We start from the raw sequence: 72,089 nt of genomic DNA, 5'->3' as shown, positions 1-72,089 counted from the left end.
AATGGAAACTCATAGGCAACACACTCCATTGGACTAGGCAATTACATGCAGCCATACAAAGTCCATGGACCTTGCCACAGAGTAAAACCCACAACCTCTCGCAGCCCAAGCAAAGAGCCTACCACTACACTGTCGCAGGCGGAGGAGGAGACGCCGCGCTCTCCCAACTGCTCGGGTCCGGCTGCCGCGGCCTGCTGCTGCTCGGTGGCTTGAGCGATGGGCCAGATCCCGGGGACTCTAGCGGCGCTCCTCGCCCGTGAGTGAAAAGGGGGTTTTGGGATTTGGGATAGTTTATTGTCCGTGACGCCACCCACGGTTGTGGTGATTTGTTGACACCACCGCTACTCTGTATGGGGATCCCGGGAGTAATGGTATGGAGCAGCTAGATGTTAGTCCTCCCCTCCGTGGGTAGGGGGTTGGTTGTCCCGGGGCCCAGTGATGAGGTGGGGGATGCAGGGCTTGGTGGGCGCAGGGACGCGGGGGCAGCGCTGTGCCTTACGGCACTGTGGTACTCACTCAGCCTGAGACGATGACACAGTTCTCGGTAAAACACACGGCTGGAAAGACGGTTCCCACGGACGGCTGCACTCGCTTTTCCCCAGTAGTTGACGGCGACGGTCCCTTTTCCTGCACCTAAGATGATGATGGTTGCGATGGGTTCCCACCGGTAACCCGCTCCCCGGCTTGGATATGGGCCGGAGGAGCCCTACTTTGCCAGCAGGCGCTGGCCCTGAGAAACTGGTGCCCTGGCGGTGGCGGTGTCTCTCCGTTATGGTTGGACTGTTGCCTTCAACCGGGACTTGGTTGTTGGGAGACCCGGAGGTCCCCTTCACTGACGGATTTGGCAAATTATGGCGACTCCTAGCCTTGCCGGGATCCGAAAGGCCCCTGCCCTGGTGCTGACTGTTCCTTGTATACTGCTCCAGACCGCCGGGTCACCACCCGTCCGCGGTCCTTCCAGCAACCTCCGAGCAGTCCCCCTGCAGACTATCACCGCCGTCTGCTGACCTTGCTGTCACTGTCCGGGGCACACACCCGGACCAACTTCAGGCTTTACAAAACTGTCACTACTCCTACTTTCCTCCTTTACCACTTCACTTCCTTCTACTTTCATTTCCCTGTTTACTCCTTCACCTCCTAAACTGATCTGCCTGGTTCTTCCCGCCTCCAGAGCTGTGAACTCCTCGGTGGGCGGAGCCAACCGCCTGGCCCACCCACTGGTGTGAACACCAGCTCCTGGAGGAAGGCAACAAGGATTTTTGGTTAGCCTTGGTGTTCCTAACTGGGGTGTGGGGTGTGGGGTGTGGTGGTATGATGACCTGTGACCCCTGGCTTGCCCAGGGCGTCACAACACCAACACGGGGAAGTGGGAAAATGCCTGTACATTAATTCACATAATCCTAGTGACTGCGCACACAACATGGCCAAACAAACGACAGCACCTGGCCTACCAATCCAATAGAAAATCATAGGTAACACAGTCCATTGGACTAGGCAATTACATGCAGCCATACAAAGTCCATGGGCCTTGTCTCAGAGTCGAAGCCACAACCTCTCGCAGCCCAAGCAAATAGCCTAAAACCACACCAACACAAAGAAGTGGAAAACTACCTCTACATTAATTCACATAATCCTAGTGACTGCGCAAACAACATGGCCAAACAAAACCAAAACACATAACCTGGCCTATCAATCCAATGGAAAAGCATAGGCAACACAGTTAGACTAGGAAATTACATGCAACCATACAAAGTTCATGGGCCTTGTCTCAGAGTCGAAGTCATAACCTCTTGCAGCCCAAGCAAAGAGCCTACCACTACACCAACACAGAGTAACGAGAAACTGACTTTACATTAATTCACATAATCCTAGTGACTGCGCACACAACATGGCCAAACAAAAGCAAAACACAGTACCCGGCTATCAATCCAATAGAAACTCATAGACAACACAGTTCATTGGACTAGGCAATTACATTCAACCACACAAAGTCCACGGGCCTTGCCTTAGAGTCGAATCCACAATCTCTCGCAGCCCAAGCAAAGAGCCTACCACTACACCAACACAGAGAATTGGGACACTTACTCTACATTAATTCATGTAATCCTAGTGACTTCGCACACAACATGGCCAAACAAAAGCAAAAGACTGTACCTGGCCTATCAATCCAATGGAAACTCAGAGGCAACACAGTCCATTGGACAAGGCAATTACATGCAGCCATACAAAGTTCATGGGCCTTGCCTCAAAGTCGAACCCACAACCGCTCGCAGCCCAAGCAAATAGCCTACAACCACACCAACAAAGGGAAGTGGAAAACTACCACTACATTAATTCACATAATCCTAGTGACTGCGCACACAACATGGCCAAACAAACGACAGCACCTGGCCTACCAATCCAATGGAAAATCATAGGTAACACAGTCCATTGGACTAGGCAATTACATGCAGCCATACAAAGTCCATGGGCCTTGTCTCAGAGTCGTAACCACAACCTCCCGCAGCCCAAGCAAATAGCCTACAACCACACCAACACAGAGAAGTGGAAAACTACCGCTACATTAATTCACATAATCCTAGTGACTGCGCACACAGCATGGTCAAACAAAAGCAAAAGACAGTTCCTGGCTTATCAATCCAATGGAAACTGATAGGCAACACAGTCCATCGGACTAGGCAATTACATGCAGCCATGCAAAGTCCATGGGCGTTGCCTCAGAGTCAAACCCACAAACTCTCGCAGCCCAAGCAAAGAGCCTACCACTACACCAACACAGGCAAGTGGGAAAATGCCTGTACATTAATTCACATAATCCTAGTGACTGCGCACACAACATTGCCAAACAAAAGCAAAACACAGTATCTGGCCTATCAATCCAATGAAAACTCATAGGTAACACAGTCCATTGGACTAGGCAATTACATGCAGCCATACAAAGTCCATGGGCCTTGCCTCAGACTCGAACCCACAACCTCTCGTAGCCGAAGCCAAAAGTCTACCACTACACCAACACAGAGAAGTGGGAAACTGACTGTACAATAATTCACATAATCCTAGTGACTGCGCAAACAACAAGGCCAAAAAAAAGCAAAGGCAATACCTGGCCTATCAATGGAAACTCATAGGCAACACAGTCCATTGGACTAGCTAATTTCATGCAGCCATACAAAGTCCATGGGCTTTGCTTCAGTGTTGAACCCACAACCTGTCATATCCTAAGCAAAGAGCCTACCACTACACCAACACAGAGAAGGGGCAAATTGGCTCTACAATAATTCACATAATCCTAGTGACTGCGCACACAACATGGCCAAACAAAAGCAAAACACAGTACCTGGCCTATCAATCCATTGGAAAATCATAGGTAACACAGTCCATTGGACTAGGCAATTACATGCAGCCATACAAAGTTCCTGGGCGTTGCCTCAGAGTCGAACCCACAACCTCTCGTAGCCCAAGGAAAGAGCCTACCACTACACCAAAACAGAGAAGTGGGAAACTGACTCTACATTAATTCACATAATCCTACCGACTGCGCACACAACATGGCTAAACAAAAGCAAAAGACAGTACCTGGCCTATCAATCCAATGGAAACTCATAGGCAACACAGTCCATTGGACTAGGCATTTACATGCAGCCATACAAAGTCCATGGACCTTGCCTCAGAGTCAAACCAAAAACCTCTCGCAGCGCAAGCAAAGAGCCTATCACTACACCAACACAGAGAAGTTGTAATCTACCTCTACATTAATTCACATAATACTAGTGACTGCGCAGACAACATGGCTAAACAAAAGCAAAAGACAGTACCTTGCCTATTATTATTATTATTATTATTATTATTGTTTATTTATAGAGCACCATTGATTCCATGGTGCTGTACATGAGGGGGTTACATACAGAATACATGTACACGTTACAATAGACAGACTAGCACAGGGGGAAGAGGGCCCTGCCCTTGCGGGCTTACATCCTAAAGGATTTTGGGGAGGAGACAGTAGGTGGGGGTGTAGGTGGGGCGGCAGCTCCGCACGGTGGTGGGGCGGCAGCTCCGCACGGTGGTGGGGCGGCAGCTCCGCACGGTGGTGGGGCGGCAGCTCCGCACGGTGGTGGGGCGGCAGCTCCGCACGGTGGTGGGGCGGCAGCTCCGCACGGTGGTGGGGCGGCAGCTCCGCACGGTGGTGGGGCGGCAGCTCCGCACGGTGGTGGGGCGGCAGCTCCGCACGGTGGTGGGGCGGCAGCTCCGCACGGTGGTGGGGCAGTGAGGTCATTGAAGGTTATAGGCATTTCTGAACAGATGAGTCTTTAGGTTCCGTTTGAAGCTTGCGAGTGTAGTAGATAGTCTGACGTGTTGAGGCAGTGAGTTCCAGGAGACTGGGGATGCTCGGGAGAAGTCTTGGAGTCGGTTGCATGAGGAGCGAATGAGAGAGGAGGATAGAAGGAGATCTTGGGAGGACCGGAGGTTACGTTTTGGAGTGTAGCGAGAGATTAGTTCAGAGATATATGGAGGAGACAGATTATGGATAGCTTTGTAGGTCAGTGTTAGTAATTTGAATTGGATACGGTGGAAGATTGGGAGCCAGTGGAGGGACTTGCAGAGAGGAGACGCGGGGTGGTATTGAGGAGAGAGGTGGATCAGTCGGGCAGCAGAGTTAAGGATGGACTGGAGAGGGGCAAGTGTGTTAGCAGGGAGACCACAGAGGAGGATGTTGCAGTAGTCGATGCGGGAGATTATGAGGGCGTGCACTAGAATTTTTGTAGATTGGGGATTGAGAAAAGGGCGGATTCTGGAGATATTTTTGAGTTGAAAACGGCAGGAGGTGGTGAGGGATTGGATGTGCGGTATGAAGGACAGGGCAGAGTCAAAGGTCACTCCGAGGCACCGAACTTTGGGTGCTGGGGAGAGCGTGATGTTATTAATTGTAATGGATAGATCAGGTGGAGAGTGCAGGGGAGATGGAGGAAAGATGATCAGTTCAGTTTTGGCCATATTGAGCTTTAGGAAGCGAGAGGAAAAGAAGGAAGATATAGCAGATAGGCACTCTGGGATTCTGGACAGCAGAGATGTGACATCTGGACCAGAGAGGTAGATCTGAGTGTCATCAGCATATAGGTGGTACTGGAAGCCATGGGACTTTATGAGTTGTCCCAGGCCAAATGTATAGATAGAAAAAAGTAAGGGTCCCAGGACAGAGCCTTGAGGGACACCAACAGAGAGAGAACGGGATGAAGAGGTTGTGTGGGAATGGGAGACACTAAAAGTGCGGTTGGAGAGGTATGAAGAGATCCAAGAGAGAGCGAGGTCTCTGACACCAAGGGAAGAGAGGATCTGTAGTAGCAGGGAGTGGTCAACAGTGTCAAAGGCTGAGGATAGGTCTAGAAGTAGGAGTACAGAGAAGTGGTTGTTAGCTTTGGCGGTAAGTAAGTCATTTGTGATTTTAGTCAGGGCAGTTTCAGTGGAATGATGTGGACGGAAGCCGGACTGTAGGTTGTCAAAGAGAGAGTTAGAGGAGAGGTGGGAGGAAAGTTCAGCATGGACGTGCTGTTCCAAGAGTTTTGAGGCAAGTGGGAGTAGCGATATGGGTCGATAGCTGGTAGTAGAGGTTGGGTCGAGGGAAGGTTTCTTTAGGATAGGTGTGACTGTTGCATGCTTAAAGGCAGAAGGGAAGGTACCAGTTGTTAGAGATAGGTTGAAGAGATGGGATAAGGCGGGAATAAGGATAGTGGTGAGGTTGGGGAGGAGGTGGGATGGGATGGGGTCAAGTGCGCATGTAGTGAGGTGCGCTTTTGAGAGAAGATGTGCAAGCTCTCCTTCGGTGATAGTGGGGAGGAAGTTTATGGGGGAGGGGCAGTGGTCTGTTATATAAAGGGGTTGTGGTGGTTCAGCAGAAAAGACTTGTCTGGTTTGGTCGATCTTTTCTTTGAAATATGTGGCAAATTCTTCTGCGGAGATGAGGGAGGTTGGAGGGGGCAGCGGTGGGCGAAGGAGGGAGGTAAAAGTGTTAAATAGCTGTTTGGGGTTGTGTGTTAAAGAGGATATGAGGTTTTTGAAGTAATTCTGTTTAGCCGAGGTAAGGGCCAAGCGAAATGTGTGAATTGCATTTTTGAATGTGGTGAAGTCTTCCTGGGAGTGCGTTTTCTTCCAGCGCCGCTCTGCGGCTCTAGACACTTGCCGTAGTTTTTTAGTGAGGCTGTTGTGCCAGGGTTGTCTATTGATTCGTCTTGCTCTGCCGTTCACAAGAGGAGCGACTGAATCAATAGCTGATGTGAGAGTGGCGTTGTAGAAAATGGTGGTACTGTTTGTGTCGTGGAGTGAAGATATGGAGGACAGCGGTAGGATAGAGTCAGAAAGGGTGTGTATGTTGATGTGTGCAAGGTTTCTGCGGGGGTGTGATATGTGCTGGACAGGGGGGGCAGGTGAGGAGGACAGGGCTGAAAAGGTCAGCAGATGGTGGTCAGATAAGGGGAGAGGGGAGGTAGTGAGGTTAGATAGAGAGCAGAGACGGGTGAAGATAAGGTCTAGTGTGTGGCCATCTTTGTGGGTGGCAGAGGCGGACAACTGAGTTAGACCAAAAGATGAGGCGAGGGAGAGGAGTTTGGAGGCCGCTGACTGGCGGGTGTCAGTGGGGATGTTGAAGTCACCCATGATGATAGTGGGGATGTCAGCAGAGAGAAAGTGTAGAAGCCAGGCGGAGAACTGGTCGATAAAGGCAGTGGTTGGGCCCGGGGGTCTGTATATGACGGCCACTTGGAGGTTGGAGGGAGAGTAGATGCGGACAGAGTGCACTTCAAAGGAAGGCAGGACAAGGGAGGGTAGAGGTGGCATTGGGGTGAAGCTGCAGTTGTTAGAAAGGAGGAGGCCCACTCCTCCACCCTGTCTATTGCCAGGGCGAGGGGTGTGGGTGAAGTGGAGGCCGCCGTAGCACAGCGCAGCAGGGGAGGCAGTGTTGGATGGTGTCAGCCATGTTTCGGTGAGGGCCAGAAAGGATAGATTGCTAGAGATAAAGAGGTCGTGAATGAAGTGCAGTTTATTACAGATGGAACGGGCATTCCAGAGCGCTCCAGAGAGAGGGGGCTGCGGAGTGGCAGAGAGGGGAATGGATTTTATGTTGGAGAGGTTGCGGTAGTTACTATTAGATGGGGGGCGGTAGGGGGGTGATAAAGAGGAGTGTCCCATCTGTGGGGGTCCAGGATTGGGAGATATGTCGCCAGCAGCGAGGAGAAGTAGAGAAAGGGAGAGCAGGTGGGAGAAGGAGAGTGGACGGCCTGGTCTGCGCGATACTAGAAGCGATCTGAGGTTTAGGAGCAGGTCAGCAGATGAGGACAGGTGGGGAGGTAAGAGGGAAGGGGAGATGAATATTTGTTTGGAGAGTGCTGGGGTTTGGGGATAGCGAAGGAGAGTGAGGAGGAGTGGAGCAAAGACTGTGAGGGCGTAAGTGAACATGGTGTGAATTGGGTTTTCAAGTGGGAATAAGGGGGAAGGAGCAAAATGCAAGTGAAAGACACACAGTTAAAGAAGTAGAGTTCACCTTCTGGTCACTTCTGGGACATTTCTGGTATATTTCTGAGCACTTATGAAGCACTTGTAGAAGTACACAGACCAAGGTGCACAGACCTAATGGCCTAAATTTATACCAGTCTCATTACACAAGATGAACAGCAGGTGAGCAAGAGAAAAGGAAGCAGATCAAAGAGTTACACCATGTATGGAAACAACTCACAGGAGAGAAGACAACACATAACTAATTACACAGCAGAGATAGGTCAGTTTAACATACCAATATCAGAAACAGCTTTAAGTGTGAAGACAGAGCATGAGAATAGATTAGGATCTGTGCAGGAAATTCAGAGGGTCAATTCAAATGAACATGCCTATCAATCCAATGGAAGCTCATAGGCAACACAGTCCATTGGACTAGGCATTTACATGCAGCCATACAAAGTCCATGGGCCTTGCCTCAGAGTCAAACCCGCAACCTCTCATAGCCCAAACAGAAAACCTACCACTACACCAACACAGAGAAATGGGAAACTGATTCTACAATAATTCACATAATCCTAGTGACTGCGCACACAACATAGCCAAACAAAAGCAAAAGACGGTACCTGGCCTATCAATCCAATGGAAACTCATAGGCAACACAGTCCATTGGACTAGGCACTTATATGCAGCCATGTAAAGTCCAAGTGCCTTGCCTCAGAGTCAAATCCACAACCTCTCGCAGCCCAAGCAAAGAGCCTACCACTACACCAACACAAAGAAGTGGGAAACTGATTCTACATTAATTCACATAATCCTAGTGACTGCGCACACAACATGGCCAAACAAAAGCAAAAGACGGTACCTGGCCTATCAAGCCAATGGAAACTCATAGGTAACACAGTCAATTGGACTAAGCAATTACATGCAGCCATACAAAGTCCATGGGCCTTGCCTCAGAGTCGACCCCACAAACTCTCAAAGCGCAAGCAAAGAGCCTTCCATTAAACCAACAAAGTCCATGGGCCTTGCCTCAGAGTCAAACCCACAACCTCTTGTAGCCCAAGCAAAGAGCCTACCACTACACCAACACAGAGAAGTGGGAAGTAAGCTCTACATTAATTCACAAAATCCTAGTGACTGCGCACACATTGTGGCCAAACAAAAGCAAAAGACAGTACCTGGCCTATCAATCCAATGGAAACTCATAAGCAACACAGTCCATTGGACTAGGCAATTACATGCAACCATACAAAGTCCATGGGCCTTGCCTCAGAATCAACTCACAACCTCTCGTAGCCCAAGCAAAGCGCCTACCACTACACCAACACAGAGAAGTGAGAAACTGACTTTACAATAATTCACATAATCCTAGTGACTGCGCACCCAACATGGCCAAACAAAAGCAAAAGACAGTGCACGGCCTATCAATCCAATAGAAACTCATAGACAACACAATCCATTGGACAAGGCATTTACATGCAGCCATACAAAGTCCATGGGCCTTTCCTCACAGTCGAACCCACAACCTCTCGTAGCCCAAGCAAAGGGCCTACCACTACACCACCACAGAGAAGTGGGAAATTGACTCTACATTAATTTACATAATCCTAGTGACTGCGCACACAACATGGCCAAACAAAAGACAGCACCTGGCCTACCAATCTAATGGAAAATCATAGGTAACACAGTCCATTGGACCAAGCAATTACTTGCAGCCATACAAAGTCCATGGGCCTTGTCTCAGAGTCGAAGCCACAACCTCTTGCAACCCAAGCAAATAGCCTACAACCACACCAACACAGAGAAGTGGAAAACTACCTCTACATTAATTCACATAATCCTAGTGACTGCGCAAACAACATGGCGAAACAAAAGCAAAAGACAGTACCTGGCCTATCAATCCAATGGAAACTCATAGGCAACACAATCCATTGGACTAGGCAATTACATGAAGCCATACAAAGTCCATGGGCCTTGTCTCAGAGTCGAAGCCATAACCTCTTGTAGCCCAAGAAAAGAACCTACCACTACACCAACACAGAGAAGTGGGAAACTGACGCTACATTAATTCACATAATTCTAGTGCCTGCGCACACAACATGGCCAAACAAAAGCAAAAGACAGTACCTGACCTATTAATCCAATGGTAACTCATAGACAACACAGTCCATTGGGCTTGGCAATTGCATGCAGCCATACAAAGTCCATGGGCGTTGCTTCAGAGTCAAACGCACAATCTCTCGCAGCCCAAGCAGAGAGCCTACCACTACACCAACACAGAGAAGTGGGAAGCTGACTTTACATTAATTCACATAATCCTAGTGACTGCGCACCCAACAAGGCCAAACGAAAGCAAAAGACAGTACCTGGCCTATCAATCCAATGGAAACTCATAGGCAACACAATCCATTGGACTAGGCAATTACATGGAGCCATACAAAGTCCATGGGCCTTGCCTCAGAGTCAAACCCACAACCTCTCGCAGCCCAAGCAAAGGGCCTACCACTACACCAACACAGAGAAGTATTGTATGGCTGCATGTAATTGCCTAGTCCAATGGACTGTGTTGCCTATGAGTTTCCATTGGATTGATAGGCCAGGTACTGTATTTTGCTTTTGTTTGGCCATGTTGTGTGCACAGTCATTAGGATTATGTGAATTAATGTAAAGTCAGTTTCCCATTTCTCTGTGTTGGTGTAGTGGTAGGCTCTTTGCTTGATCTGCGAGAGGTTGTGGGTTTGACTCTGAGGCAAGGCCCATGGACTTTGTATGGCTGCATGTAATTGCCTAGCCAAATGGACTGTGTTACCTATGAGTTTCTATTGGATTGATAGGCCAGGTACTGTCTTTTGCTTTTATTTGGCCATGTTGTTTGCGCAGTCACTAGGATTATGTGAATTATTGTAGAGTCAGTTTCCCACTTCTCTGTGTTGGTGTAGTGGTAGGCTCTTTGCTTGGGTTACGAGAGGTTGTGGGTTCGACTCTGAGAGAAGGCCCATGGACTTTGTATGGCTGCATGTAATTGCCTAGTCCAATGGACTGTGTTGCCTATGAGTTTCCATTGGATTGATAGGCCATGTAATGTGTTTTGCTTTTGTTTGGCCATGTTGTGTGCGCAGTCACTAGGATTATGTGAATTAACCCCTTCACGACCGCGGGCAGTAAAATTACGTCCTATTTTAACGTGACTTAACGACCAGGGACGTAATTTTACTGCTTAAACTTCATTTGATTGCCGTGGCCATAGCAACGGCTTTCAAATGATGTCCCCTGCTGTTTCTTACAGCAGGGGACCTTTGCTTCACCCCAGGGGGGGCGGCATCGCCACCCCCTATCGACGATCGATGTGATTGGCTGTTCAAATCTGAACCCCCAACCACATCGTTCGCACTAATTTCGGCAAAGATAATGCCCGAATTAATGCGATACTGTGAGATCCAGCTATGAGATGCCGCAGCTGCTGCAGCATATCATAGGTGGACCTCAAACATGTCGCCCCCAGCCCCTGCAGCACTGATTGGAGCGATCGTGCTATGACGCGCAATCGCTCCAGTCAGTGTGCAGTGGGGCAGTCTGATCTGCCGGTGGCCGCCTCCCCAGGCCTGTGCTGGCCTGCGAGCCCTCCCCCAACATGTCTGCAGCGTGCAGTAGGTGGTACTTGTGGTACCACGCCACCGCTGCTGCTGCCGCCGCCGTAGCTGAGGTCACTGCTCCTGCTGCACGTGAGTACTGTGCTCACCTTGCAGCCCGTGCGGACTCCCGTGGTGCCCCTGCGCGCTCCCGTGTTAGCCCCTGCCCGTGCCCCCCTGCGATCTGCCCCCCCCCGACATCCTGGTCTGCTCCCCCCCGCGATCTGACTGCCTCCCCCATTATCTCTATTCTGCTTCTGCAGCTCCCTCTCCGGTCTCCCCCTCTGCTCTCCCCCTTCCCTCCTGTTTCCCCCCCTCTGCTCTCCCCCAACGTCCTCTTACCTGTCTTCACCGGCCCGATCACATCTGCCTCCATCGCTGGGTCCTTCCTTGGCATTCTGCTGATCTGCCTGCTGCTCCTGTAAAGCTGTCCATCTCTCTGCCATCTGTTCCTCCTGCAGCTCTTCTGGTCAGTGATCCTCTGGGTACTGTGAGTATAACTTTTTTTTTTTTTTCTGTATCCCCTGTCCATTTTTACACCTCATCCTTCCGTGCGTCTCGCTGAGCGCTGATCAGGGATGCAGATAACGTATCTGCATCCCTGCTCAATTTTTGGCGGGACTTTTTTTTCCGCATCCCCGACGCTTTTTGTATCGCATCTGTCCGTGCGTCCCGCCAAGCGCTGATCAGGGATGCAGATAACGTATCTGCATCCCTGCTCAATTTTTGGCGGGACTTTTTTTTCCGTATCCCCGACGCTTTTTGTATCGCATCCGTCCGTGCGTCCCGCCAAGCGCTGATGAGGGATGCAGATAACGTATCTGCATCCCTGCTTAATTTATGGCGTGACTTTTTTCCATATCTGTGACGCTTTTTGTATCGCATCCGTCCGTGCATCCCGCCAAGCCCTGATCAGGGATGCAGATAACGTATCTGCATCCCTGCTCAATTTTTGGCGGGACTTTTTTTTCCGTATCCCCGACGCTTTTTGTATCGCATCCGTCCGTGCGTCCCGCCAAGCGCTGATCAGGGATGCAGATAACGTATCTGCATCCCTGCTCAATTTTTGGCGGGACTTTTTTTTCCGTATCCCCGACGCTTTTTCTATCGCATCCGTCCGTGCATCCCGCCGAGCGCTAATCAGGGATGCACATAACGGATCGGCATCCCTGCTCAATTTTTGCCGTGACTTTTTTCCGTATCTGTGACTCTTTTTCTATCGCATCCGTCCGTGCATCCCGCCAAGCGCTGATCAGGGATGCAGATAACATATCTGCATCCCTGCTCAATTTTTGGCGGGACTTTTTTTTCCGTATTCCCGACGCTTTTTGTATCGCATCCGTCCGTGCGTCCCGCCAAGCGCTGATCAGGGATGCAGATAACGTATCTGCATCCCTGCTCAATTTTTGGCGTGACTTTTTTCCGTATCCGCAACGCTTTTTGTATCCCATCCGTCCGTGCGTCCCGCCGAGCGCTAATCAGGGATCCACATAACGGATCGGCATCCCTGCTCAATTTTTGGCGTGACTTTTTTCCGGATCTGCGATGCTTTTTGTATCGCATCCGTCCGTGCATCCCGCCAAGCGCTGATCAGGGATGCACATAACGTATCTGCATCCATGGTCAATTTTTGGCGTGACTTTTTTTTTTACGTATCCCCGACGCTTTTTGTATCGCATCCGACCGTGCGTCCTGCAGCGGCTGATCAGTGCACCACGTCTGTGCGTTTGAAAAGTCAAATGGCGCTCCTTCTCTTCTGAGCCCCGCCATTTGCCCAAACAATTACTTTCTACCACATGTGAGGTATCTACGTACTCAGGAAAAATTTCTCAATACGTTTTATGGTGCATTTTTTCCTGATAGCCTTGTGAAAAAAAAGCTACCTAGTTGAAGCAACCATTTTGTGGTAAAAAAAAAATTTTTTCTTTTCACGGCTCAACGTTATAAACTTCTGTGAAGCCCCCAGGTGTTCAAAGTGCTCACCAAACATCTAGAAAAATTATTTGAGGGCTCTAGTTTCCAAAATAGGGTCACTTGTGGGGGAGCTCCATTGTTTAGGCACCTCAGGGGGTCTTCAAACCCAACATGGCGTCCGCTAATGAGTGCAGCTAATTTTGCACTCAAAAATTCAAATGGCGCTCCTTGCCTTCCGAGCACTGCCGTGTGTCCAAACATTTGATTTTCACCACATATGAGGTATCTGCGTACTCAGGAGAAAATGCACAATACATTTTATGGTGCACTTTTTCCTGTTACCCTTGTGAAATAAAAAGCTACCTAGTTGAAGCAACCGTTTTGTGGTAAAAAAAAAATGTTTTCTTTTCACGGCTCAACGTTATAAACTTCTGTGAAGCCCCCAGGTGTTCAAAGTGCTCACCAAACATCTAGAAAAATTATTTGAGGGCTCTAGTTTCCAAAATGGGGTCACTTGTGGGGGAGCTCCATTGTTTAGGCACCTCAGGGGGTCTTCAAACCCGACATAGTGTCCGCTAATGAGTGCAGCTAATTTTGCGTTCAAAAATTCAAATGGCGCTCCTTCCCTTCTGAGCTCCGCTGTGCGCCCAAACAATTGATTTTTACCACATATGGGGTATCAGTGTACTCAAGAGAACATGCACAATAAATTGTATTGTGCACTCTCTCTTTTCTCCCTTGAAAAATATGAAAATTTTATGGCTAAAGTAACATTTTTGTGTTAAAAAGTAAAATTTTCATTTTTTGCTTCCACATTGCTTTGGTTCCTGTGAAGCACCTAAAGGGTTAATAAACTTATTGGATGTGGTTTTGAGCAGTGTGAGGGGTGCAGTTTTTAGAATGGGGTTACTTTTGGGTATTTTCTGTCACCTAGGTCTCTAAAAGTCACTTCAAATGTGATGTGGTCCCTAAAAAAATTATTTTGTAAATTTTGTTGGAAAAATGAGAAATTGCTGATGACCTTTGACCCGTTCTAACTTCCTAACGAAAAAAAAAAATGTTTCGAAAATTGCGCTGATGTTAAGTAGACAAGTGGGAAATGTTATTTAGTAACTATTTTGTGTGACATATCTCTCAGATTTATGGGCATAAATTTTCAAAGTTTGAAAATTGCGAAATTTTCAAAATTTTCGCAAAATTTCCTACATTTTCACAAATAAACGCAAAAAATATCGGCCTAAATTTACCACTGACATGAAGTACAATATGTCACGAAAAAACAATCTCAGAATCGCCAGGATCCGTTGAAGCGTTCCAGAGTTATAACCTGTCAAAGTAACACTGGTCAGAATTGCAAAAAATGGCCCGGTCATTAGGGTGTTTTAGTGGCCGGGGGTGAAGGGGTTGTTTCCAACTTCTCTGTGTTGGTGTAGTGGTATGCTCTTTGCTTGGGCTGCGAGAGGTTAAATTCTGGTTTAGCTTTGATGTACCTAACCGGGGTGTAGGGTGTGGTGATGTCATTACCTGTGACCCCTGGCTTGTCCAGGGCATCACATTCCCCTTAGCAAATTGCAGACCGTCCGCGGGCTGCCCGTCCAACACCGGTTTTATTTTTCTGTAGAAAGATAAGAAAAACGGTAACACATACAATTATACTAACTTCATCCCACAGCGGGAGGCACTTTTCTTAGAACGTTGCAAACGGTTAACAGTTTCAGCTTCCGCTCTCTCCCACCCAAGCAACCTGGCCCTGATGCTGCCCCTAAGAAAACAGGCAGCACCCCTTGACCCCAGTCCTGCACCAAGTTACCCGAGCGGGATCTGTCCTTTCCAGGGAGCCCCTGGAGCCCCCAGAGGGTAGCCACCGGTTCAGGTGGTGGCTGGGCCCCAGCCTGCTCCACTGCGGGCCCTCCCTCAAATCTGCCTCTCTGGAGGCGGCAACAGTGGAAGCTGCAACAACAACATTATTTACATTCCACAAGTTCCACAAGTGGCCATCTTTTGCTTTTGTTTGGCCATGTTGTGTGCGCAGTCACTAGGATTATGTGAATTAATGTAGAGTCAGTTTCCCACTTCTCTGAGTTGGTGTAGTGGTAGGCTCTTTGCTTCGGCTACGAGAGGTTGTGGGTTTGACTCTGAGGCAATGCCCATGAAATTTGAATGGCTGCATATAATTGCTTAGTCCAATGGACTGTGTTGCCTATGAGATTCCAATGGATTGATAGGCCAGGTACTGTATTTGCTTTTGTTTGGCCATGTTGTGGGCGCAGTCACTAGGATTATGTGAATTAATGTAAAGTCAGTTACCTACTTCTCTTTGTTGGTGTAGTGGTAGGCTCTTTGCTTGGGCTGCGAGCAGTTGTAGGTTCGACTCTGAGGCAAGGCCCATGGACTTTGTATGGCAGCATGTAATTGCCTAGTCAAATTGACTGTGTTAACTATGAGCTTCTATGGTATTGATGGGCCAGGTACTTCATTTTGCTTTTGTTTGGCCATGTTGTGTGCGCAGTCACTAGGATTATGTGAGTTAATGTAGAATCAGTTTACTACTTCTCTGTGTTGGTGTAGTGGTAGGCTCTTTGGTTGGGATATGAGAGGTTTTAGGTTTGACTATGAGGCAAGGCCCAAGGACTTTGTATGGCTGCATGTAATTGCCCAGTCCAATGGACTGTATTTCTGATGAGTTTACATTCGATTGATAGGCCAGGTACTGTCTTTTGCTAGCGCAGCTCCTATCTCCGATACTGCTGTGTACGCTCAATATACTGTGCTGTACAGAATAGGAATAGAAGTTTCTATCAGTACTTTTAAGGGCTCATACCGGCAGGGTCAGAGCCATAGGTGACAGAGTTTAAAATAGAGTTTAACAGCTACACAAGATGACAGCGTCTGTGTAGCTAAGGTCAGGGATTTCCTCGCTGCATTTCCCCATTAGGAGGGATAGAAAGGCAGGCTTCATTTCCTCTACCCAGACCCACAACCCTGCCACTGTACCCTCCTGCCCTTTGCACACTCAAGCTCATTGTTACTAAGCCATTATACTAGCAAACACTGAGTGAACTTAGTGGCATCCTAAACGTGGTTGTTGGACTTCTGTATTGTCCGACTAGTGCAAAGATATTTGCAGCACGTCTGCCTGCATTGCACAATCAAACTCATTATTACTAAGCCATTATACTAGCAAACACTGAGTGAACTTAGTGGCATCCTAAAAGTGGCTGTTGGACTTCTGTATTGTCCCACTAGTGCAAAGATATTTGCAGCACTACACCAACACAAAGAAGTGGGATACTGATTCTACATTAATTCACATAATCCTAGTGACTGCGCACACAACATGGCCAAACAAAAGCAAAACACAGTACCTGGCCTATCAATCCAATGGAAACTCAAAGGTAACACAAACAATTGGACTAGGCAATTACATGCAGCCATACAAAGTCCATGGGCCTTGCCTCAGAATCGAACCCATAACCTCTCGCAGCCCAAGAAAAGAGCCTACCACTTCACCAACACAAAGAAGTGGGAAACTGACATTACATTAATTCACATAATCCTAGTGACTGCGCACACAAAATGTCTAAACAAAAGCAAAAGACATTATCTGGCCTATCAATCCAATGGAAACTCATAGATAACACAGCTCATTGGACTAGGCAATTACATGCAGCCATATTGGCCATGGGCCTTGCCTCTGAGTCAAACCCACGTCCTCTCGCAGCCCAAGCAAAGAGCCTACCACTACACCAACATCAAGAAGTGACAAACTGATTCTACATTAATTCTCATAATCCTAGTGACTGCGCACACAACATGGCCAAACAAAAGCAAAAGAAAGTACCTGGCCTATCAATCCAATGGAAACTCATAGGTAACACAGTTAATTGGACGAGGCAATTATATGGAGCCATACAAAGTCCATGGGCCTTGCCTCAGAGTCAAACCCACAACCTCTCACAGCCCAGGTAAAGAGCCTACCACTACACCAACACAGAGAAGTAAGAAACTGATTCTACATTAATTCACATAATCCTATCGACTGCCCACACAACATGGCCAAACAAAAGCAAAAGACAATACCTGCCCTATCAATCCAATGGAAACTCATAAGCAACACAGTCCATTGGACTAGGCAATTACATGCAGACATACAAAGTCCATGGGCCTTGCATTAGAGTCAAACCCACAACCTTTCGCAGCCCAAGCAAAAAGCCTACCACTACACCACCACAGAGACTTGGGAAACTGATTTTACATTAATTCACATAATCCTATTGACTGTGTCGCGGGCGGAGGTGGGGATGCCGAGCTCTCCCACCGCTCGGGTCCGGCTGCCGCTGCTGCCACGGCCTGCTGCTGCTCGGTGGCTCGAGCGATGGGCCGGATCCCGGGGACTCTAGCGGCACTCCTCGCCCTTGAGTGAAAGGGATTTGGTTGTGGGGATTGTTTATTGTCCGTGACGCCACCCACGGTTGTGGTGATTAGGTGGACACAACCGCTGCTCTGGCTGGGGATCCCGGGAGTGGTGATACGGAGCAGCCAGTTGTTGATTTGCCCCTCCGTGGGTAGGGGATTGGTGGTCCCGGGGCCCAGTGATGGGGTTGGGATGGTGGACAGGCGGGTTATGGGGCCTGTGGAGGTGCAGGGGCGCAGGGGCAGCGCTGTGCCACACGGCACGGAGGTACTCACTCAGCCAGTAAACACGACACAGTTCTCGGTAAACAAACGGCTGGTTGGACGGGTCCCTCGGTCGGTTGCGGTGCTGGTGTTCCCTGCAGTTGACGGTGACGATCTCTTCCCTGCACCTATGTGTAGTATGTTGGTAGCGATGGATTCCCACCGGTAACCCGCTCCCAAGCTTGGATATGAGCCGGGGGAGCCCCTCTCTTGCCCGCATGCGCTGGCCCTGGGAAACTGGTGCCCTGGCGGTGGCGGTGTCTCCCCTTCACAGTCGGACTGTTGCCTTCAATCGGGACTTGGTTGTTGGGAGACAGTCGCCCCCTTCACTGACGGATTTGGCAAATTATGGCGACTCCTAGCCTTGCCAGGATCCGAAAGGCCCCTGCCCTGGTGCTGACTAATCTTCGTATACCGCTCCGGTACCGCCGGGCCACCACCCGTCCACGGTCCTTTCAGCAACCTCCAATCAGTCTCGCCTGCAGACGGTCACCGCCGTCTGCCAACCTTGCTGTCTCAGTCCGGGGCACACACCCGGACTAACTTCAGGCTTCTTGCTGTCACTTTCTGCTGTCACTACTGTCACTTTCCACGCTCAACTTCCACTTCACTGTTTACTCCTTCACTTCCCTAGCCGGACTGCCTGGTTTTCCCACCTCCAGAGCTGTGAACTCCTCGGTGGGCGGAGCCAACCGCCTGGCCCACCCCCTCGTGTGGACATCAGCCCCTGGAGGAAGGCAACAAGGATTTGTGTTCTGACCTAGGTGTTCCTGCAGGGAATGTGGGGTGCGTGTGGTGTTGTGACCTGTGACCCCTGGCTTGCCCAGGGCGTCACAAAAGCAAAAGTCAGTACCTGGCCTATCAATCCAATGGAAACTCATATGTAACACAGTCCATTGGACTAGGCAACTACATGTAGCCATATAAAGTCCATGGGCCTTGCCTCAGAGTCAAACCCACAACCTCTCACAGATCATGCAAAGAGCCTACCACTACACCAACACAGAGAAGTGTGAAGCTGAGTCTACATTAAATCACATAATCCTAGTGACTGCGCACTCAACATGGCCAAACAAAAGCAAAAGGCAGTATCTGGCCTATCAATCCAATGGAAACTCATAAGCAACACAGTCCATTGGACTACACAATTAAAAGCAGCCAAAGTCCATGGGCCTTGCCTCAGAGTCAAACCCACAACCTTACGCAGCCCAAGCAAAGAGCCTACCACTACACCAACAGAAAGAAGTGGGAAACTGACTCTACATTAATTCACATATACCTAGTGACTGCGCACACAACATTTCTAAACAAAAGCAAAAGGCAGTATCTGGCCTATCAATCCAATGGAAACTCTTAAGGTGGTGTCACACACAGCGACAACGACAATGACGTCGCTGCTACGTCACCATTTTCTGTGACGTTGCAGCGACGTCCCGTCGCTGTCGCTGTGTGTGAGGTCGCCGCTCGTTGCTGAATGTCCAGCTTCATTTTTTGGTCGTCGCTCTCCCGCTGTGACGCACAGATCGCTGTGTGTGACAGCGAGAGAGCGACGAAATGAAGCGAGCATGGAGCAGGAGCCGGCGACTGGCAGCTGCGGTAAGCTGTAACCAAGGTAAACATCGGGTAACCAAGGTGGTTACCCGATATTTACCTTAGTTACCAGCCTCCGCCGCTCTCGCTGCCAGTGCCTGCTCCTGCTCTGTGCACATGTAGCTGCATAAACATCGTGTAATTAACCCGATGTGTACTGTAGCTAGGAGAGCAAGGAGCCAGCGCTCAGTGTGCGCGGCTCCCTGCTCTCTGCACATGTTGCAGCACTGTCGTTATGATCGCTGCTTCGGCTGCTGTGTTTGACAGCTAAGCAGCGATCATAACAGCGACTTACAAGGTCGCTGTTACGTCACAGAAAATGGTGACGTAACAGCGACGTCGTTGTCGTTTAGTGTGACCCCAGCTTTAGGGAACACAGTCTATTGGACTAGGCAGTTACATGCAGCCATACAAAGTCCATGGGCCTTGCCTCAAGGTCAAACCCACAACCTCTCGCAGCCAAAGTAAAGAGCCTATCACTACACCAACACAGAGAAGTGGGAAATTCATTCTACATTAATTCACATAATGCTAGTGACTGCGCACACAACATGGCCAAACAAAAGCAAAAGACAGTAACTGGCCTATCAATCCAATGAAAATTCATAAGCAACACAGTCCATTGGACCAGGAAATTACATGTAACCATAAAAACTCCATGGGCCTTGTTTCAGAGTCAATCCCACAACCTCTCACGGCCCAAGCAAAGAGCCTACCACTACACCAACACAAAGAAGTGGGAAGCTGAGTCTACATTAATTCACATAATCCTGGTGACTGCGCACACAACATGGCCACACAACAGCAAAAGACAGTACCTGGCCTATAAATTCAATGGAAACTCATAGGCAACAGTCCATTGGACTAGAAAATTAAGTGCAGCCATACAAACTCCATGGGCCTTGCTTACAGGCAACACAGTCCATTGGACTAGGCAATTATATGCAGCCATACAAAGTCCATGGGGCTTGCCTCAGAGTCAAACCCACAACCTCTCGCAGCCCAAGAAAAGAGCCTACCAGTACACCAACACAGAGAAGTGAGAAACTGACTCTACATTAACACAACATGGCCAAACAAAAGCAAAAGACAGCACCTGGCCTATCAATCCAATGGAAACTCATAGGCAACACAGTCCATTGAACTAGGCAATTACATGCAGACAATAGAATGTCCATGGGCTTTGCCTCAGAGTCAAACCCAGAACCTCTTGTAGCTCAAGCGAAGAGCCTACCACTACACCAACACAAAGAAGAGGGAAACTGATTCTACATTATTTCACATAATCCTAGTGACTGCGTACACAACATGGCCAAACAAAAGCAAAAGACAGTACCTGGCCTATCAATCCAATGGAAACTCATAGGCAACAGTCCATTGGACTAGAAAATTAAGTGCAGCCATACAAACTCCATGGGCCTTGCTTACAGGCAACACAGTCCATTGGACTAGGCACTTTCTTGCAGCCATACAAAGTCCATGGGCCTTGCCTCAGAGTCGAACCCACAACCTTTCACAGCACAATCAAAGAGCCTACCACAACACCAACAAAGTCCATGGGCCTTGCCTCAGAGTCGAACCCACAACCTTTCGCAGCCAAAGCAAAGAGCCTATCTCTACACCAACACAGAGAAGTGGGAAACTGACTCTACATTAATTCACATAATCCTAGTGACTGCACACACAAAATGGCCAAACAAAAGCAAAAGACAGTACCTGGTCTATCAATCCAATGGAAACTCATAGGCAACACAGTCCATTGGACTAGGCAATTACATGCAGCCATACAAAGTCCATGGGCATTGCCTCAGAGTCAAACCCACAACCTCTCGTAGCCCAAGCAAAGAGCCTACCACTACACCAACACAGAGAAGTGGGAAACTGATTCTACATTAATTCACATAATCCTAGTGACTGCACACACAAAATGGCCAAACAAAAGCAAAAGACAGTACCTGGCCTATCAATCCAATGGAAACTCATAGGCAACAGTCCATTGGACTAGAAAATTAAGTGCAGCCATACAAACTCCATGGGCCTTGCTTTAGAGTCAAACCCACAACCTCTCGCAGCCCAAGCAAAGAGCCTACCACTACACCAACAAAGAGAAGTGGGAAACTGACTTTACATTAATTCACATAATCCTAGTGACTGCGCCCACAAAATGGCCAAACAAAAGCAAAAGACAGTAGCTGGCCTATCAATCCATTGGAAACTAATAGGTAACACAGTCCATTAGACTAGGCAATTACATGCAGCCATACAAAGTCCATGGGCCTTGCCTCAGAGTCAAACCCACTACCTTCTGAAGAAGAAGCAAAGAGCCTACCACTACACCAACAAAGAAAAGTGGGAAACTGATTTTACATTAATTCATATAATCCTAGTGACTGTGCACACAACATGGCCAAACAAAAGACAGCACCTGGCCTACCAAGCCAATGGAAACTCATAAGTAACACAGTCCATTGGACTAGGCAATTACATGCAGCCATACAAAGTCCATGGGCCTTGCCTCAGAGTCAAACCCACAACCTCTCGCAGCACAAGCAAAGAGCCTACCACAACACCAACAAAGTCCATGGGCCTTGCCTCAAAGTCGAACCCACAACCTTTCGCAGCCCAAGCAAAGAGCCTATCTCTACACCAACACAGAAAAGTGGGAAACTGACTCTACATTAATTCACATCATCCTAGTGACTGCGCACACAACATGGCCAAACAAAAGCAAAAGACAGTACCTGGTCTATCAATCCAATGGAAACTCATAGGCAACACAGTCCATTGGACTAGGCAATTACATGCAGCCATACAAAGTCCATGGGCCTTGCCTCAGAGTCAAAACCACAACCTCTCGCAGCCCAAGCAAAGAGCCTACCACTACACCAACACAGAGAAGTGGGAAACTGATGCTACATTAATTCACATAATCATAGTGACTGCGCACAAAACATGGCCAAACAAAAGCAAAAGATAGTACCTGACCTATCAATCCAATGGAAACTCATAGGCTACACAGTCCACTGGACTAGACAATTACATGCAGCCATACAAAGTCCATGGGCCTTAATATGGCTGGTGACTTGGGAGTAATTAAAGTTTTTATTTCGTGACGCCACCTGTGGTTTGCGGCTATTAATCCGCCGCTGCTGTGTGAGGCCTCCGGGGTGATGATATGCCAGCAATGGTGGTACTGCTCCCCACAGGTGGAGCGGTGCCCCGGGGACACTGTTGGTGCTCATGAGAGTCTATGGTGTTGTGTGGATAACACGGTGCAGGGCCGACAGGCAATGAAAGAACCATTTCACAAACAACAATCTCTTTACCTTCTCCTCTTTTACTTCACAAACGGTTAGTCCTGGGAGACCGTTACAGGTGGTAGAGGGCTCCGGCCGGCCTGGAAGTAACTGAGATGTCGTTTTGGCCAGATGAGTATGAGGCCTACTCCTGTTCTTTTCCTTACTGTGATAGGACCCTGCTCTCTGAATTTAGCAATGGCCCTCTTGCTGCTGGGACTGGTGGTACGTCCCTTTCCCTCTGTGGTAGGCTGCGCAGGCCCTCTCTGGTGCTTCTCTGCTGGAGTCCACACTGGGCCCTGATGATGCAGCTGTACCTTCGGCTGTTTATGGGCCAGGTGCTTGCAGCTCTCCTGCCCTTCGGATTCGGCTACCAGGGAGTATTTTAGGCCCTGGTGGCCACAGACTCTGATGTCCGAGTCTCTTCTGTGCCTCTCTGCTCTTCCTGCTTCCCTGGGCCAAGCTGCTCCAGCTCTAGGCCCCAGTTCCACAGGACAGCACACTCTGCGTCTGTACTCTCTGCTTTCTCCTACCGACTGAACACTAACCCCTCCCTCAGGTCAGGCTTAAGGAATGCTCCCTGGAATTCCAGGTTCAGAGCTCCCCCTGCTGGCCTGAGGGAGGAACTGCATTGGATGTTAAACTTACTGGCCAATAGACCTCCCAATTACCTCCAAGCTCAGCATTAACCCTTTGGAGGGGCAATGCTGTTGTGGCGACCAGGTCCTGGGGCACCACACTCCCCCTTAGTTAAACTCAGTTCTCCCGGACTGAAGAAAACAAAACAAAACATGTTACAACCTTAACCCCATTACGACCGCGTTACGTTTTAAAACGGCACCAAAAAAGGGTACTTATTCCTTTCTGCTGTTTTAAAACAGCGGGCAGAAATAAGTGTATAGCGCCCCCCAGTGTCAGAAAATCTCCGGGGTTTCAGTTACCGGGGGTAGCTGAGACCCTGGAGATCATGATTCAGGCCGGTTTTTCCGGTCCCCAGTCACGTGATGACCGGTATACACCGTATACCGATCATCAAGTTATAGTAAATGACCGCGCCGGTAAAAAATGATTTATCTCCCATCTGGCATGATCAAACATGTCAGATGGGAGATAAATCTCTTTCCCGGTTCCCTCCGGTCCCCCGGTGTCCCCAAAGTGCCCCCCCCCGACCCCCAAACCCCTCCCAAAACTCCAAGATGGCCGCGTGACCGGCGCGCACAGCAGCGCGCCGGTCACATTCACACTGTTCCTATGGTTTCTGTCGTATGTGCCATAACACATACGACAGAAACCTGCTCCCCAGGCCCTGCCAAGTCACCCCCTATCCCCACCCCGGTGTTCCCAGGTGTCCTACATACCTGTCGGAGCGCTGATCCCCCGCGGCCCCCTCCTCCGGCTCCTTCACAGCAGACACCGGTCACATGTGCAGAGCGCGGCTGTCAGCTTCCTGTGTTCAGGACGCTGGCTGCTGCTGCTGCTCGGCACTATGCAGCTGTGACCCAGGGAGAGTGGGTGCAGATGCTTTGCACCCACTCTCCTCAAATGGAGGGTCTGCACTCCTAGAAAATGGGGGATACGTTCCCTGAACGTGTCCCCCATATTCTAGAAGGTCCAGAGGCGACGTGGGACGTCCAAATGGATTACAGCGGATTTTTTTTTTCTTTTCAATAAACTGGTGAATCAGGGAATGTTTTTGGGGAGTGTTTTTTCAAATAAATTTTTTTTTTGTTGTAAATTTTTTTTTTTATTACTGTCAATTAGTTATGTCTGGTATCAAATAGACGCCGTGACATAACTAATTGCTGGGCTTGATGCCAGGTGACATTTCACATCTGGTATCAACCCCATTTATTACCCCGCTTGCCAACGCACCAGGGCGCGGGATGAGCTGGGGAGAAGCGCCAGGATTGGCGCATCTAATGGATGCGCCACTTCTGGGGAGACTGCGGCCTGCTATTTTTAGGCTGGGAAGAGTCCAATAACCATGGCTCTTCCCACCCTGAGAATACCAGACCCCAGCTGTCAGCTTCACCTTGGCTGGTGATCTAATTTGGGGGGACCCCATGTTTGTTTTGTTTTTTTTAATTATTTATTTATAAATAATTAAAAAAAAAAACAGCTTGGGGAGCCCTCCAAATTAATCACCAGACAAGATGAAGCTGTCAGCTGTGGTTTGCAGGCTACAGCTGTCTGCTTTACCCTAGCTGGCTATCAAAAATAGGGGGGACCCCACGTCATTTATTTTAATTATTTTTTTTTTTGGGCTAAATAGAAGGCTAGGCATCCTTTAGTGCCACATGAAAGGCACTAAAGGGCGCCAGCTTAGAATATGCAGGGGGTGGGACGTTATATATGTTTGACATCTATCCAATCATCCACTGTAGCATTTTAGGCTATGTGCCCACAATCAGGGTTTGCAGCGTTTTGGGCGCAGAGTGTTTTCCCTGCATCCATAGCGCTGCGTTGTACAGTAGAAGCACAGTGGAAGGATTTTTAGACATCCCATGCCCACTGTGTTTCTTTTCTCCGCAGCATACACTGACCTGTGGCGCAGCTTCCCGAACCTCAGCATGTCAATTTATGCTGCGGAGACAAGAGTGTTCTCTGCAGGTAGAATAGAACTAAAGTCCACAGCAGCCTGAACCCAAATCGTGGGCATGGGCAGCTGCGTTCTCCCGTGGACAACACTCACATCTCTGCAGGAAGGCTGACACTGTGTACTAGATGCCGTGTCGCTGGATCATGGCCACATAGCCTAAAAATGAGAAATTTGTTGCTACAGCAACATTTTTGTGAAGTACCTGTGGATTCAAAATGCTTACTATACTCCAGAATAAAATCCTTGAGGGGTCCAGTTTCCAAAATGAGGTCACTTGTGGGGGGTTTCTGATGTATAGGTACCCAAGGGGCCCTGCTAATGTGACATGGTGCGCGCAATTTACTTCAACTTTTCCAAAATTCAAATGGTGCTCCTTCCATTCCAAGCCCTCCCATTTATCCAAACAAAGGTTTTTGGCCACATGTGGGGTATCCCTGCACTCACAAGAAATTAGATAACAACCTGTGGGGTACACGTTTTGTTGTTGCCTCTTGAAAAAGTGAGAAATATGTCGCTAAATCAACATTTTTGTGAAAAAAATGAAAATTTCAATATGGCAACCTAAGCTTATGAAATTCTGTGAAGTATTCGTGGATTCAAAATGCTCAATATACACCTAGATAAAAGCCTTGAGGTGTCTTGTTTCCAGAATGGGGTCACTTGTGGGGGACCTCCACTGTTTAGGCACCTTAGGGGCTTTCCAAATGCGACATAGCGTCCGCCAATTATTCCAGCCAATTGTTCAGTCAAATGGCACTTTTTCCCTTCCAAGCCCTGCTGTGCATCCAAACAGTTGATTTCCACCACACATAAGGTATCAGCATACTCAGGAGAAATTGCACAATAAATTTTATGCTGATATTTTTCCGTGTACTCTTGTTAAAAAAAAAAGCTATCTGGTTGAAGTAACAATTTTGTGGTAAAAATATATTTTTTTTATTTTCACAGCTCAACATTATAAACTTCTGTGAAGCACCTGGGGGTTCAGGGTACTCACCAAACATCTAGATAAATTCCTTGAGGGGTCTATTTTCCAGAATGGGGTCACTTGTGGGGGACCTCCACTGTTTAGGCACCTCAGGGGCTCTCCTAATGCAACATGGCGTCCGCTATTGATTCCAGCCAATTTTGCAGTCAAATTGCACTCCTTCTCTTCCGAGCCCTGCAGTGTGCCCAAACAGTTGATTTCCACCATGTACAAGATATCACCAAACTCAGGAGAAATTGCGCAATAAATTTCATGGTGATGTTTTTCCTGTTACCCTTGTGAAAAAAAGCTACCTGGTTGAAGTAACAATTTTGTGGTAAAATTTTATTTTTTTATTTTCATGGCTCAACATTATAAACTTCTGTAAAGCACCTGGAGGTTTAGGGTACTCACCAAACATCTAGATAAATTCCTTGAGGGGCCTAGTTTCCAATATGGGGCTTTTTTTGCTGTTTACGTACCTTAGGGGTCCTCCAAATGCAACATGGTGCCCGCAATCTTTTTCAGCAAAATTTCCTTTCCAAAATTCAAATATTGCTCCTTTCGTTCCAAGCCCTCCCATTTCTCCAAACAAAGGTTTCAGACCACAAGTGAGGTATCACCACGCTCATAAAAAAGTGGGTAACAAACATTGGGGTCAAATTTTTGGAATTACCTCTTGAAAAAGTGAAAAAATTGATGCTAAAGCAACATTTTTGAGAAAAAAATGAACATTTTCAATGTGACAATGTAACGTTATCAAAATCTGTGAAGTACTTGTGGGTCCAAAATGCTCACTATACCCCTAGATAGAGGGGTCTAGTTTCCAAAATGGTGTCACTTGTGAGGGGTTTCTGCTGCTTAGGTACCTTAGCGGACCTGTAAATGCAACATGGTGCCCGCAATCTATTTCAGCCAAATTTGCTTTCCAAAATTCAAATATTGCTCCTTCTGTTCCGAGCCCCTCCCATTTGTCCAAACAAAGGTTTCTGACCACATGTGGGGTATCGGCGCGCTCATAAGAAAGTGGGTAACAAGTTTTGGGGTTCATTTTGTTGTGTTATTGTCGCGGGCGGGGAGGAGGGTGTCAGCACACCGCGCTCACCCCTTCTGCTCGGGTCCGGCTGCTCAGTGGTGGCTCGAGCCGTAGGCCGGATCCCGGGGGTTTTCCTCGAGCGGCACTCCTCGCCCGTGAGTGAAAGGGGGGTTTGGGATGTTGGGATAATGTCCGTGACGCCACCCACGGTTGTGGTGATGTGTAGCACCACCGCTGCTTAATGCGGGGATCCCGGGGATGGTGATGGGGAGCAGCCAGGTGTTGTGTTGCCCCTCCGTGGGTAGGGGTTGGTGATCCCGGGGCCCGGTGATGGCTTGGGAGGTGCAGGGCTTGGTGGGCGCAGGGACGCGGGGTCAGCGCTGTGCCTTGCGGCACTGTGGTACTCACTCAGCCTGAGACGTGACACAGTTTGTACGGTAAACCAAACGGCTGGTAGGACGGTCCCACAGACGGCTGCTTTGCTTCCCCGGCAGGTGACGGTGATGTCTCTCTTCCCTGCACCTTTATGTACGGATGGTTGCGATGGGTCCCCACCGGTAACCCGCTCCCCGGCTTCAAGCTGGGCCGGAGGAGCACTACCTTTTGCCCGCAGGCGCTGGCCCTCAGAGACTGGTGCCCTGGCGGTGGCGGTGCCTCTGTTGTATGGGTTGGGCTGTTGCCTTCAATCGGGACTTGGTTGTTGGGGGAATCTACGTCCCCTTCACTGACGGATTCGGCAAATTTGGCGACTCCTAGCCTTGCCGGGGTCCGAGAGGCCCCTGCCCTGGTGCTGACTGTCCTTCGGAACACTGCTCCAGACCACCGGGCACACAGCCAACGGGGTCCTTCCAGGAACTTCCAAACGGTCCCCCTCCGGACAGTCACCGCCGTCGCTGACCTTGCTGTTCTGGCCCTACACAAAGCTGGGCTCTCAGGCTTGGCACACTCTCTGCTCTGTCACCACTTCTTGCTTTCCTCCTTTACTACTCTTCTTTCCTCCACTTTCCACTTGCTGTTCACTTTAGCCCTGCCTGGGCTACTCCTCCACTCCTTCCACTTCCTCCTCCCTGACTAGACTCCACTCTCAAGCTCTTCCCTGAGCTGACTGCCTGGTTTCCCCCCGCCTCCAGAGCTGTGATCTCCTTGGTGGGCGGAGCCAACCGCCTGGCCCACCCCCTGGTGTGAATCATCAGCCTCTGGAGGAAGGCAACAAGGATTTTTGGTTCAGCTTGGGTGTGCCTACCTGGGGTGTGGGGTGTGGTGGTGTTGTGACCTGTGTCCCCTGGCTTGCCCAGGGCGACACATTCCCCCTTAGCAAAATGCAGACCGTCCGCGGGCTGCCGTCCTACACCGGTTTTATTTTTCTGTAAAAAGGGGATAACAGGGTTAAACAACATGCATAACATTTTTTTTAAATTCTTCCCAAGACGGGAGGCACATTTTTTAAACGTTGCAACGGTATACGGTTACGGTTTCCGCTCTCTCCCACCCAAGTAACCTGGCCCTGATGCTGCCCCTAAAACCCAGGCAGCACCCCTTGACCCACAGTCCAGCACACGGTACCCGAGCGGGATCTGTCCTTCCCTCCAGAGGGTAGCCACCGGTTCCTTTGGCGGCTGGGCCCTGGCCTGCTCTGCTCAGGGCCCTCCCTCCAACCTGCCTCTCCGGAGGCGGCCTGCGGAAAACGGTAACGGTAACCAACATATTTACAAGCCACTAACGTCTGTGGTTGCCCTGCAAGTTCACGGGCTTGTCCATGGATAGTTCCCATGCATTTTTAAACGGTCCCACGGGGACAACGGTGCCGGCTCCAGCCGGTTGCAAATCACACGGTGAATCAGGTGAACTTCGGATCATTTTCACTTATCATTTTCAGAACTTTCAACAAACAAACAACACTCTGGTGGTCCCAACGGGGACTGGACAACGGTGCTCCGCTGCCCTTTTGCGGCTCAGCAGTCCATTCGCACTCGTGGGGCTCTAGTGCCACCTTCACATGGTGCACCGCTCTGGACCCCAATGGTAGCTCGCTGCAGGTGATCCTCTTCCATATACATGCGGGCATGCACATCCGCTCTACACCCCTCTCGGGCATCGATCTCCCTGCGCAGCTGCTGTTGCCGCCGCTCCCAGCCGGGAGTACTTTCTGTTTGCTCCGGTTCAGCGTGTGCGGGGGACGGACCCAGCCAGAGTCCCTCCGTGTCGGTTACGACCGGCACCTTCAGTAATGAGGGACCCCGCTGTGACATGGCCTCCTCTGCCTCCTGGCAGCTGCATCCCCGCCGTGCCTCCGGTGCATCTTTGCTGACGGGCTCAGCCTTTGGCTTCTTCCATAGAAGCGGTTCAGGGTGGTCATGAGCTTCTGCTGCAGGTCGGTCCGCCGGGGCGGATTGGCAGGGTACCGCTACCGGTGGTGGTGGTAGCGGGCCTAGTGGCGGGGCAGCAGCAGCTAACGCGGGTAGCGGGAGAGGCAGCAGGGTGAACGGGTGTAGGCCGGGCCCCTCAGCCGCAGCGGCCGATCCCTTGGGAATACAGGGACGTGGGTCTCTTACCCGTTCCTCCAAATCTTCCTCCACCTCGCATCTCCACATAGCAGCCACCACTTCCACCATGTCGGCCTCCCACTCCTCCAGGAGGAGCTGCATGCGGACCTGCAGACGGCTGCTTAGCTGTGCGGTCCGGACTTCCACCCACGCCGCCATGCCGGGCGCGGGGACCACGGTGTTGTTGGTCGGACTCAGCATCTTTAGCAGCGGCCTCTTCCAGGAACCAATAAATGGCCGCAGGGTCCTGGCGTCCCTGCTTCCACAGCCACGCTCACATGCGGCCCGCCGCCATCGCGTCCCCCTTAGCTCTTTCCGGCCCCTCCTCTCTCGGGGCGGGGTTCTGGCCTTCGCGCCTCTACTGCTCGAGAAGACGCTCGAGCGGGAACTTTTCGCGCCAAAGATGGCGGCTTCTGCAATTTTTCTGCCGGATACCTCCGGCGGTAACAAGGCGCACCTCTACCAGACGGCAGAGCGGTAAGATCCTGTTCGTGACGCCAAGTTGTCGCGGGCGGGGAGGAGGGTGTCAGCACACCGCGCTCACCCCTTCTGCTCGGGTCCGGCTGCTCAGTGGTGGCTCGAGCCGTAGGCCGGATCCCGGGGGTTTTCCTCGAGCGGCACTCCTCGCCCGTGAGTGAAAGGGGGGTTTGGGATGTTGGGATAATGTCCGTGACGCCACCCACGGTTGTGGTGATGTGTAGCACCACCGCTGCTTAATGCGGGGATCCCGGGGATGGTGATGGGGAGCAGCCAGGTGTTGTGTTGCCCCTCCGTGGGTAGGGGTTGGTGATCCCGGGGCCCGGTGATGGCTTGGGAGGTGCAGGGCTTGGTGGGCGCAGGGACGCGGGGTCAGCGCTGTGCCTTGCGGCACTGTGGTACTCACTCAGCCTGAGACGTGACACAGTTTGTACGGTAAACCAAACGGCTGGTAGGACGGTCCCACAGACGGCTGCTTTGCTTCCCCGGCAGGTGACGGTGATATCTCTCTTCCCTGCACCTTTATGTACGGATGGTTGCGATGGGTCCCCACCGGTAACCCGCTCCCCGGCTTCAAGCTGGGCCGGAGGAGCACTACCTTTTGCCCGCAGGCGCTGGCCCTCAGAGACTGGTGCCCTGGCGGTGGCGGTGCCTCTGTTGTACGGGTTGGGCTGTTGCCTTCAATCGGGACTTGGTTGTTGGGGGAATCTACGTCCCCTTCACTGACGGATTCGGCAAATTTGGCGACTCCTAGCCTTGCCGGGGTCCGAGAGGCCCCTGCCCTGGTGCTGACTGTCCTTCGGAACACTGCTCCAGACCACCGGGCACACAGCCAACGGGGTCCTTCCAGGAACTTCCAAACGGTCCCCCTCCGGACAGTCACCGCCGTCGCTGACCTTGCTGTTCTGGCCCTACACAAAGCTGGGCTCTCAGGCTTGGCACACTCTCTGCTCTGTCACCACTTCTTGCTTTCCTCCTTTACTACTCTTCTTTCCTCCACTTTCCACTTGCTGTTCACTTTAGCCCTGCCTGGGCTACTCCTCCACTCCTTCCACTTCCTCCTCCCTGACTAGACTCCACTCTCAAGCTCTTCCCTGAGCTGACTGCCTGGTTTCCCCCCGCCTCCAGAGCTGTGATCTCCTTGGTGGGCGGAGCCAACCGCCTGGCCCACCCCCTGGTGTGAATCATCAGCCTCTGGAGGAAGGCAACAAGGATTTTTGGTTCAGCTTGGGTGTGCCTACCTGGGGTGTGGGGTGTGGTGGTCTTGTGACCTGTGTCCCCCTGGCTTGCCCAGGGCGACACATTATTTCTTCTAAAAGTGAATAAATTTGGGGTAGAGCAACATTTTAGGTAAAATTTTATTTTTTGCTTTTTTTCATTCCACTTTGCTTTAGTTCCTGTGAAGCACCTGAAGGTAATAATAAACTTCTTGGATGTGGTTTTGAGTACTTTGAGGGGTGCTGTTTTGAGAATGGTGTCACTTTTAGGTATTTTCTGTCACTTAGGCCTCTCAAAGTCACTTCAAATGTGATGTGGTCCCTAAAAAAATGGTTTTGTGAATTTTGTTGAAAAAATAAGAAATTGCAGATGAACTTTGACCCCTTCTAACTTCCTAACCCCAAAAAATTTTGTTTCAGAAATTGCGCTGATGTAAAGTAGACAAGTGGGAAATGTTATTTATTAACTATTTTGTGTGACATAACTCTCTGGGTTAAGGGCATAAAAATTAAAAGTTTGTTGAAAATTGCAAAATTTTCAAAATTTTCATCAAATTTCCGATTTTTTCACAAATAAAAGCAAAAAATATCGTTCTAAATTTATAACTATCATGAAGTCCAATATGTCACGAAAAAAGAATGTCAGAATCATTGGGATCTGTTGAAGCGTTCCAGAGTAATAACCTCATAAAAGGACACTGGTCAGAATTGCAAAAAATGGCCTGGGCATTAAGGACAAAACTGGCTTCGTCCTTAAGGGGTTAAACAACTATAAGAGTCCAGTGTGGCTCCCTGCCGGGTGTCCATTACACTGCTCCATGGGGGACCCGCCGCGATAAAACCCCCAACGTAGGCTCTGGGCGTGCGTCAGAGCATTGATGACCCCACTCTATGCACGCCGGACGGGTTTTTCTTCAGGGGTGCTGAGCACACTGGTGCTAACTATGTACAATTAGAGTGTTGGCCACCCATAGTCCAGTGGCCCAATTGTCCATTTACTTAATCACCTAAAACAAAACATTACATACAAGACATTTTCACATAACTATATACATTCTAATAGGTACTTTTTCTTTTTATGTTCTATACCTTGGAGGGGGCTGTCCCCGAGTGCTACATTGGGACCGGCGTAGCTCTGGGGTTTGTCCCTGACTACTTGGAGTGTCTGCCCCCTCCGTGTTACTGGTAGGCCTAACCCTGACAGGTATGTGTGGCGCCCCTGAGGCTTCCGTCGCCACAGGTCATTGCACCCCACCAGCGGTGTGATGCCCCATTCTGGGAGAGGAAGAGAGAGAACTCCGGTCCCCTGGTAAATCCACACTACACCCATTGTTAGGTACATACTAGGACCAGGGAAAGTGGCAGGCAACCCTCCCATGCTGCATGCTGGGAGGGGTCGTAAGACCCATCCCTGCTCCTATAGGTTACAGCTTAGCAACTGGGGGGTGGGAGGAGCTATCTGAGAGCAGACAGAGATAGGAAGGTCAAGGTTAGTCAGTTCCCTCAGGGAGTGAGAGAGTAAGGAGTGAGCATGTAGTTGAAGGAGAAGAACGAGAGAAAGGAGGGAGGAGGAGGCCTGCTGGAAGCAGGCAAGGAGGAGAAAGAAGAGAAGGAAAGAAAGGGTCGCAGGGCCGCGGGTAGTCCTGTAGGTACCACGAGCAGTCCTTGTTGGGTACCGAAGCCGAGGGCCTAGAGGCGCTACGAGTAGTTGCAGGCTGCGGTGGCCTGGTCCACATTGACATCGGTGGAGTGATTAAGCTGCGACAGGGGACGGTCCCTAGAGACTGGAGGAGTGCAAAGACAATCTCCAAACAGTAAAAACCGAGGCCCAGGGACGTTGTAAGCTCCCAGGGCCAGAACCCATAGCAGACCTTCAGAAAAGGGGTACTCAGCCGACAGGTGACCCCCCAGCCTGGAGGCTGTAGTGGAGGCCAAGCCAGGTCCATCTTAACTAAGGCAAGGCTAGCGAAGACAGCAGAGAAGGAGACACTAAGAGAAGGGTACCGGATTTCACGCTCTGAATCACCCAGAAGGCGGAGGTCCCTGACAGAGGTTCCAGCAGTCCAAGGGTCCTGCTACCCTGACAAGAACTGTGAGTAAAGAACTGGAACTGCACCCTTGAAGTTGCCTCAGTTATTTCGACACCATAGACTTCCACAAGCACCAACTGTGTCCCGGGGCACCGCTCCACCTGTGGGGAGCAGTACCATCATTGCTGCCACTTCATCACCCCGGAGGCCTTACACAGCAGCGGCGGCTTATTAGCCGCATACCACAGGTGGCGTCACGAACACAAACTTAAAGTCATCAGCCACATATTCTACTGACACCCACCAGGGCCACGGAGCCGGGCCCAGCCACCACTGACCCCCACCGGACTAGTCCGGCCCGGCACCGGGTGTCCCATAGCCCTGGGGTGGGCGAGTCAACTTTTGGCGTCACGAACAGGATCTCGTGCCCGGTCTAACCGGGTACTGTGCGCCTGAAGAACCGTGTGACAGACTGTGTACTTTGCTGAGAAACCGCCGCCATTAGCGCTGCTGAGAGCGGGAAGAAGGGGGGCGTGCAAGAAGAAAGGGCGCGAAGAGAAGCCCCGCCCCCTTGTCCAAGAAAAGCGCGCGAAGCGGTGCCCGCCATAGAAAACTGAAGAAGAAGAAGTGGTGACTAAATAAGCTGGCTGGCTGGCAGAGAGAGCCTAAACGCCCGACCAGCAGATAAAGAAAATGTACCTGATACTAAGCGGAGCGGTGCCGGCCGTGATGGGCTGGGCGCCAGTCTGGCGCCAGTTGCTAGTGCAGCCTCCGGCCCCGCCTCCGAAAAGGAAAAGGGAGCAGCCGAGTGGCGTGGTCGAGCACTCGAGCAGTGTCCCAGGCAGCATTCCCCAGGTCGGAAGCATGACGGAGGAGCTGCAGAGAGGTGCCCCAGGGACCGGCAGAGAGGATCGCAAGCTGGACCTGCTCCAGGAAGAAATGAGAGTTCTGGCCCGGAGGCTGAGCAGCATGGAGGTGGAGGCGGACCGGCGGAGAGAGACACCGAGGGTGCCGGAGGATCTGGAACGGTGGATGGATGCCGCGAAGCAAGTGCAGGGTGAGCAACCAGAAACCCTGTCCAGTCCGGACCCAGGGCCCCGCCATGAGCCCCCGCTTAGCCCCTTCACTGACCCCCCGGCCTTCCCGACCTACCCAGCGGACGCTCGGTGGGGCACCGGAGGCCTGCCTGAGACCCCCGCAGACGGAGCCTGGGGTGGGGTGAACCCTGAACAACTAGTGGGCCCCCTGCCGAGTCCCCCTGTGAGCCTCCTGGGAATGGCATCCCCGGGAGTGAATTGGGACGCAGCGCCCATAGAAACCAGGGGACTGCAGCGGCCGCTGCTCCCCAAGGAAACTCCCCTGGCCAACGAGATGATGTGCCGGAGGCTGGTGGTCGAGTACCAGCGGGAGCGGGAACTCCGGGAGGAGAAACGAAGGGCCCGAGAAGTCGCCAATCTGGCCTCCAAGGAAGAGGTCAGGAAGGCCCTGAAGGGAACCGAGTGCCCAGTAAGACAGGGCACCGTAGTTGATTTCCGGCAGAAAGGCGGCTGGGGCTTCATCCGGGAGCCCGGCCTGGGCAAAGACGTGTTTGTGGCCCGGAGAGACATTGAGGAGCACCTGCCCAGAGGCCACCCAGGGCGCGATGCCAGGCCGGGTGATGTAATGGAGTATACCCGGCTGATGGGGGACCGTGGATGGTACGCGCTGCATGCGCATATTCTGCGGGAAGAAGCGGCCCCAGAAGAGCCAGAGTGGCGCCGCACAGCACAAGAGCGCAGCATCTCTCCAAGCAGCAGCGCCACCTCAAGGCAGACCCAGGCCACAGAACTGAGCAGAGGTCCTGCGACAGCCACTCAGGAGACGCAGACCAGGATCTCCATGGCGTGTGTGATGCAGGGAGCCCGGCCAAAGAGGGGCCCTAGAGACCACAGCAACAGTCCCCTGCAGACAAGCAGCCCTCTGCCGCAACGCCGTACAGCATCTACAAGCAGCCCCACTCCAATCCAGGCTGCAGCACAGCGCAGAAGGTCAGGGACCAGCGCCCAGGGGACCCAGACGATGATCTCGTCGGCGTACCTGCTGCCAGGAGCCATGCCGGAGTGGGACCCTGATATCTACCCTCGTGAGTAAAGATGAAGAGATGCTGAACTGTACATAGCCCCTGTCTGCCCCTCATTCTTTTTGAAGAAGTCCCTTGTGTTTTGCCCCTTATTCTTTTCGAAGATGACACCCTTTCCTGCTGTACTGCCCCTGATGCTTTGTGAAGACGTCACCCCCCATGTTCTGTGCTACCGGGCCACTGAACTGGAATGTGGGCCCCGGTGGAAGTGTATGTGTTATGTCCTACCAGGCCACTGGACTTAGTGGCTGGTATGTTGTTTATGTGTCCTATGTAACCAGGCCATTGGACTTAATGGCTGGTTGATTTTGTCCCATTATTGTTTGATTGAAAGAAACGAACTGCCGGGCTACTGGACTTGTAGTAGCCAAAAATGTAATTAGTTGCACCCGTTGTGCCCCCTACCAGAATTATGGGGGATTTGCCTGAACCGTGCAATGGACTGGAAGTGCACACTTAGAGTTTTCTTTATAAGAAATTCGCAACGTTTATGATATGTGCCTCCCATAAAGGGAAGAAATGTTTTACTGTTTTATGTTATTGCATACCAAAAATGTTTGCAGTTTTTCCACTTGTTTTGTTGTTTTTCAGCCCGAGGACGTGCTGGGATTTGCTGTGGGGGAGTGTGGCGCCCCTGAGGCTTCCGTCGCCACAGGTCATTGCACCCCACCAGCGGTGTGATGCCCCATTCTGGGAGAGGAAGAGAGAGAACTCCGGTCCCCTGGTAAATCCACACTACACCCATTGTTAGGTACATACTAGGACCAGGGAAAGTGGCAGGCAACCCTCCCATGCTGCATGCTGGGAGGGGTCGTAAGACCCATCCCTGCTCCTATAGGTTACAGCTTAGCAACTGGGGGGTGGTAGGAGCCATCTGAGAGCAGACAGAGATAGGAAGGTCAAGGTTAGTCAGTTCCCTCAGGGAGTGAGAGAGTAAGGAGTGAGCATGTAGTTGAAGGAGAAGAACGAGAGAAAGGAGGGAGAAGGAGGCCTGCTGGAAGCAGGCAAGGAGGAGAAAGAAGAGAAGGAAAGAAAGGGTCGCAGGGCCGCGGGTAGTCCTGTAGGTACCACGAGCAGTCCTTGTTGGGTACCGAAGCCGAGGGCCTAGAGGCGCTACGAGTAGTTGCAGGCTGCGGTGGCCTGGTCCACATTGACATCGGTGGAGTGATTAAGCTGCGACAGGGGACGGTCCCTAGAGACTGGAGGAGTGCAAAGACAATCTCCAAACAGTAAAAACCGAGGCCCAGGGACGTTGTAAGCTCCCAGGGCCAGAACCCATAGCAGACCTTCAGAAAAGGGGTACTCAGCCGACAGGTGACCCCCCAGCCTGGAGGCTGTAGTGGAGGCCAAGCCAGGTCCATCTTAACTAAGGCAAGGCTAGCGAAGACAGCAGAGAAGGAGACACTAAGAGAAGGGTACCGGATTTCACGCTCTGAATCACCCAGAAGGCGGAGGTCCCTGACAGAGGTTCCAGCAGTCCAAGGGTCCTGCTACCCTGACAAGAACTGTGAGTAAAGAACTGGAACTGCACCCTTGAAGTTGCCTCAGTTATTTCATCTGCATAGACATTTGCAAGCACCAACTGTGCCCCGGGCATTGCTCCACCTGTGGGGAGCAGTACTACCATTGCTGCCATAACATCATCCCGGAGGCCTCACATGGCAGCGGCGGCTTATTAGCCGCATACCACAGGTGGCGTCACGAACACCACCATTACCAAGCAAGCCACATATTTTACTGACACCCACCAGGGCCACGGAGCCGGGCCCAGCCACCACTGACTACCACCGGACTAGTCCGGCCCGGCACCGGGTGTCCCACAGCCCTGGGGTGGGCGAGTCATATGCGTGTTGGTTGCCTACGGGGTCTCAGATTCGCCAAGGGTACGACAGGTTCACCACTGGCAGGGGGTTGATTCTCCTGTTCTACTGCTGGCGTGTCATCTTGTGTTGGGGCGGACAGTTCCTTAGATGGATCTGGAACCTCTTCTGTCTCTGGCTCGACAAACTGCGGGAACGTCAAGACTGGTACCACTATGGCATTATTTATTCGGGTCCAAGTTTTGGGGAATTTGCCAAGGATTGTTTGTATCATCTCTTCCTCTTTTTCTTGAATTTCTTCCACTTCTTTTTGGATTTTGCACCGCTCAGGGCACGCTTTCAGGCGGTCTCTGGACACTGTTTGATAAGTCTTGCCTTCATCTTTGCTTATGAGGCATACCTTACTATTGTCACAGTTGGAGGGAATAATGGTGTAGGGTTCATTCTCCCACTGATCATCTAATTTATGCGCCCTACGCTTTTTCTTGAGGACCTGTTCTCCAGGTGCTAAGGGAGTTGCTGGGGCTGTTTGATTGTAGTTCTGCTCTTGTCTCGTTCTTGCTTGGGACAGGCTCTTTTCTACGCATTCCTGGACTTTGCGGTACTGCTGTTGTCGCTCTGTATCCCAATCTTCTATCTCTTGAACCGCTTCAGGTGACACAGTTCCCATCTCAAAGTCTACAGGTAACTTGCTAGGTCTTGCTCGCATCAAGTAAGCAGGGCTGCAGTTGGTCGAGTTTACTGGGATATGGTTATACAGGGCTACCAGATCTGGTAACTTCTCTGGCCATTGGTTTCTTTCTTCCAGAGGTAGAGTCTTGAGCATATCAATAACCACATGGTTCATCTTCTCGCACAATCCATTGGTTTGGGGGTGGTACGGTGTTGTTCTGATTTTCTTACAGCAGTACATGTTACTGAACTCTTGGAACACTTCTGCCTCGAATGCAGGACCTTGATCAGTCAGTACCCTTTCCGGATAACCGTGAGGTCAACAAAAGTATGCCTGAAATGCTCTAGCTGCTGTTCTGGCTGTCTGGTCCTTCACAGGCACTACTACCAGGAAACGAGAGTAATGGTCCACAATGCTGAGGGTGTACACATAGCCTGACCGGCTTGGTGTTAACTTCACGTGGTCCAGGGCCACCAACTCTAGGGGCTGCTTCATGACAATTGTCTGTAGGGGAGACCTCTGGCTGGCATCATCCTTCCGCCTCAGGTTACACGGACCACAGTCTCGGCACCACTTCTTGACTGTCTTTCTCATGTGCACCCAGTAGAACCGATCGCGGAGTAGGGTCTCCAACTTCTTTCACCCGAAGTGTCCTGCTTTATCATGGTAAGCTGCTAGGACCATTGGAGCATCCCTCTGTGGGACCACTATCTGCCAGACGAGTTCATTCGTTCGCCAGTTGACATATCTCTTGCAGAGCTTGCCTTGGTAGGTGAACAGTCGTCCCCTCTCCTTCCACAACTGCTGGGCTTCTTGTGGAGCGTCTGGACCGAGATGGGTCTCAGCTTGTGCTAGCTTTTCTTTGACCAATCGCACAGCCGGGTCACCGTTCTGTGTCTCTTCCCAATTATGGTGGAGTAATGGGTTGACCGAGACCTCGTGCTGGCTCGAGCGCTTCACTCCTACAGCATGCTCACACTGGGAAACACCTTGGTGATGGAAAGCCGGTAACTCTATCTCTTCGAGTTCATCCAGGTCTTCTCCAGACTCGGGTAAGTGAGGCATTCTGGACAGCGCATCAGCTTTGTTATTCTTCTTGCCAGCCCGGTACTTGATGGTAAAGTCAAAGTTAGACAGCCGGGCCATCCATCGCTGCTCCAACGCACCTAACTTGGCTGTTGCCAGATGTGTCAATGGGTTGTTGTCCGTGAAGATGGTGAACTAGACCGATGCCAGATAGTGCTTGAAGCGTTCAGTCACTGCCCAAACAATAGCGAGGAACTCCAGCTTGAAGGAACTGTAGTTTTCTGGATTCCTTTCTGTGGGACGAAGCTTCCTACTGGCGTAAGCTATCACCTTCTCCCGGCCTCCCTGCACCTGGGACAGAACTGCTCCCAGTCCCACGTTGCTGGCGTCTGTGTACAGTACAAACGGCTGGCTGTGGTCAGGGTAGGCCAGAATTTCTTCTCCCGTGAGAGCCCCTTTCAGCCGGACAAAATATGTTTCTATTTGACTGTTCCATTCAAATGGAGGGCTTTGCTTCTTAGCCTTCTTTGACTGGCCCACCAAGAGATCTTGAAGAGGCGCTGCTATCTTGGTGAAACCATCAATGAATCTTCGGTAGTAGCCCACCAGCCCAAGGAACTGCCGCACCTCCTTTACCGTGGTGGGTCTTGGCCAGTCCTTGATTACGGTGACTTTCTCCGGATCAGGTGCCACACCTTCTGCGCTGACCACATGACCCAGGTACTGTACCTTTGGCTTCAAGAGGTGACATTTGGACGGCTTTATCTTCAGGCCATACTCCGACAAGGACTCAAACACTTCTGCTAAGTGCCTCAGGTGGTCTTTGTAGGTCTTGGAGTAGACTATGACGTCATCCAGGTACAATAGCACGGTTTCAAAGTTGTGATGGCCCAAGCAGCACTCCATCAATCTCTGAAATGTCCCTGGGGCATTGCAGAGCCCGAACGGCATACAATTGAACTCGCAGAGACCCATTGGTGTCGTGAATGCAGTCTTCTCCTTGTCCGCCTCTGCCACGGGAACCTGCCAATACCCACTGGTGAGATCCAGGGTGGAGAAATAATTAGCTGATTTTAATGCTGTTAGTGACTCTTCTATTCTGGGTAGTGGATAAGCATCTTTATGTGTAATGCGGTTAATTTGTCTGTAATGTACGCACATTCTCATTGTACCATCTTTTTTCTTTACGAGCACTAGTGGAGCTGCCCAGGGGCTACAACTATCTCTGATAACCCCAGCCTCCTTCATTTCCCGTAACATTTCTTTGGCACGCTGATACTGTGCTGGGGGTACAGGGCGGTATCTCTCTTTAATGGGATGATGATCACCCGTGGGGATTTGATGTTTAACCCCTTTTACCTGCCCAAAATCTAGGGGGTGTTTGCTGAAGACCCGCTCGTACTCCTGTACCACCCGGTAAACCCCATGCTTTTGGTGTGAGGGGGTGGAGTCGGTGCCCACATGTAATTTTTGGCACCAGTCTTCCAGCTGTCCCTTGGAGCCATTGTCTTCCGCCTGATCGGACGGGATCAAGGGTTCCACTGCTTTGATGGTATTGTTACTGACAGTGTACAGTTTTGCTACAGTGGCGTACCGGGGCAATTTGGCTTCCTCCTCCCCACAATTCAGGACACGGACGGGCACTTTTCCCTTGCGGACGTCTGCTACCCCTCTGGCTATCAGGACTCCAGGCCTGCTGTCTGAATACACCGGTTCTACCAAGACCTGGTAATCTTTACCCTTGAGGCCTATTGCTGCCCGACACCATATCAACATTTCACTTCTTGGGGGTATTGCAATGGGGAGGGGGTCACTTACCCTCACACTGCCAATTTCTCCTCCGGCCAGCTCTACCTGCTGCCTCCTCATCAGGGCTCGGATTTCCCTCTGTAGGGCACGCTGCTGCCCGGTACTGGCAGTTTCAGACGCCTGCTGCAACAAAATTATCACTTCGGCAATACAATTTTCCATCACATTTGTACCAATGGTTAGCAGTGGGTTAGATTCCTTGCGATCAATATCTACAATTATCATCCCCTGACACGGCAATTCTACCCGCCCCACTTTAATGGTTACTTCCTTGTACCCAATTTGAGGCAAGGGCTGACCATTACTGGCCACAATTGTTAAATCATCATCTGGGCCATGGTCAATGTCTGAATCAGCCCAATATCTTTTGTACAGTTTATAAGGGATGGTTGTTACCTGGGATCCCGTATCCAGGAGGGCATTCAAAGGGATCCCATCCAGCACCATAGGAAGGACCGGGCGTCCTCCCACATACTTGCTGCGACTGGGGTTTGAGCCGGGCTTCCTTACACCTGGGGGTTGGCTCCTGGCCCCAGGTTCGGCCCGTTTAAAGGACAGTGTCTTGCAATATGGCCCGCCTGGCTGCAGCGGCGGCAGATCGGTTGTCCCGTTGAATCATACCGGTCTGTGTCTTTTCCTCGGGTCGGCGGAATCCTCCTCTGTCGCATCCATGGGACGTCATCTGGGCTGGAGGCCAACTCGATTCTTGCAGGCGATGGGGTCACTTGTAGAGACTGCACGGTCTTGGCAAGGGCAGCTACAGTCTTGGTCAGCTCCTGGACCTGCTGTCTGAGCTCTGCAGCGGGATCCTTATCCAGGGACTGCGCCTCAGCCCCTGCAGCGGCTCGTGTTGCAGGCACAACCCCTGGGTACGTGATAGCAAGAGGCCGGAGGGGTACTGGGTCATTCGGTGTAGATTCTCTCAGTACCCGGATGGCCTGGTCCTTAAACTTTGTAAAGTCCAGAGCAGGGTTCTGCAGGACCATGATACGCAGCTGGGTCCTGTGGGCATCTGACAGGAGCCCTTCTATGAACTGCTCAGTTAGGAGTTTGTCTTCTTCACGTACACTCTCTGGGTCCACCTGTTTAATTGCTTTCAGGGCCTCCTGCAAGTTTAAGGCATAGTCCCGTATGCTGTCTGTGGCCCGTTGTTTGCACCCAAAGAATCTCATCTTTATTTCTGCTGCGGTGCAGGTGTCAAAGGTACTCTTTAACTTGGCCAGTATCTGGGTTGCTGTTCCTTTATCTGTATAAGGCCAGGACTTCACTTCACGCTGGGCCGCGCCGGCTAGCTGCCCCATTAATATGCCCACCTTCTGGCTCTCAGTCAGCGGATACACTCTAAACAAGCTGTGCAGCCTTTCTCTGAAGTCGCTCAGGGTATGTGACTCCCCGGAGTACTGCGGCAGCAATTCTGCTCCCGGGATGTACGGCATTGTGATCGGCATTAGCGGCGCTACAGCGGGGGCTGGGGCGACGGCGATTACATCGGCCGGTGCTGCTGCGTCTTGAGCTACTACAGCCACCTGCTCGCCCTCTGTGTCGGGCCCTGATGATGCAGCTGTACCTTCGGGCTGTTTATGGGCCAGGTGCTTGCAGCTCTCCTGCCCTTCGGATTCGGCTACCAGGGAGTATTTTAGGCCCTGGTGGCCACAGACTCTGATGTCCGAGTCTCTTCTGTGCCTCTCTGCTCCTCCTGCTTCCCTGGGCCAAGCTGCTCCAGCTCTAGGCCCCAGTTCCACAGGACAGCACTACTCTGCGTCTGCACTCTCTGCTTTCTCCTACCGAGTGAACACTAACCCCTCCCTCAGGTCAGGCTTAAGGAATGCTCCCTGGAATTCCAGGTTCAGAGCTCCCCCTGCTGGCCTGAGGGAGGAACTGCGTTGGATGTTAAACTCACTGGCCAATAGACCTCCCAATTACCTCCAAGCTCAGCATTAACCCTTTGGAGGGGCAATGCTGTTGTGGCGACCAGGTCCTGGGGCGCCACACTTTTGTTTGTCCATGTTGAGTGCGCAGTCGGTAGGATTATGTGAATTAATGTAGAATCAGTTTCCCATTTCTCTGTGTTGGTGTAGTAGTAGGCTCTTTGCTTGGGCTGCGCGAGGTTGTGGGTTTGACTCTGAGGCAAGGCCTATGGATTTTTTATGGCTGCATGTAATTGCCTAGTCCAATGGACTGTGTTGCCTATGAGTTTCCATTTGATTGATCGGCCAGGTACTGTCTCTTACTTTTGTTTGGCCATGTTGTGTGTGCAGTCACTAGAATTATGTGAATTATTGAAGAATCAGTTTCCCACTTCACTCTGTTGGTGTAGTGGTAGGCTCTTTGCTTGGGCTGCGAGAGATTCTGAGCTCAACTCTGAGGCAAGGCCCATGGACTTTGTATGGCTGCATGTAATTGCCTAGTCCAATGGACTGTGTTGCCTATGAGTTTCCATTGGATTGGTAGGCCAGGTATTGTCTTTTTCTTTTGTTTGGCCATGTTGTGTGCGCAGTCACTAGGATGATGTGAATTAATGTAGAGTCAGTTTCCCACTTCTCTGTGTTGGTGTAGTGGTAGGCTCTTTGCTTGGGCTGCGAGAGATTGTGAGTTCGACTCTGAGGCAATGCCCATGTACTTTGTATGGCTGCATGTAATTGCCTAGTCCAAAGGACTGTGTTGCCTATGAGTTTCCATTGAATTGATAGGCCAGGTATTGTCTTTTGCTTTTGTTTGGCCATGTTGTGTGCGCAGTCACTAGGATTATGTGAATTAATGTAGAGTCAGTTTCCCATTTCTCTGTGTTGGTGTAGTGCTGCAAATATCTTTGCACTAGTGGGACAATACAGAAGTCCAACAGCCACATTTAGGATGCCACTAAGTTCACTCAGTGTTTGCTAGTATAATGGCTTAGTAACAATGAGCTTGAGTGTGCAAAGGGCAGGAGGGTACAGTGGCAGGGTTGTGGGTCTGGGTAGAGGAAAGGAAGCCTGCCTTTCTATCCCTCCTAATGGGGAAATGCAGCGAGGAAATCCCTGACCTTAGCTACACAGACGCTGTCATCTTGTGTAGCTGTTAATTGACACCCTCCAGGGCCACGGAGCCGGGCCCCGCCACCACTGACGACCCCCGGACTAGTCCAGCCCGGCACCGGGTGTCCCATAGCCCTGGGGTGGGCAAGTCAAAAGCAAAAGACAGTACCTAGCCTATCAATCCAATGGAAACTCATAGGTAACACAGTCCATTTGACTAGGCAATTACATGCAGCCATACAATGTCCATGGGCCTTGCCTCAGAGTCGAACCCACAACCTATCGCAGAACAAGCAAAGAGCCTACCACTACACCAACACAGAGAAGAAGGAAACTGACTCTACATTAATTCCCATAATCATAGTGACTGCGCACACAACATGGCCAAACAAAAGCAGAAGACAGTACCTGGCCTATCAAACCAATGGAAACTCATAGGCAACACAGTCCATTGGACTAGGCAATTACATGCAACCATACAAAGTCCATGGGCCTTGCCTCAAAGTCAAACCCACAACCTCTCGTAGCCCAAGCAAAGAGCCTACCACTACACCAACACAGAGAAGTGGCAAACTGACTCTACATTAATTCACATAATCCTAGTGACTGCGCACAAAACATGGCCAAACAAAAGCAAAAGACAGTACCTGGCCAATCAATCCAATGGAAACTCATAGGCAACACAGTCCATTGGACAAGGCAATTACATGCAGCCATACAAAGTCCATGGGCCTTGCCTCAGGGTCGAACCCACAACCTCTCGCATCCCAAGCAAAGAGCCTACCACTACACCAACACAGAAAAGTGAGAAACAGACTCTACATTAATTCACATAATCCTAGTGAATGTGCACACAACATGGCCAAACAAAAGACAGCACCTGGCCTACCAATCCAATGGGAAATCATAGGTAACACAGTCCATTGGACAAGGAAATTACATGCAGCCATAGAAAGTCCATGGGCCTTGTCTCAGAGTCGAAGCCACAACCTCTCGCAGCTCAAGCAAATAGCCTACAACCACACCAACACAGAGAAGTGGAAAACTACCTCTACATTAATTCACATAATCCTAGTGACTGCGCAAACAACATGGCCAAAAAAAAGCAAAAGACAGTACCTGGCCTATCAATCCAATGGAAAATCATAGGCAACACAGTGCATTGGACTAGGCAATTACATGCTGCCATACAAAGTTCATGGGCCTTGTCTCAGAGTCGAAGCCATAACCGCTTGCAGCCCAAGCAAAGAGCCTACCACTACACCAACACAGAGTAGTGAGAAACTGACTCTACATTAATTCACATAATCCTAGTGACTGTGCACACAACATGGCGAAACAAAAGCAAAAGACAGTACCTGGCATATCAATCCAATGAAAACTCATAGGCAACACAGTCCATTGGACTAGGCAATTACATGCAGCCATATAAAGTCCATGAGCCTTGGCTCAGAGTCAAACCCACAACCTCTCGCAACCCAAGCAAAGAGCCTACCTCTACACCAACACAGAGAAGTTGAAAACCGATTCTACATTAATTCACATAATCCTAGTGACTGCGCACACAACATGGCCAAACAAAAGCAAAACACAGTACCTGCCCTATCGTTTCCAAAGGAAACTCATAAGCAACACAATCCATTGGATTAGGCAATTACATGCAGCCATACAAAGTCCATTGGCCTTCCCTCAGAGTCAAACCCACAACCACTCAAAGCACAAGCAATGAGCCTACCACTAAACCAACAAAGTCCATGGGCCTTGCCTCAAAGTCGCACCCAGAACCTCTCGCAGCTCAAGCAGAGAGCCTACCACTACACCAACACAGAGAAGTGGGAAACTAACTCTACATTAATTCACATAATCCTAGTGACTGCGCACACAACATGGCCAAACAAAAGCAAAAGACTATACTTGACCTATCAACCCAATGGAAAGTCATTGGCAACACAGTTCATTGGACTAGGCAATTACATGCAGCCATACAAAATCCATGGGCCTTGCCTCAGAGTCAAACCCACAACATCTCGTTGCAAAAGTAAAGAGCCTACCACTACACCAACACAGAGAAGGGCGATATTGATTCTACATTAATTCACAAAATCCTAGTGACTGCGCACAAAACGTGGCCAAACAAAAGCAAAAGACAGTAAACAAGCCTATCAATCCAATGGGCACTCAGAGGTAACACAGTCCATTGGACTAGGCAATTACATGCAGCCATACAAAGTCCATGGGCCTTGCCTCAGAGTCGAACCCACAACCTCTCGTAGCCCAAGCAAAGAGCCTTCCACTACACCAACAAAGAGAAGCGGAAAGCTGACTCAACAATAATTCACATAATCCTAGTGACTGCGCACACAACATGGTCAAACCCACAAGCTCTCGTAGCCCAAGCAAAGAACCTACCACTACACCAACACAGAGAATTGAGAAACTGACTCAACAATAATTCACATAATCCAAGTGACTGCACACACACCACAACATGGCCAAACAAAAGCTAAAGCCAGTACCTGGCCTATCAATCCAATAGAAACTCATAGACAACACAGACCATTGGACTAGGCAATTACATGCAGCCATACGAAGTCCACGGGCTTTGCCTTAGAGTCGAACCCACAACCTCTCGCAGCCCAAGCAAAGAGCCTATCACTACAACAATACAGAGAAGAGGGAAACTGACTCTACGTTAATTCACATAATCCTAGTGACTGCGCACACAACATGGCCAAACACAGTACCCGGCTATCAATTTAATGGAAACTCATAGGCAACACAGTCCATTGGACTAGGCAATTACATGTAACCATACAAAGTCCATGGGCCTTGCCTCAGAGTCAAACCAACAACATCTCATAGCCCAAGTAAAGAGCATACCACTACACCACCACAGAGAAGTGGGAAACTGACTCTACATTAATTCACATAATTCTAGTGACTGCGCACACAACAAGGCCAAACAAAAGCAAAAGACAGTACCTGGCCTATCAATCCAATGGAAAAGCATAGGTAACACAGCCATTGGACTAGGCAATTACAAGCAGCCATACAAAGTCCATGGGACTTGCTTCAGAATCTAACCTAAAACCTCTCATAGCCCAAGCAAAGAGCCTACCACTACACCAACAAAGAAAAGTGGGAAAGTGACTACATTAATTCACATACTCCTAGTGACTTGGCACATAACATGGCGAAACAAAAGCAAAAGACAGTACCTGGCCTATCAATTCAATAAAAACCCATAGGCAACACAGTCCATTGGACAAGGCAATTACATGCAGCCATACAAAGTCAATGGGCCTTTTCTCAGAGTCGAAGCCACAACCTCTCGCAGCCCAAGCAAATAGCCTACAACCACACCAACACAGAGAAGTGGAAAACTGCCTCTACATTAATTCACATAATCCTAGTGACTGCGCAAACAACATGGCCAAACAACAGCAAAACACAGTATCTGGCCTATCAATCCAATGAAAACTCATAGGTAACACAGTCCATTGGACTAAGCAATTACATGCAGCCATACAGAATTCATGGGCCTTGCCTCAGAGTCGAACCCACAACCTGTCGTAGCCGAAGCCAAAAGTCTACCACTACACCAGCACAGAGAAGTGGGAAACTGACTCTACAATAATTCACATAATCCTAGTGACTGCACAAACAACATGGCCAAACAAAAGCAAAAGACAGTACCTGGCCTATCAATCCAATGGAAACTAAAAGGCAACACAGTCCATTGGCCTAGGCAAATACATACAGCCATACAAAGTCCATTGGCTTTGCCTCAGAGTCAAACCCACAACCTCTCGCAGCGCAAGCAAAGAGCCTACCACTAAACTAACAAAGTCCATGGGCTTTGCCTCAGAGTCAAACCCACAACGTCTCACAGCCTGACCAAAGAGCCTACCACTACACCAACACAGAGAATTTGGAAACTGACTCTACATTAATTCACATAATCCTAGTGACTGCGCACACAACATGGCCAAACAAAAGCAAATACAGTACCTGGCCTATCAATCCATTGGAATCTCATAGGCACCACAGTCCATTGGACTAGGGAATTACATGCAGCCATACAAAGTCCATGGGCCTTGCCTCAGAGTCGAACCCACAACCTGTTGTAGCCGAAGCCAAAAGTCTACCACTACACCAAAACAGAAAATTGGGAAACTGACTCTACATTAATTCACATAATCCTACCGACTGCGCACACAACATGGCTAAACAAAAGCAAAAAACAATACCTGGCCTATCAATCCAATAGAAACTCATAGGCAACACAGTCCATTGGACTAAGCAATTACATGCAGCCTTACAAAGTCCCTAAGCGTTGCATTAGAGTCGAACCCACAACCTCTCGCAGCCCAAGCAAAGAGCCTACCACTACACCAACACAGATAAGAGGGAAACTGAGTTTACATTAATTCACATAATACTAGTGACTGCGCACACAACATGGCCAAACAAATGCAAAAGACAGTACCTGGCTTATTAATCCAATGGAAACTCGAAGGTAACACAGTCCATTGGACTAGGCAATTACATGCAGCCATACAAAGTCCATAGGACATGCCTCAAAGTCAACCCCACAACCTCTAGAAGAACAAGCAAAGAACCTACCACTACACCAACACAGAGAATTGAGAAACTGACTCAACAATAATTCACATAATCCAAGTGACTGCGTACACAACATGGCCAAACAAAAGCTAAAGCCACTACCTGGCCTATCAATCCAATAGAAACTCATAGACAATACAGACCATTGGACCAATCACATGCAGCCATACAAAGTCCATGGGCCTGGCTCCAGAGTCAAACCCACAACCTCTTGAAGCTCAAGCAAAGACCCTACCACTACACCAACACAGGGAAGTGGGAAACTGACTCTACAATAATTCATGTAATACTAGTGACTGCGCACTAAACATGGCCAAACAAAAGCAAAAGTCATTACCTGGCCTATCAATCCAATGGAAACTCATTGGCAACACAGTTCATTGGACTATGCAATTACATGCGACCATACAAAGTCCATAGGCCTTGCCTTTAGAATCAAACTCACAACCTCTCGTAGCCCAAACAAAGAGCCTACCACTACAACAACACAGAGAAGTGAGAAGCTGACTCTACAATAATTCACATAATCCTGGTGACTGCACACCCAACATGGCCAAACAAAAGCTAAAGACAGTACCTGGCCTATCAATCCAATAGAAATTTATAGACAACACAGACCTTTGGACTAGGCAATTACATGCAGCCATACAAAGTCCACGGGTTTTGCCTTAGAGTCGAACCCACAACCTCTCGCAGCCCAAGCAAAGAGCCTATCACTACAACAACACAGAGAAGAGGGAATCTGACTCTACGTTAATTCACATAATCCTAGTGACTGCGCACACAACATGGCCAAACACAGTACCCGGCTATCAATTCAATGGAAACTCATAGGCAACACAGTCCATTGGACTAGGTAATTACATGTAACCATACAAAGTCCATGGGCCTTGCCTCAGAGTCAAACGAACAACGTCTCATAGCCCAAGTAAAGAGCATACCACTACACCACCACAGAGAAGTGGGAAACTGACTCTACATTAATTCACATAATTCTAGTGACTGCGCACACAACAAGGCCAAACAAAAGCAAAAGACAGTACCTGGCCTATCAATCCAATGGAAAAGCATAGGTAACACAGCCATTGGACTAGGCAATTACAAGCAGCCATACAAAGTCCATGGGCCTTGCTTCAGAATCAAACCCAAAACCTCTCGTAGCCCAAGCAAAGAGCCTACCACTACACCAACAAAGAGAAGTGGGAAACTGACTCTACATTAATTCACATACTCCTAGTGACTTGGCACATAACATGGCGAAACAAAAGCAAAAGACAGTACCTGGCCTATCAATTCAATGAAAACCCATAGGCAACACAGTCCATTGGACAAGGAAATTACATGCAGCCATACAAAGTCAATGGGCCTTTTCTCAGAGTCGAACCCATAACCTCTCGCAGCCCAAGCAAAGAGCCTACCACTACACCAACACAGATAAGAGGGAAACTGAGTTTACATTAATTCACATAATACTAGTGACTGCGCACACAACATGGCCAAACAAATGCAAAAGACAGTACCTGGCCTATCAATCCTTTGGAATCTCATAGGCAACACAGTCCATTCGATAAGGAACTAACTCTACAATAATTCACATAATCCTAGTGACTGCGCAAACAACATAGCCAAACAAAAGCAAAAGATAGTACCTGGCCTATCAATCCAATGGAAACTCATAGGCAATACAGTCCATAGAACTAGGGTATTACATGCAGCCATACAATGTCCATGGGCCTTGCCTCAGAGTCGAACCCACAAGCTCTCGCAGCCCAAGCAAAGAGCCTAACACTACACCAACACAGAGAAGTGGGAAATGGATTCTACATTAATTCACATAATCCTAGTGACTGTGCACACAACATGGCCAAACAAAAGCAAAATACAGTACCTGGCCTATCCATCCAATGGAAAATCATAGGCAATACAGTCCATTGGACTAGGCATTTACATGCAGCCATACATGGCCCATGGGCCTTGCTTCAGAGTCGAGCCCACAACCTCTCGCAGCCCAAGCAAAGAGCCTATTACTACACCAACACAGAGAAGTGGGAAGATGCCTGTACATTAATTCATATAATCCTAGTGACTGCGCACACAACATGGCCATACAAAAGCAAAAGACGGTACCTGGTCTATCAATCCAATGGAAACTCATAGTTAACACAGTCAATTGGACTAAGCAATTACATGCAGCCATACAAAATCCATGTGCATTGCCTCAGAGTCAACCCCACAACTTCTCGCAGCCCAAGCAAAGAGCCTACCACTACACCAACACAAAGAAGCGGGAAACTGATTCTTCATTAATTCACATAACCCTAGTGACTGCGCACACAACATGGCCAAACAAAAGCAAAACACAGTATCTGGCCTATCAATTCAATGAAAACTCATAGGCAACACACTCCAATGGACTAGGCAATTATATGCAGCCATACAAAGTCCATGGGCCTTGCCTCAGAGTCGAACCCACAAACTCTCGTAGCCGAAGCAAAAAGTCTATCACTACACCAACACAGAGAAGTGGGAAACTGATTCTACAATAAATCACATAATCCTAGTGACTGCGCAAACAACAAGGCCAAAAAAAAGCAATACACAATATCTGGCTTATCAATCCGATGGAATCTCATAGGCAACACAGTCCATTGGACTAGGCAATTACATACAGCCATACAAAGTCCATGGGCCTTGCTTGGGAGTCAAACCCACAGGCTCTTGCAGCCCAAGCAAAGAGCCTACCACTACACCAAGACAGAGAAGTGGGAAACTAATTCTACATTAATTCACATAATACTAGTGACTGCGCACACAACATGGCCAAACAAAAGCAAAAGACAGTACCTGCCCTATCAATCCAATGGAAACTCATAGGCAACACAGTCCATTGGACTAGGCAATTATATGCAGCCATACAAAGTCCATTGGCCTTCCCTCAAAGTCAAACCCACAACCTCTCAAAGCTCAAGCAAAGAGCCTACCACTACACCAACACAGAGAAGTGGGAAACTGACTCTTCAATAATTCACATAAATATGAATTAAATGTAGAATTCCATTGGACTATGTTATCTATGAGCTTTCATTGGATTGATAGGCTAGGTACTGTCTTTTGCTTTTGTTTGGCCATGTTGTGTGCGCAGTCAATAGGATTATGTGAATTATTGTAGAGTCAGTTTCCCACTTCTCTGTGTTGGTGTAGTGGTAGGCTCTTTGCTTGGGCTACGAGAGGTTGTGGGTTTGACTCTGAGGCAAGGCCCATGGACTTTGGATGGCTGCATGTAATTACCTAGTCCAATGGACTGTGTTGCTTATGAGTTTCCATTGGATTGATAGGCCAGGTACTGTCTTTTGCTTTTGTTAGGCCATATTGTGTGCTCAGTCACTAGGATTATGTGAATTAATGTAGAGGCAGTTTCTCACTTCTCTGTGTTGGTGTGCTGGTAGGCTCTTTGCTTGGGTTGTGAGAGGTTGTGGGTTTGACTCTGAGGCAAGGCCCATGGACTTTGTATGGCTGCATGTAATTGTCTAGTCCAATGGACTGTGTTGCCTATGAGTTTCCGTTGGATTGATAGGCCAGGTACTATCTTTTGCTTTTGTTTGGCCATGTTGTGTGCGCAGTCACTAGGATTATGTGAATTAATGTAGAGTCAGTTTTCTATTTCTCTGTGTTGGTGTAGTGGTAGGCTCTTTGCTTGATCTGTGAGAGGTTGTGGGTTTGACTCTGAGGCAAGGCCCATGGACTTTGTATGGTTAGATATAATTGCCTAGTCCAATGGACTGTGTTACCTATTAGTTTCCATTGGATTGATAGGCCAGGTACTCTCTTTTGCATTTGTTTGGCAATGTTGTGTGCGCAGTCACTAGGATTATGTGAATTAATGTAGATTCAGTTTCCAACTTCTCTGTGTTGGTGTAGTGATAGGCTCTTTACTTTGACTGCGAGAGGTTGTGGGTTTGACCTTGAGGCAAGGCCCATGGTCTTTGTATGGCTGCACGTAATTGTCTAGTCCAATGGGCTGTGTTGCCTAAGAGATTCCATTGGATTGATAGGCCAGATACTGTCTTTAGCTTTTGTTTGGCCATGCTGTGTGCGCAGTCACTAGGATTATGTGAATTAATGTAGAATCAGTTTCCTACTTCTTTGTGTTGGTGCAGTGGTAGGTTCTTTGCTTGGGCTACAAGAGGTTGTGGGTTTGACTCTGAGGCAAGGCCAATGGACGTTGGCAGCTTGTAATTGTCTAGTCCAATGGACTGTGTTGTATATGAGTTTCCATTGGATTGATAGGCCAGGTACTGTCTTTTGCTTTTGTTTGGCCATGTTGTGTGCGCAGTCACTAGGATTATGTGAATTAATGTAGAGTCAGTTTCCCACTTCTCTGTGTTGGTGTAGTGGTAGGCTCTTTGCTTGGGCTATGAGAGGTTTTAGGTTTGACTCTGAAGCAAGGCCCATGGACTTTGTATGGCTGTATGTAATTGTCTAGTTTAACCTCTTCAGCCCCGGGGCACTTTCCGTTTTTGTTTTTTGCTCCCCTTCTTCCGAGAGCCGTAATTTTTTTATTTTTCCGTCAATCTTGCCATATGAGGGCTTGTTTTTTGCGGGACAAGTTTTACTTTTAAATGAAATCATAAGTTTTACCATATGGTGTACTGGAAAGCAGCAAAAAAATTCCAAGTGTGGAAAAATTGCAAAAAAAGTGTGATGGCACAATAGTTTTTTGGGATGTTTTATTCACGGTGATCACTATATGGTAAATCTGATGTGTGGTTATGATACCTGAGGTCGGTGCGAGTTTGTAGACAACAAACATGTATAGGTTTACTTGTATCTAAGGGGTTAAAAAAATTCACAAGTTTGTCCAATAAAAGTTGCGCACGTTTTGCACCATATTCCGAAACACGTAGCGTTCTTATTTTTTGGGATCTATGGCTCAGTAATGGCTTTTTTTTGCGGCTCGAGATGATGTTTCTAGTGGTAGCATTTTTGCGCAGATGCTACGTTTTGATCGCCTGTTATTGCATTTTGCGTAAAACTTGCAGCGACCAAAAAACGCAATATTGGCGTTTGGAATTTTTTTGCCACTACGCCGTTTACCAATCAGATTAATTGATTTTATATTTTGATAGATCGGGCATTTCTGAACGCGTCGATACCAAATATGTGTATTTTTATTTATTTTTTAACCCTTTAATTTTCAATGGGGGGAAAGGGGGGTGATTTGAACTTTTAGGTTTTTTGTTTTTTTTTTAATTTTTTAAAACTTTTTTTATTTTATTTTACTAGTCCCCCTAGGGGGCTATAGCGATCAGCAATCCGATTGCTGATCGCTATCTGCTGATCACAGCTATACCGCTGTAAACAGCAGAAATAGTCACTTTCTTTTTTCCTCTGCGACGTGCCGAGGAAGAATGAAAGTGAAACTTCGTAGCACCAGGCGTCATCACATGACCATGTGCTACGATGGCAACCACCGAACGACACGTGATCACTCACGTGACGTCCGGAGGGGGGCGGCGGTAAGTAGAAAACATGGCCGCGCGCATATAGATCTCGCTGCCAGACTTTGGCAGCGAGATCTAAGGGGTTAATGTTCCGGGTGGAATGCGATTCCACTCGGAACATGTAGGCACACATGTCAGCTGTTGAAAACAGCTGATATGTGTGCCGATCCACGCCGCCTGGCAGGGGGCGGGGCTTACCGGGACACGATCCATGACGGAAAGATCCGTCCATGGTCGTGAAGGGGTTAATGGACTGTATTTCCTATGAGTTTTCATTGGATTTATAAGCCAGGTACTGTCTTTTGCTTTTGTTTGGCCATGTTGTGTGCGCAGTCACTAAGATGATGTGAATTATTGTAGAATCAGTTTCCCACTTATCTGTGTTGGTGTAGTGGTAGGCTCTTTGCTTGGGCTACAAGAGGATGTGGGTTCGACTCTGAGACAAGGCCCATGGACTTTGTATGGCAGCATGTAATTGCCTAGTGAAATGGACTGTGTTACCTATGAGTTTCTATTGGATTGATAGGCCAGGTACTTTATTTTGCTTTTGTTTGGCCATGTTGTGTGCGCAGTCACTAGGATTATGTGAGTTAATGTAGAATCAGTTTACCACTTCTCTGTGTTGGTGTAGTGGTAGGCTCTTTGCTTGGGCTATCGGAGGTTTTATGTTTGACTCTGAGGCAAGTCCAAGGACTTTGTATGGCTGCATGTAATTGCCTAGTCCAATGGACTATGTTTCCAATGAGTTTCCATTGGACTGATAGGCCAAGTACTGTCTTTTGCTTTTGTTTGGCCATGTTGTGTGCGCAGTCACTAGGATGATGTGAATTATTGTAGAATCAGTTTCCCACTTCTCTGTGTTGGTGTAGTGGTAGGCTCTTTGCTTGGGCTACAAGAGGTTGTGGGTTTGACTCTGAGGCAAGATCCATGGACTTTGCATGGTTGCATGTAATTGCCTAGTCCAATGGACTGTGTTGCCTATGAGTTTCCATTGGATTGATAGGCCAGGTACTGTCTTTTGCTTTTGTTTGGCCATGTTGTGTGCGCAGTAACTAGGATTATGTGAATTAATGTAGAATCAGTATTCCACTTCTCTGTGTTTGTGTAGTGGTAGGTTCTTTGCTTAGGCTACGAGAGGTTATGGGTTCGATTCTGAGGCAATGGCCATGGACTTTGTATGTCTGCATGTAACTGCTTAGTCCAATGGATTCTGTTGCCTATGAGTTTCCTTCGGATTGATAGGCCAGGTACTGTCTTTTGCTTTTGTTTGGCCATGTTGTGTGCGCAGTCACTAGGATTATGTGAATTAATGTAGAGGCAGTTTACCACTTCTCTGTGTTGGTGTAGTGGTAGGTTCTTTGCTTGGGCTGAGAGAGGTTGTGGGTTCGACTCTGAGGCCAGGCCCATGGAGCTTGCATGGCTGCATGTAATTGCCTAGTCCAATGGAATGTGTTGCCCATGAGTTTGCATTGGATTGATAGGCCAGGTACTGTCTTTTGCTTTTGTTTGGCCATGTTGTGTGCGCAGTCACTAGGATTATGTGAATTATTGTAGAGTTAGTTTTCCTCTTTTCTGTGTTGGTGTAGTGGTAGGCTCTTTGCTTGGGCTGCGAAAGGTTGTGGGTTTGACGCTGTGGACAACGCCCATGGACTTTGTATGGCTGCATGTAATTGAATAAGCCAATGTACTGTGTTGCCTACGAGGTTCCATTGGATTCATAGGCCAGGTACTGTCTTTTGCTTTTGTTTGGCTATGTTGTGTGCGTAGTCACTAGTAGAGTTGAGTGCGGTTCGCGGTTCAAGGTTCTCCAGTTCGCGGCTCGAGTGATTTTGGGGGCTGTTCTAGATCGAACTAGAACTCGAGCTTTTTGCTAAAGCTCGATAGTTCTAGATACGTTCGAGAACGGTTCTAGCAGCAAAAAGACCAGCTAATTACTAGCTGGCTTTCTGCTGTAATAGTGTAAGTCACTCTGTGACTCACACCATTATGAAATTTCAGTGTATAGTGTGCGGGAACAGCGCATTCAGATCACTGCTGTATGTATAATGGCGATTGCCATTTTTTTTTTTTCCCTTGTCTTCCTTCCATAAGCGCGCGCGTGTAGTTGGACGGGCCAGCATGTCAGCCAATCCCAGACACACACATAGCTAAGTGGACTTTTTGCCAGAGAAGCAACGGCATGTGTGATAGGATGTCCATGTCACATGTCCCTGCATTATAAAACCGGACATTTTCCTCCAGCACGCCATTATCTGCCTTCTGCGTCCTTGGTGTCAGACACCGCTAGCGCAGCTCCTATCTCCGATACTGCTGTGTACGCTCTATATACTGTGCTGTACAGAATAGGAATAGAAGTTTCTATCAGTCCTTTTAAGGGCTCATACCGGCAGGGTCAGAGCCATAGGTGACAGAGGTTAAAATAGAGTTTAACAGCTACACAAGATGACAGCGTCTGTGTAGCTAAGGTCAGGGATTTCCTCGCTGCATTTCCCCACAACCCTGCCACTGTACCCTCCTGCCCTTTGCACACTCAAGCTCATTGTTACTAAGCCATTATACTAGCAAACACTGAGTGAACTTAGTGGCATCCTAAACGTGGCTGTTGGACTTCTGTATTGTCCCACTAGTGCAAAGATATTTGCAGCACTACACCAACACAGAGAAGTGGGAAACTGACTCTACATTAATTCACATAATCCTAGTGACTGCGCACACAATATGGCCTAACAAAAGCAAAAGACAGTACCTGGCCTATCATTCCAATGGAAACTCATAAGCAACACAGTCCATTGGACTAGGTAATTACATGCAGCCATCCAAAGTCCATGGGCCTTGCCTCAGAGTCGAACCCACAACCTCTCGTAGCCCAAGCAAAGAGCCTACCACTACACCAACACAGAGAAGTGGGTAACTGATTCTTCAATAATTCACATAATTCTAGTGACTGCGCACACAACATGGCCAAACAAAAGTGTAGCGCCCCAGGACCTGGTCGCCACATCAGCATTGCCCCTCCAAAGGGTTAATGCTGAGCTTGGAGGTAATTGGGAGGTCTATTGGCCAGTAAGTTTAACATCCAACGCAATTCCTCCCTCAGGCCAGCAGGGGGAGCTCTGAACCTGGAATTCCAGGGAGCATTCCTTAAGCCTGACCTGAGGGAGGGGTTAGTGTTCAGTCGGTAGGAGAAAGCAGAGAGTGCAGACGCAGAGTAGTGCTGTCCTGTGGAACTGGGGCCTAGAGCTGGAGCAGCTTGGCCAAGGGAAGCAGGAGGAGCAGAGAGGCACAGAAGAGACTCGGACATCAGAGTCTGTGGCCACCAGGGCCTAAAATACTCCCTGGTAGCTGAATCCGAAGGGCAGGAGAGCTGCAAGCACCTGGCCCATAAACAGCCCGAAGGTACAGCTGCATCATCAGGGCCCGACACAGAGGGAGAGCAGGTGGCTGTAGTAGCCCAAGACGCAGCAGCACCGGCCGATGTAATCCCAGTCGCTGTCGCCCCAGCCCCCGCTGTAGCGCCGGTAATGCTGATCACAATGCCGTACATCCCGGGAGCAGAATGGCTGCCGCAGTACTCCGGGGAGTCACATACCCTGAGCGACTTCAGAGAAAGGCTGCACAGCTTGTTTAGAGTGTATCCGCTGACTAAGAGCCAGAAGGTGGGCATATTAATGGGGCAGCTAGCCGGCGCGGCCCAGCGTGAAGTGAAGTCCTGGCCTGATACAGATAAAGGGACAGCAACCCAGATACTGGCCAAGTTAAAGAGTACTTTTGACACCCGCACCGCAGCAGAAATAAAGATGAGATTCTTTGGGTGCAAACAACGGGCCACAGACAGCATACGGGACTATGCCTTAAACTTGCATGAGGCCCTGAAAGCAATTAAACAGGTGGACCCAGAGAGTGTACGTGAAGAAGACAAACTCCTAACTGAGCAGTTCATAGAAGGGCTCCTGTCAGATGCCCACAGGACCCAGCTGCGTATCATGGTCCTGCAGAACCCTGCTCTGGACTTTGCAAAGTTTAAGGACCAGGCCATCCGGGTACTGAGAGAATCTACACCGAATGACCCAGTACCCCTCCGGCCTCTTGCTATCACGTACCCAGGGGTGGTGCCTGCAACACGAGCCGCTGCAGGGGCTGAGGCGCAGTCCCTGGATAAGGATCCCGCTGCAGAGCTCAGACAGCAGGTCCAGGAGCTGACCAAGACTGTAGCTGCCCTTGCAAAGACCGTGCAGTCTCTACAAGTGACCCCATCGCCTGCAAGAATCGAGTTGGCCTCCAGCCCAGATGACGTCCCATGGATGCGACAGAGGAGGATTCCGCCGACCCGAGGAAAAGACACAGACCGGTATGATTCAACGGGACAACCGATCTGCCGCCGCTGCGGGCCATATTGCAAGACACTGTCCTTTAAACGGGCCGAACCTGGGGCCAGGAGCCAACCCCCAGGTGTAAGGAAGCCCGGCTCAAACCCCAGTCGCAGCAAGTATGTGGGAGGACGCCCGGTCCTTCCTATTGTGCTGGATGGGATCCCTTTGAATGCCCTCCTGGATACGGGGTCCCAGGTAACAACCATCCCTAATAAACTGTACAAAAGATATTGGGCTGATTCAGACATTGACCATGGCCCAGATGATGATTTAACAATTGTGGCCAGTAATGGTCAGCCCTTGCCTCAAATTGGGTACAAGGAAGTAACCATTAAAGTGGGGCGGGTAGAATTGCCGTGTCAGGGGATGATAATTGTAGATATTGATCGCAAGGAATCTAACCCACTGCTAACCATTGGTATAAATGTGATGGAAAATTGTATTGCCGAAGTGATAATTTTGTTGCAGCAGGCGTCTGAAACTACCAGCACCGGGCAGCAGCGTGCCCTACAGAGGGAAATGCGAGCCGTGATGAGGAGGCAGCAGGTAGAGCTGGCCGGAGGAGAAATTGGCAGTGTGAGGGTAAGTGACCCCCTCCCCATTGCAATACCCCCAAGATGTGAAATGTTGATATGGTGTCGGGCAGCAATAGGCCTCAAGGGTCAAGATTACCAGGCCTTGGTAGAACCGGTGTATTCAGACAGCAGGCCTGGAGTCCTGATAGCCAGAGGGGTAGCAGACGTCCGCAAGGGAAGAGTGCCCGTCCGTGTCCTGAATTGTGGGGAGGAGGAAGCCAAATTGCCCCGGTACGCCACTGTAGCAAAACTGTACACTGTCAGTAACAATACCATCAAAGCAGTGGAACCCTTGATCCCGTCCGACCAGGCGGAAGACAATGGCTCCAAGGGACAGCTGGAAGACTGGTGCCAAAAATTACATGTGGGCACCGACTCCACCCCCTCACACCAAAAGCATGGGGTTTACCGGGTGGTACAGGAGTACGAGCGGGTCTTCAGCAAACACCCCCTAGATTTTGGGCAGGTAAAAGGGGTTAAACATCAAATCCCCACAGGTGATCATCATCCCATTAAAGAAAGATACCGCCCTGTACCCCCAGCACAGTATCAGCGTGCCAAAGAAATGTTACGGGAAATGAAGGAGGCTGGGGTTATCAGAGATAGTTGTAGCCCCTGGGCAGCTCCACTAGTGCTCGTAAAGAAAAAAGATGGTACAATGAGAATGTGTGTAGATTACAGACAAATTAACCGCATTACACATAAAGATGCTTATCCACTACCCAGAATAGAAGAGTCACTAACAGCCTTAAAGTCAGCTAATTATTTCTCCACCCTGGATCTCACCAGTGGGTATTGGCAGGTTCCCGTGGCAGAGGCGGACAAGGAGAAGACTGCATTCACGACACCAATGGGTCTCTGCGAGTTCAATTGTATGCCGTTCGGGCTCTGCAATGCCCCAGGGACATTTCAGAGATTGATGGAGTGCTGCTTGGGCCATCACAACTTTGAAACCGTGCTATTGTACCTGGATGACGTCATAGTCTACTCCAAGACCTACGAAGACCACCTGAGGCACTTAGCAGAAGTGTTTGAGTCCTTGTCGGAGTATGGCCTGAAGATAAAGCCGTCCAAATGTCACCTCTTGAAGCCAAAGGTACAGTACCTGGGTCATGTGGTCAGCGCAGAAGGTGTGGCACCTGATCCGGAGAAAGTCACCATAATCAAGGACTGGCCAAGACCCACCACGGTAAAGGAGGTGCGGCAGTTCCTTGGGCTGGTGGGCTACTACCGAAGATTCATTGATGGTTTCACCAAGATAGCAGCGCCTCTTCAAGATCTCTTGGTGGGGCAGCCAAAGAAGGCTAAGAAGCAAAGCCCTCCATTTGAATGGAACAGTCATATAGAAACATCTTTTGTCCGGCTGAAAGGGGCTCTCACGGGAGAAGAAATTCTGGCCTACCCTGACTACAGCCAGCAGTTTGTACTGTACACAGACGCCAGCAATGTGGGACTGGGAGCAGTTCTGTCCCAGGTGCAGGGAGTCCGGGAGAAGGTGATAGCTTACGCCAGTAGGAAGCTTCGTCCCACAGAAAGGAATCCAGAAAACTACAGTTCCTTCAAGCTGGAGTTCCTCGCTATTGTTTGGGCAGTGACTGAACGCTTCAAGCACTATCTGGCATCGGCCAAGTTCACCATCTTCACGGACAACAACCCATTGACACATCTGGCAACAGCCAAGTTAGGTGCGTTGGAGCAGCGATGGATGGCCCGGCTGTCTAACTTTGACTTTACCATCAAGTACCGGGCTGGCAAGAAGAATAACAAAGCTGATGCGCTGTCCAGAATGCCTCACTTACCCGAGTCTGGAGAAGACCTGGATGAACTCGAAGAGATAGAGTTACCGGCTTTCCATCACCAAGGTGTTTCCCAGTGTGAGCATGCTGTAGGAGTGAAGCGCTTGAGCCAGCACGAGGTCTCGGTCAACCCATTACTCCACCATAATTGAGAAGAGACAGAGAACGGTGACCCGGCCGTGCGATTGGTCAAAGAAAATCTAGCACAAGCTGAGACCCATCTCGGTCCAGACACTCCACAAGAAGCCCAGCAGTTGTGGAAGGAGAGGGGACGACTGTTCACCTACCAAGGCAAGCTCTGCAAGAGATATGTCAACTGGCGAACGAATGAACTCGTCTGGCAGATAGTGGTCCCGCAGAGGGATGCTCCAATGGTCCTAGCAGCTTACCATGATAAAGCTGGACACTTCGGGTGAAAGAAGTTGGAGACCCTACTCCGCGATCGGTTCTACTGGGTGCACATGAGAAAGACAGTCGAGAAGTGGTGCCGAGACTGTGGTCCGTGTAACCTGAGGCGGAAGGATGATGCCAGCCAGAGGTCTCCCCTATAGCCAATTGTCACGAAGCAGCCCCTGGAGTTGGTGGCCCTGGACCACGTGAAGTTAACACCAAGCCGGTCAGGCTATGTGTACGCCCTCACCATTGTGGACCATTATTCTCGTTTCCTGGTAGTAGTGCCTGTGAAGGACCAGACAGCCAGAACAGCAGCTAGAGCATTTCAGGCATACTTTTGTCGACCTCACGGTTATCCGGAAAGGGTACTGACTGATCAAGGTCCTGCATTCGAGGCAGAAGTGTTCCAAGAGTTCTGTAACATGTACGGCTGTAAGAAAATCTGAACAACACCGTACCACCCCCAAACCAATGGATTGTGCGAGAAGATGAACCATGTGGTTATTGATATGCTCAAGACTCTACCTCTGGAAGAAAGAAACCAATGGCCAGAGAAGTTACCAGATCTGGTAGACCTGTATAACCATATCCCAGTAAACTCGACCAACTGCAGCCCTGCTTACTTGATGCGAGCAAGACCTGGCAAGTTACCTGTAGACTTTGAGATGGGAACTGTGTCACCTGAAGCGGTTCAAGAGATAGAAGATTGGGATACAGAGCGACAACAGCAGTACCGCAAAGTCCAGGAATGCGTAGAAAAGAGCCTGTCCCAAGCAAGAACGAGACAAGAGCAGAACTAGAATCAAACAGCCCCAGCAACTCCCTTAGCACCTGGAGAACAGGTCCTCAAGAAAAAGCGTAGGGCGCATAAATTAGATGATCAGTGGGAGAATGAACCCTACACCATTATTCCCTCCAACTTTGACAATAGTAAAGTATGCCTCATAAGCAAAGATGAAGGCAAGACTTATCAAACAGTGTCCAGAGACCGCCTGAAAGCGTGCCCTGAGCGGTTCAAAATCCAAAAAGAAGTGGAAGAAATTCAAGAAAAAGAGGAAGAGATGATACAAACAATCCTTGGCAAATTCCCCAAAACTTGGACCCGAATAAATAATGCCCTAGTGGTACCAGTCTTGACGTTCCCGCAGTTGGTCGAGCCAGAGACAGAAGAGGTTCCAGATCCATCTAAGGAACTGTCCGCCCCAACACAAGATGACACGCCAGCAGTAGAACAGGAGAATCAACCCCCTGCCAGTGGTGAACCTGTCGTACCCTTGGCGAATCTGAGACCCCGTAGGCAACCAACACGCATACCTGTCAGGGTTAGGCCTACCAGTAACACGGAGGGGGCAGACACTCCAAGTAGTCAGGGACAAACCCCAGAGCTACGCCGGTCCCAACGTAGCACTCGGGGACAGCCCCTTCCAAGGTATAGAACATAAAAAGAAAAAGTACCTATTAGAATGTATATAGTTATGTGAAAATGTCTTGTATGTAATGTTTTGTTTTAGGTGATTAAGTAAATTGACAATTGGGCCACTGGACTATGGGTGGCCAACACTCTAATTGTACATAGTTAGCACCAGTGTGCTCAGCACCCCTGAAGAAAAACCCGTCCGGCGTGCATAGAGTGGGGTCATCAATGCTCTGACGCACACACCCAGAGCCTACGTTGGGGGTTTTATCGCGGTGTGTCCCCCATGGAGCAGTGTAATGGACACCCAGCAGGGAGCCACACTGGACTCTTATAGTTCTTTAACCCCTTAAGGACGAAGCCAGTTTTGTCCTTAATGCCCAGGCCATTTTTTGCAATTCTGACCTGTGTCCCTTTATGAGGTTATAACTCTGGAACGCTTCAACGGATCCCAATGATTCTGACATTGTTTTTTTGTGACATATTGGACTTCATGATAGTTATAAATTTAGAACGATATTTTTTGCTTTTATTTGTGAAAAAATCGGAAATTTGATGAAAATTTTGAAAATTTTGCAATTTTCAAACTTTTAATTTTTATGCCCTTAACCCAGAGAGTTATGTCACACAAAATAGTTAATAAATAACATTTCCCACTTGTCTACTTTACATCAGCGCAATTTCTGAAACAAAATTTTTTGGGATTAGGAAGTTAGAAGGGGTCAAAGTTCATCTGCAATTTCTCATTTTTTCAACAAAATTCACAAAACCATTTTTTTAGGGACCACATCACATTTGAAGTGACTTTGAGAGGCCTAAGTGACAGAAAATACCTAAAAGTGACACCATTCTCAAAACAGCACCCCTCAAAGTACTCAAAACCACATCCAATAAGTTTATTAACCCTTCAGGTGCTTCACAGGAACTAAAGCAAAGTGGAATGAAAAAAAGCAAAAAATAAAATTTTACCTAAAATGTTGCTCTACCCCAAATTTATTCACTTTTAGAAGAAATAACACAACAAAATGAACCCCAGAACTTGTTACCCACTTTCTTATGAGCGCGCCGATACCCCACATGTGGTCAGAAACCTTTGTTTGGACAAATGGTAGGGCTCGGAACAGAAGGAGCAATATTTGAATTTTGGAAAGCAAATTTGGCTGAAATAGATTGCTGGCACCATGTTGCATTTACAGGTCTGCTAAGGTACCTAAGCAGCAGAAACCCCTCACAAGTGACACCATTTTGGAAACTAGACCCCTCAAGGCTTCTATCTAGGGGTATAGTGAGCATTTTGGACCCACAGGTACTTCACAGATTTTGATAACGTTACATTGTCACATTGAAAATGTTCATTTTTTTCTCAAAAATGTTGCTTTAGCATCAATTTTTTCACTTTTTCAAGAGGTAATTCCAAAAATTTGACCCCAATGTTTGTTACCCACTTTTTTATGAGCGTGGTGATACCTCACTTGTGGTCTGAAACCTTTGTTTGGAGAAATGGGAGGGCTTGGAACGAAAGGAGCAATATTTGAATTTTGGAAAGGAAATTTTGCTGAAAAAGATTGTGGGCACCATGTTGCATTTGGAGGACCCCTAAGGTACGTAAACAGCAAAAAAAGCCCCACAAGTGACCCCATATTGGAAACTAGGCCCCTCAAGGAATTTATCTAGATGTTTGGTGAGTACCCTAAACCTCCAGGTGCTTTACAGAAGTTTATAATGTTGAGCCATGAAAATAAAAAAATAAAATTTTACCACAAAATTGTTACTTCAACCAGGTAGCTTTTTTTCATAAGGGTAACAGGAAAAACATCACCATGAAATTTATTGCGCAATTTCTCCTGAGTTTGGTGATATCTTGTACATGGTGGAAATCAACTGTTTGGGCACACTGCAGGGCTCGGAAGAGAAGGAGTGCAATTTGACTGCAAAATTGGCTGGAATCAATAGCGGACGCCATGTTGCATTAGGATAGCCCCTGAGGTGCCTAAACAGTGGAGGTCCCCCACAAGTGACCCCATTCTGGAAAATAGACCCCTCAAGGAATTTATCTAGATGTTTGGTGAGTACCCTGAACCCCCAGGTGCTTCACAGAAGTTTATAATGTTGAGCTGTGAAAATAAAAAAATATATTTTTACCACAAAATTGTTACTTCAACCAGATAGCTTTTTTGTTAACAAGAGTACATGGAAAAATATCAGCATAAAATTTATTGTGCAATTTCTCCTGAGTATGCTGATACCTTATGTGTGGTGGAAATCAACTGTTTGGATGCACAGCAGGGCTCGGTAAGGGAAAAAGTGCCATTTGACTGAACAATTGGCTGGAATAATTAGCGGACGCTATGTCGCATTTGGAAAGCCCCTAAGGTGCCTAAACAGTGGAGGTCCCCCACAAGTGACCCCATTCTGGAAACAAGACACCTCAAGGCTTTTATCTAGGTGTATATTGAGCATTTTGAATCCACGAATACTTCACAGAATTTGATAAGCTTAGGTTGCCATATTGAAATTTTCATTTTTTTCACAAAAATGTTGATTTAGCGACATATTTCTCACTTTTTCAAGAGGCAACAACAAAACGTGTACCCCACAGGTTGTTATCTAATTTCTTGTGAGTGCAGGGATACCCCACATGTGGCCAAAAACCTTTGTTTGGATAAATGGGAGGGCTTGGAATGGAAGGAGCACCATTTGAATTTTGGAAAAGTTGAAGTAAATTGCGCGCACCATGTCACATTAGCAGGGCCCCTTGGGTACCTATACATTGAAACCCCCCACAAGTGACCTCATTTTGGAAACTGGACCCCTCAAGGATTTTATTCAGGAGTATAGTAAGCATTTTGAATCCACAGGTACTTCACAAAAATGTTGCTGTAGCAACAAATTTCTCATTTTTAGGCTATGTGGCCATGATCCAGCGACACGGCATCTAGTACACAGTGTCAGCCTTCCTGCAGAGATGTGAGTGTTGTCCATGGGAGAACGCAGCTGCCCATGCCCACGATTTGGGTTCAGGCTGCTGTGGACTTTAGTTCTATTCTACCTGCAGAGAACACTCTTGTCTCCGCAGCATAAATTGACATGCTGAGGTTCGGGAAGCTGCGCCACAGGTCAGTGTATGCTGCGGAGAAAAGAAACACAGTGGGCATGGGATTTCTAAAACTCCTTCCACTGTGCTTCTACTGCACAATGCAGCGCTTTGGATGCAGGGAAAACACTCTGCGCCCAAAACGCTGCAAACCCTGATTGTGGGCACATAGCCTAAAATGCTACAGTGGATGATTGGATAGATGTCAAACATATATAACGTCCCACCCCCTGCATATTCTAAGTTGGCGCCCATTAGTGCCTTTCATGTGGCAATAAAGGATGCCTAGCCTTGTATTTAGCCCAAAAAAAAAAAAATAATTAAAATAAATGACGTGGGGTCCCCCCTATTTTTGATAGCCAGCTAGGGTAAAGCAGACAGCTGTAGCCTGCAAACCACAGCTGACAGCTTCATCTTGACTGGTGATTAATTTGGAGGGCTCCCCAAGCTGTTTTTTTTTTCTAAATATTTATAAATAAATAATTAAAACAAACAAAACAAACGTGGGGTCCCCCCAAATTAGATCACCAGCCAAGGTGAAGCTGACAGCTGGGGTCTGGTATTCTCAGGGTGGGAAGAGCCATGGTTATTGGACTCTTCCCAGCCTAAAAATAGCAGGCCGCAGCCGCCCCAGAAGTGGCGCATCCATTAGATGCGCCAATCCTGGCGCTTAGCCCCATCTCATCCCGCGCCCTGGTGCGTTGGCAAACGGGGTAATAAATGGGGTTGATACCAGATGTGAAATGTCACCTGGCATCAAACCCAGCAATTAGTTATGTCACGGCGTCTATTTGATACCAGACATAACTAACTGACAGTAATAAAAAAAAAAAATTGACAACAAAAAAAAAATTTATTTGAAAAAACACTCCCCAAAAACATTCCCTGATTCACCAGTTTATTGAAAAGAAAAAAAAAATCCGCTGTAATCCATTTGGACGTCCCACATCGCCTCTGGACCTTCTAGAATATGGGGGACACGTTCAGGGAACGTATCCCCCCATTTTCTAGGAGTGCAGACCCTCCAATTGAGGAGAGTGGGTGCAAAGAATCTGCACTCACTCTCCCTGGGTCACAGCTGCACAATGCCGAGCAGCAGCATCAGCCAGCGTCCTGAACAGCGTTTCCTATGAGCCTACCACTACACCAACACAGAGAAGTGGGAAACTACCTCTACATGAATTCACATAATCCTAGTGACTGCGCACACAACATGGCCAAAGAAAAGCAAAAGACAGTACCTGGCCTATCAATCCAATGGAAACACATAGGTAACACAGTCCATTAGACCAGGCAATTATACATGCAGCCATACAAAGTCCATGGGCCTTGCCTCAGAGTCAAACCCACAACCTCTCGTAGCCCAAGCAAAGAGCCTACCACTACACCAACAAAGAGAGGTAGGTAACTGAGTCTATATTAATTCACATAATCCTAGTGACTGCGCACACAACATGGCCAAACACAGTTCCTGGCCTATCAATCCAATGGAAACTCATAGGCAACACAGTCTATTGGACTAAGCAGTTACATGCAGCCATACAAAGTCCATGGGCCTTGCCTCAGAATCTAACCCACAACCTCTTGTAGCCCAAACAAAGAACCTACCACTACACCAACACAAAGAAGTGGGGAACTGAGTCTACATTAATTCACATAATCCTAGTGACTGCGCACACAACATGGCCAAACAAAAGCAAAAGACAGTACCTGGCCTATCAGTCCAATGGAAACTCTTAGACAACACAGTGCATTGGACTGGGCAATTACATGCAGCCATACAAAGTCCATGGGTCTTGTCTCAGAGTCAAACCCACAACCTCTTGCAGCCTAAGCAAAGAGCCTACCACTACACCAACACAGAAAAGTGGGAGACTGACTCTTCATTAATTCACATAATCCTAGTGACTGCGCACACAACATGGCCGAACAAAAGCAAAAGACAGTACTTGGCCTATCAATCCAAGGAAACTCATAGGCAACACAGTCCATTGGACTCGGCAATTACATGCAGCCATACAAAGACCATGGGCCTTGCCTCAGAGTTGAACCCACAACCTCCCGTAGGCCAAGCAAAGAGCCTACCACTACACCAACACAGAGAATTGGGAAACAGGCTCTACAATAATTCACATAATCCTAGTGACTGCGCACACAACATGGCCAAAAAAAAGCAAAAGACAATACCTGGCCTATCAATCCAATGGAAACTCACAGACAACACAGTCCATTGGACTAGGCAATTACATGCAGCCATACAAAGACCATGGTCCTTGCCTCGGAGTCAAACCCAAAACCTCTCGCAACCCAAGCAAAGAGCCTACCATTACACCAACACAGAGAAGTAGAAAATTGACTCTACATTAATTCACATAATCCTAGTGACTGCGTACACAACATTGCCAAAAAAAAGCAAAAGACAGTACCTGGCCTATCAATCCAATGGAAACTCATAGGTAACACAGTCCATTGGACTAGGCAATTACATGGAGCCATACCAAGTCCATGGGCCTTGCCTCAGAGTCAAACCCACAACCTCTCACAGTCAAACAAAGTGCCTACCACTACACCAACACAGAGAAGTGGGAAACTGACTCTACATTAATTCACATAATCCTAGTGACTGCGCACACAACATGGCCAAACAAAAGCAAAAGACAGTACCTGGCCTATCAGTCCAATGGAAACTCTTAGACAACACAGTGCATTGGACTGGGCAATTACATGCAGCCATACAAAGTCCATGGGTCTTGTCTCAGAGTCAAACCCACAACCTCTTGCAGCCTAAGCAAAGAGCCTACCACTACACCAACACAGAGAAGTGGGAGACTGACTCTTCATTAATTCACATAATCCTAGTGACTGCGCACACAACATGGCCGAACAAAAGCAAAAGACAGTACTTGGCCTATCAATCCAAGGAAACTCATAGGCAACACAGTCCATTAGACTAGGCAATTACATGCAGCCATACAAAGTCCATGGGCCTTGCCTCAGAGTCAAACCCACAACCTCTCATAGCCCAAGCAAAGAGCCTACCACTACACCAACACAGAGAAGTGGGAAACTGACTCTACATTAATTCACATAATTGTAGTGACAGCGCACACAACATGGCCAAACAAAAGAAAAAAACAGTAACTGGCCTATCAATCCAATGGAAAAGCATAGGTAACACAGCCATTGGAGTATGCAATTACAAGCAGCCATACAAAGTCCATGGGCCTTGCCTCAGAATCAAACCCAAAACCTCTCGGAGCCCAAGCAAAGAGCTTACCACTACACCAACACAGAGAAGTGGTTTGCCATGATGTGGCAGTGGGCTTAATACAATCTGATCAGAATGGTAACAAAAGAACCTCATGTTCTATTTAATTTTTTGCCTAGCGGCTTTAGATCATTGTATTTTTGGGATGTGCGATCCATGTCTTTTTCTTCATAGTATGGTATTTATATCAGTCTATCCCCCTCTTTTTTTGCTTGGATCTGCACTCTCCCCATTTGGCACAGGTGATTTTAATCAGCAGGAGACTGCAAGAGGGGTCAGCCTTCTTTTTGCTCCCAGTTCACATATGGGAGCCAGTGGGAGGTGAGTGCACAGCTCCTCTCACTGTGTGCTGGTGCTGTGTGGTGGCTGCTGTTGTGGTGGTGTGGTGTCGGTGGGGCGGCGCGGCCTGGAGCCTTGGGGGCTTTGCCTTGCAGCATGGGTGCTGTGAGGCACCAGGTCGCCCGCCCTGCTGGTGCTTTGTCACTGCGGCGGTGGTCAGTGCACGGTGCCACACAAAAAGGTCAGGTTAGGGACCACTCAAGAGGTTTGCCGTGACGTGGCAGTGGGCTTAATACAATCTGATCAGAATGGTAACAAAAGAACCTCATGTTCTATTTAATTTTTTGCCTAGCGGCTTTAGATCATTGTATTTTTGGGATGTGCGATCCATGTCTTTTTCTTCATAGTATGGTATTTATATCAGTCTATCCCCCTCTTTTTTTGCTTGGATCTGCACTCTCCCCATTTGGCACAGGTGATTTTAATCAGCAGGAGACTGCAAGAGGGGTCAGCCTTCTTTTTGCTCCCAGTTCACATATGGGAGCCAGTGGGAGGTGAGTGCACAGCTCCTCTCACTGTGTGCTGGTGCTGTGTGGTGGCTGCTGTTGTGGTGGTGTGGTGTCGGTGGGGCGGCGCGGCCTGGAGCCTTGGGGGCTTTGCCTTGCAGCATGGGTGCTGTGAGGCACCAGGTCGCCCGCCCTGCTGGCGCTTTGTCACTGCGGCGGTGGTCAGTGCACGGTGCCACACAAAAAGGTCAGGTTAGGGACCCACTCAAGAGGTTTGCCGTGACGTGGCAGTGGGCTTAATACAATCTGATCAGAATGGTAACAAAAGAACCTCATGTTCTATTTAATTTTTTGCCTAGCGGCTTTAGATCATTGTATTTTTGGGATGTGCGATCCATGTCTTTTTCTTCATAGTATGGTATTTATATCAGTCTATCCCCTTCATTTTTTGCTTGGATCTGCACTCTCCCAAATTGGCACAGGTGATTTTAATCAGCAGGAGACTGCAAGAGGGGTCAGCCTTCTTTTTGCTCCCAATTCACATATGGGAGCCAGTGGGAGGTGAGTGCACAGCTCCTCTCACTGTGTGCTGGTGCTGTGTGGTGGCTGCTGTTGTGGTGGTGTGGTGTCGGTGGGGCGGCGCGGCCTGGAGCCTTGGGGGCTTTGCCTTGCAGCATGGGTGCTGTGAGGCACCAGGTCGCCCGCCCTGCTGGCGCTTTGTCACTGCGGCGGTGGTCAGTGCACGGTGCCACACAAAAAGTTCAGGTTAGGGACCCACTCAAGAGGTTTGCCGTGACGTGGCAGTGGGCTTAATACAATCTGATCAAAATGGTAACAAAAGAACCTCATGTTCTATTTAATTTTTTGCCTAGCGGCTTTAGATCATTGTATTTTTGGGATGTGCGATCCATGTCTTTTTCTTCATAGTATGGAAGTGGGAAACTGACTCTACATTAATTCACATAATCCTAGTGACTTCGCACACAACATGGCCAAACAAAAGCAAAAGACAGTACCTGGCCTATCAATCCAACAGAAATTCATAGGCAACACAGTGCATTGGACAAGGAAATTACATGCAGATATACAAAGTCCATGGGCCTTGCCTCAGAGTCGAACCCACAACCTCTCGCATCCCAAGCAAAGAGCCTACCACTACACCAACACAGAAAAATGAGAAACTGACTCTACATTAATTCACATAATCCTAGTGACTGCGCACACAACATGGCCAAACAAAAGCAAATGACAGTACCTGGCCTATCAATCCAATGGAAACTCATAGGCAACACAGTCCATTGGACTAGGTAATTACATGCAGCCATACAACGTCTTTGGGCCTTGCCTCAGATTCGGACCCTCATCTTTCCTAGCCCAAGCAAAGAGCCTACCACTACACCAACAGAGAGAATTGGGAAACCAACTTTACAATAATTCACATAATCCTAGTGACTGCGCACACAACATGGCGAATCAAAAGCAAAAGACAATACCAGGCCTATCAATCCAATAGAATTTCATAGGCAACACGGTCCATTGGACTAGGAAATCACATGCAGCCATACAAAGTCCATGCGCCTTGCTTCAAAGTCAAACCCACAACCTCTCGCAGCCCAAGTAAAGAGCCTACCACTACACCAACACAGAGAAGTGGGAATCTGACTCTACATTATTTCACATAATCCTAGTGACTGCGCCCACAACATGGCCAAACAAAAGCAAAAGACAGTACCTGGCCTATCAATCCAATGGAAACTGATAGGCAACTAAGTCCATTGGCCTAGGCAATTACATGCAGCTATACAAAGTCCATGGGCCTTGCCCTAGAGTCAATCCCACAACCTCTCGTAGCCCAAGCAAAGAGCCTACCACTACACCAACACAGAGAAGTGGGAAACTGTTTCTACAATAATTCACATAATCCTAGTGACTTCGCACACAACATGGCCAAACAAAAGCAAAAGACATTACCTGGCCTATCAATCCAATGGAAACTCATAGGTAACACAGTCAATTGGACTAGGCAACTACATGGAGTTATACAAAGTCCATGGGCCTTATCTCAGAGTCAAACCCACAACCTCTCGCAGATCAAGCAAACAGCCTACCACTACACCAACACAGAAAAGTAAGAATGTGCTTCTACATTAATTCACATAATCCTACCGACTGCCCACACAACATAGCCAAACAAAAGCAAAAGACAATACCTGGCATATCAATCCAATTGAAACTCATAAGCAACACAGTCCATTGGACTAGGCAATTACATGCAGACATACAAAGTCCATAAGCCTTGCATTAGATTCAAACCCACAACCTCTCACAGCCCAAGCAAAGAGC

The sequence above is a fragment of the Anomaloglossus baeobatrachus genome, chromosome 4 (assembly GCF_048569485.1).
Source record: "Anomaloglossus baeobatrachus isolate aAnoBae1 chromosome 4, aAnoBae1.hap1, whole genome shotgun sequence".
NCBI lineage: Eukaryota > Metazoa > Chordata > Amphibia > Anura > Aromobatidae > Anomaloglossus > Anomaloglossus baeobatrachus.
This window is presented reverse-complemented; position numbering follows the sequence as displayed.